General features: G+C 32.8%; 2 protein-coding genes across 2 annotated transcripts in view; both read right to left on the bottom strand.

Moving 5' to 3' along the window:
• Positions 1 to 22,634: 22,634 nt before the first annotated feature.
• LOC146886229 (uncharacterized) lies at positions 22,635 to 27,129 on the bottom strand. Its single transcript, XM_085673353.1, has 2 exons — positions 23,324 to 27,129; positions 22,635 to 22,647 (listed from the first exon to the last, which is right to left on the bottom strand). Exons 1-2 carry the CDS (start codon positions 27,127 to 27,129, stop codon positions 22,635 to 22,637), a joined length of 3,819 nt encoding a protein of 1,272 aa, XP_085529479.1.
• Positions 27,130 to 59,928: 32,799 nt separating this feature from the next.
• Positions 59,929 to 60,948, bottom strand: part of LOC114183997 (ethylene-responsive transcription factor ERF035) — a 1,335-nt gene continuing 315 nt past the window's right edge. Inside the window, exon 1 of the mRNA XM_028071225.2 lies at positions 59,929 to 60,948. This exon is cut by the window's right edge and continues 315 nt beyond it. Coding sequence (XP_027927026.1) covers positions 60,198 to 60,948 — 751 coding nt within the window. The 3' untranslated portion in view covers positions 59,929 to 60,197.

Genomic DNA, 60,948 nt, shown 5'->3' with positions numbered 1-60,948 from the left:
TTGCATCTTTTTTACCCTGCTCTTGTTTGCAAGCTCACGAAATTTTTGTATGGCCTTCTCCCAGCTAGTAGGCAATGGAATTTTAACTTGACTACTACTCTCACCGCAAAGGGTTTTATTTAGTCCAAATGTGATTGCACCTTATTTACTAGGAGGTCAATCACTAATTTTACCATTGTGCTTACTTATGTTGATTTTATCCTTGCAGGGAATAATCTATATGAGATCAGCCAACTCAAATCCCAATTACATAACAAATTTGGCTTAAAAATCCTTGGTCCTTTGTAGTTTTTCTTAGAGTTTAAAATTGCAAGATCTTCTAAACGCATTTCCCTTAATCAACACAAATATGCACTAGACCTTTTACAAGATACTGGTTTGTTGGCCTCCAAACCTCTTTCAACACCAATGGATTACTCTCTTATGCTTTCTATGGTTGTTGGATCTTTTATTCTCGATGCTTCTATATATAGAAGACTTCTTGGCATATTGGTTTACTTGACAAATTCCAGGCTTGACATTAGCTTTGTTGTTAGCAAACTTAGTCAATTTCTCAGCCAACTATCTTCCATTCATTTACAAGCCACTCTTCATGTTCTTTGATACATCGAAGGAAATCTTGCACAAGGTCTCTTCTTTCCCACTCTATCCTCTCTTCACCTTACTGGTTTCTCTGACTTGGACTAGGGGGCTTGCCCTGACATAAGACGACGTGTCATTGGCTTTTGTTTCTTTCTTAGATCTGCATTGGTTTCTTGGAAATCCAAAAACAAACTACTATTGCGAGATCTTCATATAAGGCCAAATATAGAGCTCTAGCTTAAGCAAGTTGCGAAGCTCAATTGCTGGTCTATATTTTACAAGATTTTGGCATTTCTCTCACCATTCAATAGTTCTTTATTCTGATAGCCAGTCGACTCTTCACATTGTAGCAAATCCATTCTTCCATGAAAGAACCAAACACGTCAAGCTGGATTGTCACTTGGTACACGAGAAAGTTTAGTCCAAACTTATTCACCTCATGCTTATTCCTTCTAAGGACCAAGTTGCAGATCTCCTCAAACCTCTTGCTCTAGGGTCATTTCGATATCTTGTTTCCAAGTTTCGAATGATCAACATCCAGTCCAATTTGCAGGGGGATGTTAGCGTGCGTAATATTTAGCCTTTGTTATTTTGTTTAGGATTTAGTGATTTTGTGCTTTTAGCATGTGTCATTCTGTTACGTTTACAACTATATTGGTTAGTAATTAGTTTTTCCTTTAACACATGCTTAGGTCCATCTATATAATGGGCTGGTATTGAAACTTTTTTCAGTGTGAATAATACAAATTTTCATCTCGTTACTCTATATCCTTTTCCCTTTTATTCTTTTCATACCTATCAACTTTCAAAGGTTATAAATCAATTTCAAAGTAACGAAAATTTTGTAGTGTTAACTCATTATTAGTTTGAATGGTTGCTTTTTCAGAGAGACAATGAATGAAAAATTCCTTTTGTAGGAGGGATGATCCTTGTAAGAAGATGCTTCCAATTGCATATATAGTGATATTTGGTGAAAACAAATGTTCATGAAGTTCGTTTTTGAATTTGTTAATTGAATTTCTTTGTGGTATCACCAAATGTTGTTTAATGTGATTATTTAAAATAAGGAAAAATACAAGAAGAAAGGGTTGAATTTTGTTTTTAAGTTCTTTTAACAACTTTGGGGAAATATTGCCTTATAATAAATATTTTGAATGATAGTTTTATATATCCAGTTATTAGTGTGAGGTAGTTGCATATGATGAAGAGTAATATATGCAACTTTATAGCTTAACTAATTTACTTATTAGATATATATTCTCACGACAACTTCACTTCTAAGTTAATACAAATACGAATATATGTAATCTACAAAGATAAGGAGAAAGATGAAATACATAGTGTAGTTTTACATAGGTTCGCCTGACCACGTAGACTACATCTAATTCTCAATCAATTGGTTGTTTTCACTAAGTAGGATAATTATGATTAGTATTATGCAAGTATTCTTTGGGATTGTGGCTAACCCCTTGTGTATTGTTTGAGCATGTAGCCACTCTCGACTAATTTCTTGAGTACTCTTTTAGCAAGGCACTCTTGTTTCAATTAAGTATTCTTTTTCGAACCACTTTTGGCTTAACCAAGTATTCTTTCAATAAATCACTTTTGGTTCAATCTAAGTATTATTTTAACTCAAAACCACTCTTCACTAGTGCATTTTTTGCTTTTTACTTCAGCCTTTAGGTCTCGGTTCCAGCGCACCCGCATCCTATAAAAATGCGGTGTCATTTATGTAATTATCTAGAACTTATAGGCTTCAATTGCATGAAACCTGAAGCATGTAACACTTTTTGGCTCCGGTTAAAAAGCAACTGAGACCTAAAAGCATGTAGAAATTCAATTTTGGACCACTTTTATTATTACTTAATGAGGTGGAGGTTATATGCTTCGGTTTAAAATTGACCGAGGCCAAAATCGAAGCTTATATGCTTTAGGTGGAAATTATAATTGAAGCATAAAGGTATGTGTCTTGGTTATTAATTAGAACCGAGGTCTAAAGTTCAATTTAGGATTTATTTTGGAAACTTTTTCGCAGCACGCGTCGTCTTCTTCCTCTCGCGCCTGCTTCTTTTCCCCTTTGCAACGTCACGATTGGCTTGTCCTCTACAATAGGTTCCTCCTCACAATGCTGGGTATGGTTGTATCATCGTCAACAACAGTGCTTGTGGGTGGTTCTTCACGACAACATCGACCTCTATGGTGGTGGTTGTTTCGTCGATGATAGCAGCTCCGTGTAGCGCAGGGACACCTCCTCGCAGCTCTGTTTCCTCTTTTTGTCTTTGATAGCGGCGACTCATCTCCCCTTGAATGAGTTGGTGGTGCTACTTCTTCTCTTCAACTACTTGTCCATTCCCCTCATATCGCTGAATTTCGATTCCTTTGGTGAGTGATTTTGTGATATTTTTGCTTTTCGTATTACTGTTTTTGTGCATTGTGTTTATTGCCCGTTTGTGTGCATTGAAGGTAGCAACATGAATGTTATATGCTTTGTGCAATTTAGTGAAATGAAAGATGGTTGGAAGAGAAAGTCCATGTAGTTTATTGTAAATGAGTGGAATGTTATCTGTTTTGAAGGTGATATTTATTCAAAAGTTGTAGTGTGCACAAAGTTGGGAGTGTTAGTGATTGGTATTGCACCTATCGTGTTAGTCTTAGTTTCCCGTTTGATATTGAATACGAAAAATATTTATTGTCTCCAATTATTTTTTCCGAAGAAATTGTATTTTATAAGATATAATTTAAAAGGAGACAATGCTAATAATTTAAATGCATTCAATCTTGAATTGTCCAGTTGGACACTTTAAGAAGATTAATCACTTTTTAGTAGTTTATTAGTACATACACACACACACACACACACACATATATATATATATATATATATATATATATATATTAATATATTAATATATTAATATATTAATATACATATCTTAATATTTATGAATATTTGTCATCTGTGTTTTGTATTGATCTTCAGATGCATATTTGATGGTGGTTGATAATCACTTTAATTTTGTGTATCCTAAAGACCAATGCAAAATGCTGGAAAAATTTCGTGAGTGCGGTTACTATATAATGCAATGGATGACAACCATTGTGCGTGCTTGTATTACAACTAATTGGAAAACGATAATATATATTTGAATTAAAACGAATACTTTGCAATATTGTCTTTCTATATAGGTTAAAATACCTTTTTGATCCCAATTTTCGTCAAGGTTTTTCAAGTAAGTCCTAATTTTGGTTTTGTGTTCAAATAGATCCTAATTTTTGTCAATTTTATTCAATTGGGTCCTTTTTTTCTAACACTGTTTAAATCATTAACGGTCATGAACAGTGACTGCCACGTGTCACTTCATGGTTTTTTTGAATTTTTGAATTTTTTTGAATTTTTTTGAATTTTTTTAAATGTACACGTGTCAACCCAGTAGTGTGTCATGTGTCACTTTGTGGTTTTTTTGAATTTTTTTTAAATTTTTATAAATGTCCACGTGTCAACCCTGTAGTGTGCCACGTGTCAAAGTCAATGTTCTATATTCAATTTGGTCCCAATATTTGTTATATTTGTTCAATTAGGTCCCAATTTTTGTTAACATTAACCAATTTGGTCCCTCTCCAAATTAAAACCAAATTTAATTTTTATATTAAAATTCACATTTTTTATTAAATATTTTTATATAATATATTAAAATTCACATCATTATAACTTTGATATAAAAATTAAATTTAGTCACATCTTTGATAGGGACAAAATTGGTCAATTTTAAACAAAAATTGGGACTAAATTGAACAAAAATAACAAATATAGGGACCAAATTGAATATAGAACTTTGACTTTGACACGTGACACACTACTGGGTTGACACGTGGACATTTAAAATTTTTTTAAAAAAATTCAAAAAAACCATGAAGTGACACGAGGTACGCTACTGGGTTGACACGTGTACATTTAAAAAAAATTAAAAAAATTTAAAACAAATTTAAAAAAATAAAAATAAAAAAAATTCAAAAAAATCACAAAGTGACACGTGGCAATCACTATTCATGGCCGTTAATAATTTAAACGGTGATAGCAAAAAAGGACTCATGAGACCTATTTGAACAAAATTGATGAAAATTGGGACCTATTTGAACACAAAACCAAAATTAGGACTTGTTTGAAAATACTTGACGAAAATTGGGACCAAAAAGGTATTTTAACCTTTTATATACTAAGTTAAGTTAATATCTTATTTTGCAGACATTTAAGAGTACTGCACCAATTCCCACAAAGTCCATAAAGTTTGGTAGGATAGCATGTGCCAAATTTATAATTTAGATGTACAATAGTATTGATTAGGATATGTATTTGGATTGTGGATGATGTTATGTTTCATAAAATGTTTTGTTCTGGTTTATGCTAGTTTGTTGAAAAAAATATGCAGGTTAAAAATGTGGGAATAACCATAAAACATAAAATTTATTTTAAAATAATAACAGGACATACGACCTCGGTTCAGTTTTATATGTCTCGGTTCTGAAACCGGGGCAGAATGACAAAATTAACCGTGGCCAAATTCTCTATTTCCACTGGTGGTTGGCTAACCTCGATAAAGTATTGTTTGCACAAGCTACCTCTAACTTAATCAAGTATTATTTCTTAAGCAACTTCTGGTTCAAACAAGTATTCTTTCACATACCACTTCTATCTTAATCGAGTATTCTTTGAACAGCAACCGCTCCTGGCTAATAAATGAGTATTCTTTGTCAAACAACCACTCATGGCTAAGATAAGTAGGTTGTGCAAGGGACGATCAGAGATCACAATGTTGCGCACTAGAGAGACTAATTGTCCATTGTCATATACAAGATTTAATGCTTTCTCTTCTAGCCTGCTAAATGAACATAAACAATATTCTCTATCAAGCCATTGTAAAACCATTTATGCTCATTAATCAACTTTATCTTTCTTGAATGTCTTTCTTTCGTCTGATAAGCTTGGTTGATAGATGCATTAAATGCACTCCATGTAACAATAAAAGCTCTTTTACTTTTTACATAACATCGTAATAGCTGGATGTATTATCTCTTCTTGACATTATGCCTTTCCTTGAGTTTTTCTAAAGTGCAATGTCATACAAAGTAGATAGTTCTTTTAGAGGTGACAATGCATGGATTAGGGAATTGTTGAAGAAAAATAACATTAGTTCTTTATCTAGGAGATCTTTCATGACACATTTTGTACACATATTTATAGCTTTACTATATCAATGTGATCCTTTCAATAGTAATAAATTGGGTTAATTGTACATATTTGCTTTAATTTTTTGTATTTTCAGCTCATTTGACATTTGCTCATTGTTTTTGTTATAACTATTTTTCTTTTTTTGGTGGATGTTATTTTTCATTGATTATGGTTGTATTAAATTCTACATTTCTAGATTTGTATTCCTCTTCTATTCTTTACTATTTTTAGAAGTTAAGGCAAATTTGTTGAAATTTTGTAAAAGAATGCATATATATTTATATTTATATATATATATATATATATATATATATATATATATATATATATTATATTTTGTGTGTATTAGCTTAAAATATTTGTAATTGAACACATGGCCCTATTTAGAGCTCATGATAGGCTCTTGTTTGCTTCAATTTTCAGTGCCTATATAAGACCTAAATGTATAAAATAGCAGACAAACATCATTTGCTGAATTTTGTAGTGTTAGAAATTGTCTCTTCATCTTCTTTACTCTTTATTTTAGTTTTTGTCTTTTCCAATTCCTGTCTCTAGCGTTTTTTGTTCTTCACGAATGGAGAACCAAATATTTGAGAATCAATTTGTAGAGTCAAGATCAAGCACGACTAATTGAGTTTTGAATGATTGTCCTTTGCTCTAAATTTGTTATTCTTTTCTCAAATTTTAGTTTTGCTCTTTGTGTTATTGATGATATTTTATTAACATTCCTTTTTACAACAAGTGTACTAGTGTATTCAAATAGTTGAAATTCGTCTCCACAGGGACTTGCAAAGGTTTATTAATAATTGGATTACAACTTTTACACATTTAACTTTTGATTTCACTTAGAAAGTATAAAATTTCAATGGTAAGTTAGAGAGCAGGATTGATTGCTTTTGTCTTTCCCCTAATTCAGATTATAATCTCACTTCTTTTATCTAAAACTTCTCAAGATTACTGCTCTGGAATCACTCTCTTAGGTAGATCTAGATGCACCCATGCTATCTAGAACCTAGGGAATTTAAACTCAATGTGATCTCCCAACGATTGACAAAATAAACGCCTGCATTACTATTCGAGCCTTTCCCTGCCCAGCATCCCCTCTAGATACTTTATTTAGTACCGGTACAGGCATGACAAGCTTGTTTGGACCACAATTTAAGCTAGTTTCCCAACTTAGTTTAAACTAGTTAGAATATCACAACTGATCAAAACAACTTGCAGCCAAATAATCTAGATAGTAGAAGATAAATGAGAAAGGAAATTTAACATAAAAAGGGGAAATTCAATTACAAAACAACCTTGCCTTTTAAGATTTCTAGCCACTCATGGTGGAAACTAGTCTTCTCCCAATACAAGAATCCTTTCTCAACTTCCGTTATACAAAATCTCTAATAAATTTTAGGAAGAAAAGATTGGGAGAGAGGCATGTTCTATGTTGATCTGATGATTCCAACAAGGGAAGGGGGCACTGTGTTTTATGGGCTGCTATGGGCGATGCTCAACCAAGTTTTCCTGGCTTAGCCACACAATCTTTATGTCCTGCATCTTTCTACTTTTATGTTCAACCTAAAGTCTGACTCAGTATGGAGATGTTATTATGTTATTGTCTTCCTTGATTGCTTCTCATTACTGGCCCAAACTCTAGTGCATAGCTCAATAACATTCCTCTGGCTTAGTAGATGGACTTCTGATTGTGTCTTGTGTTTTTAACTGTTGTGGCTGAGCTAGGTTGGCATGGCTCAGCCAGATGATTCCTTTTTTCCTTATTTTTCTGCAAAATAATGCCATGTTATTAAATTTCTTGAATTCTCATCCTAAAAGGTATGATGCATGATGATCTAACAAAACAAGGCATGTTTTCTTAGAAAAAGCAAAGTTTAATCTCAACATAAGTGTAATTTGGTTATGCAATTTAATGTTATGAAAACATTTGTCAGTTATCAAATTGCATTTTTTATTTTAGAATTCAAATTAGGAATTGATTGAATCTTGATTTGATAATTGAATATGATTTGGATTGAATGATCTTTTAGTTTAATTCATATAATTGGTTTAATTATTTACTTGAATAAGTTAATGGTTTAACCTTGGATCAAATCTTTATAGAACTATGACATGTTGGATTCTTTGGTTTTCTGAATCTATGGACTAATCTATTTTGATTCTTTGGACTTTTGCTTTTGATTGTTGATTTTTTTCTTCAATTTTCATTTTATGTTTTTCAAGCCACAAACCCCAAATTAATTTATAAAGGAAGAATACTAATTAAGGATGGTAAATGGCGAGACGATGACGAGTTTCACTATCCTATATCCATCCCAAAGAAAAAATTCATCCTCATCCCCATACCTAACGAGTATCAAATTTTTGTTTCATCCCCATTCTTGTCGGGTAACTTGTATATACTTGTACCCATATTCATACCCGTTTTCTTACGTTTTCAAAATTAATTAATTAATTAAGTTTTATAATAAAAAATTATGGCAAAGAAAACATAATATTATCAAATATTCCATATTAGAAGGATTGTTGTTTACTCAATATCAAATAATTTAGAAAGAAATTATTGTATACATTTCAAATTAGAATACCAAATAAAATTTCATGAGAACCAAAACATTTATTAAATGTACAAACTTAATGAAACATAATTGATAAAATTTAAAAATATTTTAAAAAATATGAAAGAAAAATTAAGTTTCAAATTGAAAAATATTTTAAATGTCTCTTTAGTTCAATTTTGTAAATTCTAATAAAATATCTTTTTTATACAATAGTAAAAGTTATAATACATCATTTGATCAAAATTACATAGAGAACAATGATTCATCTAATAATAATAGAATTCTAACATAGATCTTTCATCTTTTGAACTTTAGTATATGTTAATTGTGATAAAAGAAAAGTAATGGTAATTACATTAAATTATTATACTATAGTAAATAAAATTTATTTATACAATTATAGTGATAAAATTACACATATGATAATGAGTTAATAAATAAAAATTATTATATAAAAAATATCAAAATAGTATTCTACATGATAAAAATAAACAATAAATTTAAAAATTTTAAAAATTATCAAATGTTTGTCTTAGAAACAATTTGAGAAACCATTAAATGAAATTGCACATAGGAAAACATATGTATAATTAAGAGTACGATAAGATGAAAAATACCTTAGAGATATAAGAAAACTTTTTGAATAACAACCTAGTAGATTGTTGAGAGATAAAAAAAATTGTTGTAGCAAAACAAAAAAATTCTTAAAATGAAACAAAAATTAATAATAGTAGAATAAATAAGACAAATTTTTTATATTACCTAATAATCGAAAGGTTTATGCTATAAAAAATTACCATAAATAAAAATTACTCCTAACACCTAAATTAGGAGTGTTAAACATATTCAAATGTGAGACATAAAAAATATTTAATTGACATATATCATTTGAACATAATTGAATAAAGGTTGTCATAAGACAACAAATATTTTGAAGATGGGAATGAATTTCATGACAAGTCAAATAGTGAGAAGAAATAAAAAATAGAAAGTGTGTAGTTTGTGTGTAAGTGTGTGTGTGTGTATATATATATATATATATATATATATATATATATATATATATATATATATATATATATATATATATAATAGAAACGAGTATTTTAATAATTTAAATGGGGACGAGAATATGGTATGGATAAGTATTATGGCGGGTATGGGACGAGGGCAGGGTAGATATGTACATGCCCATCCATACCCCTATACTCAATTAAAAAAGTCGGGTATTCCCTATACTCATACTCATACCCATACCTAGTCAATGCGATGATTCTCCATCAAAACGGAGACAAGTTCGGGAAATACCCACATGGGCATGTTTATTTGTCGTCCTTAACAAGAATAATTAAATATAATCAATATGTGTCCTTTGAGAATTGGCCTAGATTTTACTTTATATGAAAAATTTAGAGAAACTTAGTTTGTTTAATTTCATTAATGACTAGTAAAATTTAATTTTAAGATGTGACATGTCAAATCCTTAGGTCAGAGGAAAGTAATGCACATTGCATACAACATAAAATAAGCATATATATATATATATATATATATTAGTATTAGGTTTGCTTACTTCTATATTTTTATATTTTGAGCACATTGTCCACGTAAATGTAAAACACGATTGTGTAGTTTTGTATCATTTGTCAAATGAAACACGTTACATGATTTGTTGATGAACTTAATTTATTATCTTCCAAACTAATATTGAAATAAATATACTAAAATAAGTTTTAACATATTAAAATAGAGGATCTTAAAACCTTCGGAAAGCACATGAAATTTTAATCCATTGGAAACTTGTTTTAACGTATTAAAAACTCATTATTGGACCTAACCATAGTCTTAAGTAATCTTTATCAATTGAAACAAATATCTAATCAATTAAAATGTTCTTTGCAATAATTCCAAACTCTTGTATGAACATTTTAAATGATTAAAAGATCTTTTAATCAATTAAAAATCCTTTATCATCATTCTAAGTTCTTAAATAAATTTAAGCAGCTTTCTAATGTTAATTATAAGATCAAACTACTCAATTGAGACTTACCTACAATCTAAATCAACATAACATAATCCCTACACTAGTGCAAAAATGGGATATTAGATCGATTCTGGAGCATGTATTAAATCGGTTCCGGAATCGATCTAATATAATACACTAGTGCAAAAATGGGATATTAGATCGGTTCTGGAGCATGTATTAAATCGGTTCCGGAATCGATCTAATATAAGCCAATGTAATATGTCTATTAGTTATTAAATCGATTGAAAAAAACCGATCTAATGTATCAAAATTAGATCAGTTTCTGTCATCCGATCTTATATATGATATATTAGATCGGTTAAGACCATAATTGATCTATTGCTTGCTGTTTTTTTTGAAAGGTGCGTTTTGTAATTGCAACTAACCAAAACTTGTTGCATTCAAAATCAAATAAATACAAACAGTTCAGTTCACTACTAAAAAAATTTATATTTCCTGCCAATTTTGTTTTGAAAATTTTTTCGTAGGAAATACTTACAAATTTTGTTGTGAAAAAAAAATTGCAAGAAATTGCTACCAATTTTCTTGCAAAATATTTTGTATAAAACACTTTTTGCAACAAATTTTGTAGGAAGTACTTGCAAATTTTATAATCTTATAGGAGATAATTACCCATGAAGGAATTACCTATCAATTAAAATTCTTAGAAAAAATGGCAAGAAAAAGTATTTTCTTGCAAATTTTTTTAATATATTTGCAAGAAAAATCTCATGTAATATGAGAATTTCTAGTAGTGGTTCCAACAGTTTATTGGGTACATAATTAAACAACAATTCAAATCCAACAATGAATTTGACCAAAATATTTCCTAAGTGAAAGAAAACTTATGCAACAAAGGAAAAGTTTTACATATAAACATTTTTAAGCTACAAGAAGTATTTGGCCCATTCAGTCCTTACTTCATCAATCTTCTCAAATCCCAATAGTTCAACATTGTTAAAAACTTGTAGTTCAAAGCAATGAATGCATATTAGTTAAGTATTTCATAAAAACATGTTTCAAAGAGGAGTGTTTTGATTCCTTACCTCATCCCAAGAATCTTTCAGAGCAGCACGAGTTATGGTCCACATCTAGTACATGACATAGTATCCACACTCAAAAATTCCTTTTTGGATATTACACTAAGAAGATCAAATTTATAGTAATTAATATATGAAAAAAAGTACAAATCATACAATATAAAAGATGGAAACTTATACCTTGGGAGAAATCACTTTGAAATTTTGTGAAGATGAAGTTGATTTACCACCCAACACATTGTACAAATTCAAAGCTCTAAAAAGTTAAATCACTAGTCAATTACAACATATATCATGACATAAATAACACATTATAAAGGGACTACAACATACCTTTGTAGTATATTTCTCATGGCTGAGGGGATGGGTTTGTGCAACGAGCATAACCAAACTACAATATTCTCCATTGGACAAATAATCACCAATTTCCAATGAGACCTAAAAAAGAAATATAATTAGTGATTTGAATTACTTAATTAATAGCTAAAGTGACTAAGATGAACTTACGCAGGAATATAAGGTGCCATGTAAATTCTTTTCTTTGATTTCCCCATCCAATTTTGGATGTACGTCTGAAATTCCACATGTTTATTTCCATACTTTTGTATATGTTGAGGCTCAAGGAAAGCATAGACATCAACATTCCCTATTTTGGAAACATATTTGTTTAAATACCTGAATTCAAACCATTAAGCCATTAAGTTTAGAGACAATTATTGATTTCATAGTATAACATAAAATGTACTCATAATATCCATATTTGAAAACTGTAATGTTCAACATCTGATGCCCCTGGATGATTTTGTACACATCATTCATATGGACATATGGTGGTATATCACTATTGTCAACACCAAAGACTGTTTTATCCCAAGGAATGACAAGTGATTTTTGAAAAAGATCTTTGACTATGCCATCCAACTCATGAATTGGACTATTGTCAACTGGGGACTTTTGTCTACTATGAACCTACAAAATATAATAACAAAATTAAATACGAAGTTTGTGTTAAATTATGAAGTATATCATTGTAAAGAAGAAAAATATACCTACTTCTTTTTTGAAATAACCTTAACTAATTGTTTAGGCCATGAGATGAATGTTCCTAGTGCCTCTCCAACTATTTTGACCTCCTCTATGGGCACTTGAATTGGATTTATGGCATTTCTAACATCTGCAACTTCCACTCTAGCCAAATCATCTGACATTTGCACAATATGAATGGTTGATCCCCCTGGATATAATCTCCCAATGGCAACTAAACGAGGAGGGACCTCTCCAACATACAACTTACACATGTTTGAGATATTCGTCTTTGTGACCTCCTCTTCATCGTCTTCTTGTACCACATTATGTTGCTGCGACATGGACTCCCATCGTTGATCAAATTCATGCCTTAATTCTTCAACAACTTGTACCTTTATCGTCTGGTCAAATGCTCTATCATCTTAGGTGTGATAGGCCCTGTCTGTGTGGTGTTTTAGCGCTGATAACTTCCAAAGTATTGTCTCACACCCACCCCATAGCCAGCAGTACGTACACGACCCTAAGGAACAAAACTTCCTTGTGTACTTTGCTCTACAAGATAATCCTGTAAAAATAATTTGTTACTCATAGCACAAAACATAATAAATTGTTAAGGCATCAAATGTTACTAACTTACAATTCTTTCAGCAATATTTTTTAATTTCTCAGATGTTATTTGCCCCTCTGGTTTAGTACGAGCCAACTTCCATTTCTCATGTCGATTGGGAGGGGATAGAGGATTGAGCGGTCCTTCATTAGAACCTGTTGAATCCATTTGTTATTTTAGCTTTTCTTCCATTATTCTTTGTTCCAACAAAAGATATCCTCCACGAGAAAGCCTGTGTGGTTTTTCATTTTTGCTTTATATAGCTTGCGCTTTCTTTCGCTTTTCTTGTTGAAACAATAATGTATATAAATGGTTAATTTCATTACATATATTTAATATTTGAAGCGTGAATAAAGAAATATACCTCCTAAGAGGGATCCAGTCGACAATGAACAAATGATTCCCATGTTTGCTCGTCTATGCCATACATCTGTCAAGGAGACTTTTCTTTGTATTTCCCAAATACATAGAAGCTTGACAACATCGTTTTGAATGCTCTCCATTTTGTTCCTACTGACAATATTATCCTCCTCCGTATGAAATCAGAAGTGTCCAAGTCATAGTTTTCCTACGCAATAATATAGGATATTATTAATTAACATACATTAGAAATAAGTAGTAAATATTCATAAGTTCACAGGTTAACTTACACAAATATCCTGTCAAATCATATTTTTATCTACTTCTGACACATGATCCTAATCAGGTTCCAAAATAGACACCTTTGTTCAAGCCAACTCCCCTAAATAAGTAACAAAATTATGACGGTTAGGCTCGTGGTGTGGCGACAACGATGGTTCATGGTGTGAAGGTGGTGGTTAGTGGTGCGAAGGTGGTGGTTCGTGGCGTGGAGGCTAGTAGAGAAAAACAGAGAGGGTTTCATGGTGCAACGAACGGAGAAGAAAGCAAATGTGCATGAGGCGCGATGATGCACAGTGGAGAAAAACGAAGAAGATGAACAGTTGAAGCAGATGCACAGTGAGGCGCGAGAGAGGGGAAAGGGTTTCGTGGTTTGTGCAGAAAATATTACATTGATTATAATTCTAACCGATCTAATATTTAAAAGCGTCACCTTTTTTTAATTTAAAAAAAGCACGTTAGATCGGTTCCCCCCTAAACTGATCTACTGTATACATGTTAGATTAGTTCCCCACACAATCGATCTAATGTAAATGAAGTTATTTTCAAAATTGTCACCGCCTGAATTGTTAGATCGGTTCCTGTACAACCGATCTAATATGCCTGATCTAATATCCCATTTTTGCACTAGTGCTAAACATATACGTCTTCAATCATCAAGAATTTTCATGGTGGGATGTTCAAATCTTTTTAAGTTGAATTCATCAAATCTCACACTACAACAATAACAATAATACATTGTACTTTTATACGAGTGCATTTGACCACACATACTACAATCAATTCTCAATCAACAAATTAAATTCTACTATGCATACTAATGTTTCAAAGTACAAAATGAGTATTATTTGGGCTCCTAGCACCTCATGACTAACCCGTTAAGTATTGTTTGGGATCATAGTCACTCATGGCTAATCTCTTGAGTATTGTTTGGGCTTGTAGCCACTCCTGGCTTAAACAAATATTCCTTTTGAAAGCCACTCCTAGTTCACCAAAATATTCTTTCACAAGCCACTTTTGGCATAACTAAGTATTCTTTCACAAGTCACTTTTGGTTCAACCATGTATTCTTTCACATGCAACTTATGACTAATAACTGAGTATATTCTTTGTCAAATAGCCACTCCTGACTAAGATAAGTAGATTTTATGAGTGATGATCAAAAGATCACTAGGTTTCTCAATAGATACAATGACAATCTATTAATTTACTCAAGATTGATGTTCTTTCTTCTAGTTGGCAGAATAAAAATGAACAATGTTCTCCATGAAGCTTTTGGTAGATGTAGAAAATTGAACCGTGTTTCAATACAATACAACATAGTCTCTCTCTTCCTTATTCTTCTTTAGTTACTTTATATAGTAATTGTTGTGAAAATGTTTCTAGTCATTGAACAACTTCATCTCTTTTTAATGTATTTCTTTTGTCTGATGAACTTGATATTGAAGGATGCATTAAATGCACTTCATGCAACAATAAATTTTCTTTTCTTCTTTACGTGACATCTTGATAGTTGAAAGTATTTATCTCTTCTTGGACAATGTTTCTTTTCTTGAATTTTTTTAAACTACAATGTCGTACGAAGTAGATAGCCCTTCTAGACTGGCATTGCATGGTTTAGGAAATCTGTAGGAGAAAAGAAATGTTAGCTCTTTATCCAAGACATCTTCTTATGTGACTTGTCATTTGTTAATGTATCTCTTTGGTAGATGAAAGTAATGAACATTTCTTTCAACATAGAATAAGCATTTATTTATTTTCATGTAGTACGATGTTAGCTTACTAACATGTTCTTATCTATGCTAGATGTTAAACAAGACCGCACAATGTTGTAGTCTATAAGACAGAAATACTTGCATCATAAATGATCTAATGTTGAATTAAACTATCATATTTCAAATGAAACATGACCATGTTTTATCCTTGTTCTTAAGCATTGATTAAATGATTAAGAGCAAATAGAATAGTGGAAAAAAATGAACAAAACCTCAAGGTTCATTGCATTCTCCTCATAAAATCAATTACAAAGTTTAGCTACCCATGACAATAGACTTACAACACAAACAAAAATGAAAGTACAACATAAATGTAACGGAAAAAGGAATAAACGTGAAAGAGAACAACAAATATAGGGAGAGATAAAGCTTCTAAAAACGTAAAAACCTTACTAAAAGAGCTTCCCATGTGGTTGCATCACAACCTCAACAAAATACCAAATTGCCCCTAGGTATGGGCCCAAATAAGAGTAGAAAGATGGCCTATCACTAATGTTGACTTGGAAATAGGGTTGATGTGATAGTCATCCATTCAAACTAACATTAATGTCCAAGCCAACACATCCTTCACAACAAAACTAGAAAATAATTGATAAACAAAAATTAAACCAAGTAAATTCAAATTAATTAAAATTAGAATTACTGGCCCCATGAAGCTGATGAATGCGTATTTTTGCCTTCATTTTTAATGTTTAATTTTGGATTTTGAATTGAATTTTGTTCTTAAAAGATTTATTTAATTTAGATTTCTTATAATTGGGGTTATTGCGCATGAGATACAAAAAGATGTTAAAAATAACTTTTTAGTTGCATAAATGTTCTTTGGATATTTTGAGGTGTGTTAGTGTAGCTGTAGCTAAGTTTCATGTAGGTGTGGAAATATATTTCTTAAAGCTTTATGACACCTTAAAGATAAATCCAAGAATAAGAAATTATCAAAATCACAAAAATCAAAGCCAAGCATTGTGTGAAGATGGCAAGAAAAGCTTAAAAACTTGAAGAAGTTTGGTTAAGTAGAGAAGAGGGACTGGGCAACAAAATTTGGACCTTTGGGTGAACAATATAATTTCATTATGGATTATGAGGCTAGAATGAAATAATTTCTTTGTTCTTTTTTATTATTTTTGCGTTTTTCATTCATCGATGTCTTTTATCTTTAAATCACTTAAAAATTAATGATTTTAAATCTATATGCATGTTGGTCATATCTGTTCAAGGGTTTTTAAATTTAATTGAGACTTTACTTTGATTTTATTTAGAAATTTTCATTTGATTAAATGAGTTTTTACTAATAATTGAAGCTTTACTTTGGTTAAAGGTATTTACTCTAACTAAAATTAGTCAAGAATTTACTTTGATTAATTAAGCTTTTTATTTGCTAAGGAGATAAAAGAATAGATATGATTAGGCATGGTAATATTTGATTGAGACTGTACTTTGGTTGAATTTACTATGGATAATCTAAAAGTTCTCACTTTTAATTGAGACTATACTTTGGTTAAAAGTGAGAACGTCAACAAATTAATTGAGACTTTACATTGATTGATTTGCCAATCTACAATAATAATTAATTGAGCAATAATCTTTAGATAACCGATGATGGATCTATTTTGAAAAAGCAATGGAATCAATCTATTTTTTTTCATTTTTTTATATCTTTTTATCTTTATCTTCTTCTGTTATTTTTCACAATTTTATTTGGCTAACTCTTTTGTATAGTTTTTATAAGAACTAATTTGCTATAAATCAATTTCGTGTTCGTTGGGAGATGACTAAGGGTTGACTTTACCCATACTAATCTTTTGGATACTTTCTTAACAATACTGAAGTTATTATAGATAAGTAGTATTAATTTGATCACTTCATGACAACGTTATCAGAATCCCAATAAATGAAAATGTACTATAGAATGACAATTAAGCACTAATCAACAATCAAGATGGGTACTAAAAGGTAAGAAATCAGGGAAAAATAATGGTTCATCATAGGCATTAAACAAGACTGCACAATGGTTCATCATAAATGATCTAATGCTGAATTAAACTATAATATTTCAAATGAAGCATGACCATGTTTTATCCTTGTTTTTTTAGCACTCAATCAAAATCATAGGGTGTTGTAATTTTACTCTAACATTTTCATATATTGGAGTTATGTTTTCCATGAAAAGAATGGTTTTGTAGAGCCTTTTCAAAATTTGAAGTTGGTTTTGCTTAGAGGTAAAAAATCTTAAGGTCTCACAATTTGCATAATTTTCTTCTATATACAAGATTGAGATCCCTTATATTTAGAATGGACGATTCATCTCATACTATTTATCATCTTTTATACCAAGCTAATTGTTCTTTATGAAAAATACAACCATAATCTTCCCTACAAGAGCCTAAGTTTACATTTTAGCATATGTTCAAGAAAGTATGAAGAGGAGTTGTTGGTCACTATGACCTCACAAATATTCTTTTGTTGAGATCAAACCCATCTTAGACTTAGACATTAAAGTGTAATTGATCATCAATATTTGCTTTACAATTTGATTAAGGAAGATGTGACTTTTGTTCTGGAGTGGCACTTTGATGCCAAAAGGATTACTAAGAAGAAGGTCTAAGAAGAATAAGCTCTTAGGAGGAGGCTAAGGTTGTAGTAGAATAATATGCTGAAAAGGTTTATAAGGATCATAGGATCCTCTTCAAAAACTCCCATAACCTAGTACTTCAAGTTCAAATGTTCTACATGTAGTTCCTTAAAGTTAAAGATCAACTTCTATGCTTGATATCATCCGGTTGATGATACAAGATGTTATTAGAGAAGAATAACAACCATAGTTGAGCAACGTCAAGCTATGGAAGAGTGTTAGGCCTACTAGATAGAGTAAGTCACTTAAACCTTTTACACTTAGATACATGGTTCCTTTGACCAACTGCTATGTTAGTTAAATATTCCCTCAAGATGATTGCTATGTCATAGTTTCTGCAGCAGACTTCTGAGAAAGTCAAGACGATTCAGGAGAGAATGGAGGCTACTTAGAGCAGACAGAAGTCATATGTAGATAAAAGGAGGCGGCCATTAGAGTTTGAAGCTGGGGACCATGTATTCCTTAGAGTGACCCCGACAGCAGGTATTGGAAGGGCCATCAAATCAAGGAAGTTAACTTCGAGGTTTGTTGGACCTTATCAGATCTTGAGGAGAATTGGCGCTGCAGCTTATGAGATCGCCCTGCCACCACACTTGGCGAATTTGCATAATGTGTTTCATGTCTCTCAGTTGAGGAAATACATAGTAGATCCCTCTCATGTTTTAGTGTCAAACGATATCCAGATCAGGGAAGATTTGACTGTGAACACCAGACCGGTGCGGATTCTAGACTCGCAAGTGAAAAAGCTGCGAGGGAAGGAAATCAGGACCGTGAAAGTGCTATGGGATGAGGCTACTCAGGAGATGACCTGGGAGATGGAGGATCGCATGAGGTAGTCCTACTTGCACTTATTTCCTAGTAAGTCCTATTTTCGAGGACGAAAATCTTTAAAGGTGGGGGAAATGTAAGACCCGAGAAAAATTAAATAGTTAATTAAATAATTATTTAATAAATGCGGGTAATAAAAGCATTTACGGTATGTAATGCGGATTGCTATGTCATGGAAAAGTACTAGCTCAAGTGGTTGAGAGTACTTGGTTTGTATGAGAGGACTTGGGTTCAAGTCCTATGTGTCCAATTGTGTGTATTTTAATTTATGCATTATTTTGATGATATATTTGAATGCTTGACGTGATAATAAAATCCTAAAATGGTAGGAATTATCACAAATATGAATTGGTTGTGCACTTGTTTTGTGATTGAAAGGTTGTGGGTTCAAACCTTGTTAAGGACAAATCCATCCTCTTTTTGCCAATTTCTTTTGGCATGAATATGAAAGGATTGGGAACCCTAGCAGCTAATGGAGAGGCAACGTAAGGGCTGAAACACAATGGGTTAATATTCATTGAATGGCCTTAGTCATAATTTTTATTTAATAAAATTCGTTTTAGCAAATTAAAGAGTAATTAGGGCACATTAATCTTGAAAGAGATGAGAGAAGGAGAGGAAAATCAACCTGGGGAAGTGCAGACAGTTCTGAGAGTGAGAGTGGAGCGATTCTGGTTCGTGAAAGAGGCCAAGGAGAGAAGAGTTGAAGTGTTTCTTTTTAGCAAAGGGAAGAAGGTGTGAAAGGAGAGTGAGAATCTCAATTGGTGCGTGAATTCCAGGTTAGGGGAGTTTTTTTCTTACGTTTGGTGATTGTATTTGAATAACTGTGCATTGCCATGAATTATCGCATGATCCCCATGTTGTTCTACATTGTTTTATTGAAGTTTCTGGATTTTTCCAGAAACCGTCTGGCGGCTCATCCCCTACCGCCAAGCGACACATCAGATATTGGTTCTGTTCTTGTTTTGGCTTGAACCGCTTGGCGGCGATGAATATCTGAAAGGCGGCGCGACGCAGTTTGCAGTTTTCTTGACTTTTGATTGGTGCAGTGATCATTTGACTTCTGAAGTTGATTTTTGTGAATTATGTTGTGTGTTTGATGTATTTAACATTAGAGTTTGATGGTGTTTTGGGAAGCCATGTATGAACAGTTAAGGGTAGAATTGGGTTCTTGTAAGGGAAGAATAACTGAATTAAAGTAATTGTATCAGTGATTATACAATGTAAAAAGGGATAAAAATTGGACTATGTGATTGGTGAATTTGAGATGAACTGGTATGAGTTGGGACAATTGAATTGGGTGGCAAACAAAGGAAGTGAGAGACTCGGGGCTGGTGTAATTAAACCTGGTGTATGCAGGTACTGTCGTACCACCTGGCGGCACCTTACTGGCCGCCAGGCGACGCCTGGAATAGGGCCAGTTGTGTGGTCTGACTGGATGGCTGTGAGGGATGTTGGTATGGGTGGATTAGGATAGAAGATTTGATTTTTTTTTTTAAATAGGAAGAGTTGATTGCTAGAAATTTATGGTGAATAAGGCTTGGAAAGGAGTTGATAAGAATGCTATCATCGGGGTGATTTGGTAACGAGTGTGGGAAATGTGTCATGATGGGATTAATTAGGTCAATGATGAGGAGGAAAGAGGCAAAGTATAAAATGGTAATGTTTTGGAAGGTTAGATCATCATACCTTAGGAAGTCAATGTATAAATCCTAAGTTGTGTAGCATTGATTGGTAGATAAGGGTAAGGAAAGTGTGGTATCGTTTATAAGGGGTGATAGGAAAATTGCTTGTACTCTTGATATTGGATCAATAGTAAGCAAGGTTGTAAGAGTGTGAGAAGCCCATGTGGATTTGGGCCATCTTGGATGAAGCCCAATTGGATCTTTTTGAGCATGCTCCTTGTTATTGGACCTCTTGATGGGCTTGGACTTGAAGGTGTACCTTGGCTTGATGTTGGGCTTGTTGGGGTCACATCAATCTTTTTGACATTCTTGAGTGTTACAACATATTGATCATGTTTGTATAACTCATTGGAACTTGTCTTAACTGATCTTTTACATTGATCTTGCTTTAAATCACAAATTTACATTTCTACATTTTTCCTAGTGTTTTAGTCGATTGTTTTTGTGATTCAATCGATTGATTATATCATTACTGCACCAATTTAATAAAATCAATCGACTAACTCTATTTTTGATCGGTTGAAAATAGTCCAGAGGTGTTTGCATCCTTACTTGTTGGTTGGGTTGATTCAATAAAAGATAATTTTTAGCCTTTAAAGGTTACCTAAATTTTTAACTAGCCCATTCAACGCCCCTTCTTGACATTTCAACCATTTCAAAACTTACAATAACAATCATTTTTTCTATGTTCCTAAACAATATTATAAGAGTCTTTTGTTATAATATTGTTATAACAGTCATTTATAATATTAAAACACATTGGTACTTCCTCGAGCATGGGTGGATCTTAACCAAATTTTTTGAAAAGGCCAAAATAATATACTTAAAATTTATATATTTAATCATTGTCACAAATATAACAAAAGTATATATAATTTAGTATTGAAATCTCTTTGTATGTTTATACTTAGAAAAATAATAGTTTTGAAGTTGTATTTGATATCACTACTAAAAAAATCATATTTCCTGTCAATTTTGTTTTACATTTTTTCCGTAGGAAATACCTATAAATTTTGTTATGAAAAACATTTGCAAGAAATTACGAGCAATTTTTTTGCAAAATATTTTGTTGGAAATACTTGCAAATTTTTATAATTTTGTAGGAAATAATTATCTACGAAATAATTACCTACCAATTAAAATTTTTAGAAAAAATATAAAAAAAAAGTTTTTTCTTGCAATATTTTTAACGAATTTGTAAGAAAAATCTCATGTAATATGAAAATTTTAGTAGTGTATGAAACTCACTTTAAATAAGCTTTTCTAGTTTCATCTCATTCACTCATTGAATATTCTCATATCTGAGAACATTTTTCTAGAATAAGTTTCGAAGAATTAATATAAAACTTCTCCTTGTAATTATTTAAATCTTAAGAAAAGATTCTTCTAATTCAACAATTTGATCCTTAGTATCTTAGTATCATGAGTGAAAATATGGTGGAGCTCCAAAGGTGAGCCATTGGATGGAGTGGGCCTTGATCTTGGCCCTTAGATCAAGCTAGGAGAAGGAGATAAGATCATGCCCCTTGGATCTTGGCTTGAAGAACAAGAAGGATTCTTAGCCTTTAGATGTGATGACCAACTTTAGTCAAACTATGAAGCAAAGGAGCCTCCTTGTCTTGAAAATCTTGGCCATGTATGAAGAGAATTGGGCCGAGCCCAATTTTAACCCATCCTATGTTCCTTTCATGTCTTATGTATTATTAGAAAGCAAAGCCCAAACAATGGCCCAATTTAAATCTACACTACTAGATTTACATGCACATCTTCAAGTCTTTGTGATCTCTTTGGCCCATGTAAAGAATGTGAGAAGCCCATTGATTTTGTGATCATCTAATGGGAGGCCCTTTTGAATCTTTTTCATCATTGATCTTGTAATTGGGCCTTTTAATGGGCTTGGGCTTGGGCTTGGGCTTGAAGGTGCAATTGGGCTTGGTGGGGTCACATCATCCCCTCCCCCTTGAAGAGGATTTGCCCTCAAATCGTGGTTGTCATCCTCATCAACTACAGTACCTGTAAAAGGAACTAAGTCAGTGATATTAAAAGTAGGATGCACACCATATTCAGCTGGAAGATCTAATTGATAAGCATTATTGTTGATCTTCTTTATGATTTGGAATGGACCATCACCACGGAGACTAAGTTTGGATTTTCGTAATTGAGGAAATCTTTCCTTCCTTGGATGAAGCCAAACTAAGTCACCCGCATTGAATGACCGAACTCTCTTACCCTTGTTTTTAGAGTTGGCAATCTTTTCCATTTGAGCTTGAATTTGACTTTTAACCTTCTCATGAAAATCTTTGATAAATTGAGACTTAGAAACCCCTTCTTTATGAACAAAGTCAAAAGAAGATGGAAGAGGTAGCAAGTCTAGAGGAGTGAGAGGGTTAAAGCCATAGACAACCTCAAAAGGTGAGAGTTTGGTGGTGCTATGGACCACTCTATTGTAGGCAAACTTAATGTGGGGAAGATACTCATCCCAAGATTTATGGTTCCCCTTAAGCACAACCCTAAGCAATGTGGAGAGGGATCTATTGACTACCTCTGTTTGCCCATCAGTTTGAGGGTGACAGGAAGTAGAAAAAGAAAGTTTAGTTCCAAGCCTAGACCACAAGGTCCTCCAAAAGTGGCTAAGAAACTTAGTATCCCTATCAGACACAATTGTTTTGGGTAAGCCATGAAGACGAACCACTTCTCTAAAGAACAACTTTGCAATGTGGCTTGCATCATCGACTTTGTGGCATGAATAAAATGTGCCATTTTCAAAAACTGGTCCACAACCACAAAAATCGAATCAACACCCCTAGAAGTCCTTGGAAGCCCTAGGACAAAGTCCATGCTAATATCCTTCCAAGGGGTGGAAGCCACAGGCAAAGGAGTATACATCCCAGTAGGCATTGCGCTAGACTTAGCATGCAAACAAGTCAAACAACTAGCGCAATGTTTTTGAATATCACGTTTCATGTGAGGCCAAAAGAATTTTTCTTTAAGCATGGCCAACGTTTTGGCGACCCCAAAATGTCCCATAAGTCCCCCCTCATGCATCTCAATGATTAAAAGTTTACGATGAGAACCACATGGAACACATAGGCGGGCTTCTTTGAAAAGATATCCATTTGAGACATAGAAGCCGCCTTGGGACTTATTTAAACAATTAGAATAAATAGGGGCAAAGAAGGGATCTTGACTATACAATTCACATATATTGTCAAATCCAAGAATTTGAGATTCAAGTTTGGCTAAAAGAGTATATCTTCTAGAAAGTGCATCAACCACAGCATTGGATTTCCCTTTCTTGTATTTGATGATATAAGGGAATTGTTCTAGAAATTCAACCCACTTTGCATGCCTCTTGTTGAGCTTGTGCTGGCTTTTCAAATACTTGAGAGTTTCATGATCAGTGTGAATTATAAACTCTTTAGACACAAGATAGTGTTCCCAAGTATGAAGAGCTCGCACAAGAGCATACAACTCTTTGTCATAGGTGGGGTAATTACGAGAAGGGCCATTGAGTTTTTCACTGAAATAAGCAATTGGATGACCTTCTTGTAATAAAACCGCACCTACTCCAACCCCAGAAGCATCACATTCTAGCTCAAAAGTTTTCTCAAAGTTTGGAAGAGCTAGAACTGGTGCTTGGGTGAGTTTAGCCTTAATATCCTCAAAGGCTTGTTGTTGCTTATCACCCCACACAAAAGGTGTGTCTTTCTTGACAAGTTCATTGAGGGGTGAGGCAATTGTGGAAAAGTGGGGTACAAACCGTCTATAAAAGCTAGCTAGCCCATGAAAGCTACGGATGTCCCCTACATTCTTTGGCACAGGCCATTCTTGGATGGCTTTGATTTTGTCGGGGTCAACATGTACCCCACTTTTATTGACCACAAACCCAAGAAAGATGACACTCTCTACACAGAAAGTGCACTTGTCTATGTTGGCATAGAGTTGATGGTCTCGAAGGAGAGACAGGACTACCCTAAGGTGTCCTAGATGAACTTTGAAGCTGTGGCTATAAATTAAAATGTCATCAAAATAAACAACCACAAACTTCCCCAAACAATCTCGTAGGACATGATTCATTAGTCGCATGAATGTGCTAGGAGCATTGGTTAGGCCAAAAGGCATGACTAACCATTCATATAGACCAAATTTAGTTTTGAAAGCGGTTTTCCACTCATCACCTTTGGCAATTCGAATTTGGTGATAACCACTTTTAAGGTCTATTTTTGAAAACATTTTGGCCCCATGCAATTCATCCAACATATCATCTAGTTTAGGGATGGGGTGCCTATACTTTATGGTAATGTTGTTGATGGCCCTACAATCACAACACATGCGCCATTTGCCATCTTTTTTGGGCACCAACAACACGGGAACAGCACAAGGACTAAGACTCTTTTGGACCCATCCTTTGTCTAACAACTTGATCACTTGAGTCTCTATCTCTTTAGTCTCAATTGGATTTGTCCTATAGGCTGGTCTATTAGGTAGACTGGCCCCTGGGATAAAATCAATTTTGTGCTCTATTCCTCTAAAAGGTGGGAGGCCTTGGGGACCATCCTTAGGGAAAATATCCGCAAATTCATGGAGAAGAGCACGGACAGAAGGAGGTAGGTCCTTAAGTGAAGGATGTTGGAGACATGTAAAGACAGCATGACACAGCAAAAGGTAGGAAGGGTGTTCAACATGAAGAGTTTGTAAAAGAGTTTTATGAGTAAGAAGCACTTCATGATGAACATCCTTAGAAGGAGAGACTTCCTCTACCTTTTTCTTAGAAGCCTTGGATAATTTAGTAGAGTTGGTGGAACTCTCTTCCTCCCTCCTAGCTTTCATTTGAGCTTGGTCACTAGCAACTTGAGTAGGAGTGAGGGGATGTAACACAAAAGTTTTCGAATGATGTTGGAGGGTTATCTCATTGGTATGGCCATGGTGGGTGGTTTTGCGATCAAATTGCCACGGCCTACCTAAGAGAATATGGCAAGCTTCCATTGGAATTACATCACATAAAACTTTGTCTTTGTACTTTCCAATAGAGAACTTAACCAACACTTGATGCTTGACTTCGAGATCCCCATCTTCATTAAGCCAATGAAGTTTGTAAGGTTTGGGATGGGGTAACAAAGTCAAGTTCAACTTCTCAACCATTCTTGTGCTACAACAGTTGCAACAAGACCCACTATCAATGATCAAAGAACAAGTATTGTTCAAAACGTCACAGCGAGTGTGAAAAATGTTTTCTCTTTGATCATTGAGAGGAAGGGTTGGTTGGTTATTGAGAAGCCTCCTAATCATTAAGAGAGACCCTTCTTGAGGGTAAGAATGATGTTTATCTTTGGAGGACTTGTCACTGTGGGAGTCACTAGAAGAGGAAGATTCCTCAGAAGACTCCTCTTGACTGTTGTAGAGGTCTTGGCCCTTTAGCACAATGGTGCGCTTGGTAGGACACTGTGATGCCACATGACCTCTACCTAAACACTTAAAACACTTGATCTCACTACCTCGCTTGGAGGCCTCACCCTTATCTTGACCTTTTGCTGGGTGTCTATGAGCGGTCTCCTTGACATGAGAAAAATCTTTCTTTTGAAAATCAGATTTTGAAAAAGAGAGTGAAGAATCCTTGGGAATAGGTTTCCTCAAGAGTTGTTGCTCCACTTTGATGCACATTTGAACAAGTTCATTTAAATTTTGATATGGGAGCAACTCAACTCTATCTCTTATGTTGTAGTTTAGACCGCTCAAGAACCTAGCAATGGTTAGGTCTTCTTCCTCATCTATCCCAGCCCTCAAGATGTATAACTCCATCTTTTGCCTATATTCCTCCACAGACATGGTTCTTTGTTGGAGCCTTTGGAGTTTATCCATAAGCTCTCTTTTGTAGTATGAAGGAACATGACGAGCATGGAGTGCCTCTTTGAGATCAAACCAATATTCAATCTCGGGAAGGCCTTTTTTTCGCTGTTGGAGGACAAGGGCTGTCCACCAATTTAAGGCATGACCTTGGAAGCTGAGAACAGCAAGAGAGACACGTCTCTCTTCCTCAACCACGTGGCTGTCAAACAGTTGTTCAACTTTTGCCACCCAATCTAGATATGCCTCAACATTATCTTTTCCATGGAAAGGAGGCAAATCTATTCTTGTTTCTTTGGGGTGAGGAGGAACACGCCTTTGTCTCCTAGTGTGAGGAGATTGCCTTGGAAAGGGGCGTTGTAAATCCTCCTCCTCGCCACTAAGATCATGATGATGTCTTAATGAGGGGCGAGAAGATCTAGGAGAAGCACGGTGAGTGTGTGGAGGATTCCTTAATTGCTCAGATATGAAGTGCAAATTGGCTTGCATGGCAGCCATTTGAGCCTTGATGTCACTCACCTCTTTGGTGAGTTTGTGAAGCATACGAGGGGAAACATCACCCTCATCATCCGCACTAGTGTTATGTTGTGTTGGTTGTGGTGAATTTTGTTGGGTTTGCACCCTTGCACGTGTAACCCTTCTAGTGCTCATGATTGACATGATCTAGCACTTGAGACAAAGTGTGAATAAAAGTTTTAAGAACACAAATGAACCTCCAGGTAGGCGAGGTGAGTCGAAAAAGACCACTTAATAACCAAAGCCAATCCTAGCCAAGGCACACTTGGGCAAGTTTGAAAGAATTTCACACAATGGCTAAGTGCTAAATGATGAGAATCACTAGACACTAGTTGTCAACAAAGAACAAAGAACAAAGAACAAATAAATCTATAAAACACTAAAGACGGACCCCTAATTGGCCAAAAATATGTAGAGACTTTGGTCTCAAAATTTTAAGCCACTAAACAACGTGAAAACTTGAATATAAGTTATGCGGCCTAATGTAAGGTGAGAAAGCACTTAGAACTTTCAACACACTTACAACTAAAAGCGAATTACTGATGGAGGAGAAAGGTTCTACTTAGGAGATGGGATTGAACACCTTGTGGTTCCCCAAGACACCTAAGTAGGCCAAAATACAAGTTCAAAGAGAGTTAAAAATTGGTACACAAAATTTAAGCAAAGAGGAGCAACCCAAGAGCACCAAACTTTTAGAGAACTTTGAGTAGAAAATAAGGCACAAAGGATGCTCCAAATTGACCAAAAGAAGTGACCAAATTGTAGAAAAACTAGTAAACTAAAAGATGCAACAATTACAAGCCATAATGGTCAACAAAAATGCTTGAAATTGGTGTTGGAAGCTACTCCCAAGGCCAACTTGAACACTACAATTTTGGACAGCAAAGTGATGCACTCCCAAGAGCACTTTGGTGCCAAATGAAGCCTTAGTTGATGGCTTTGAAGTATACACCAATTGGAGGAATATTTGGACCCCTTGTGGATGCAAAATGCAACACCAAACAGCAACAAAACCTGGCCAAAATAATGAACAAAAATAGCAAACAAACTATGCCAAAGGCATTGGTTAGCTCTCACTCAAGCGAGAAATTGATGGCTCAAAACTTTCCAAAAGATGGTGAAGGTGAGAGGAAGAATTCAAGCACACTCTCGAGAGTTTTACTTCTCAACCACCACCTAAAATGCTACCTTAGACTAGCAACCAATTTGGAAAACAAAATCACTTAATTCACAATCAAGAGCATTGAAGCCAACATTACTTGCCAATTGAAATGTATAACACAAGAAAAGCTAATTAAGAAAGCTAAACCACATTGAATATGATTTGACAAGACTGAATTGAATAGCCAAAAACAAGGACAAGCAAGAAATTAAGACTTGAAAGAAAGGAAAGCACAACAAAAGGAATCCTAGAACGGAACTAGAATAGAGTAAAAACCAAAAACAGAAACTGCAGTGCTCATAAAATGCTTATGGTATTCATTGCATGTATGCCAATGTGAGGGAAGTAATCCACTCCAAATGAAAGCAATTGATGGCAATATTGAATACACATATAAACAAGCAAATGTATAGACCAAGAGCACAGAAATTCTGAAGCAAAACACACCAAAAACGCACTAAACAGTGATTTTCCCGAAAACACAGCACCAGAAAACGCTGACAGATGCCTTAACTTTGAAGATTTTTCATATTTTTTGTACTGGACATATTTTCTTGCAATATTTTTAACGAATTTGTAAGAAAAATCTCATGTAATATGAAAATTTTAGTAGTGTATGAAACTCACTTTAAATAAGCTTTTCTAGTTTCATCTCATTCACTCATTGAATATTCTCATATCTGAGAACATTTTTCTAGAATAAGTTTCGAAGAATTAATATAAAACTTCTCCTTGTAATTATTTAAATCTTAAGAAAAGATTCTTCTAATTCAACAATTTGATCCTTAGTATCTTAGTATCATGAGTGAAAATATGGTGGAGCTCCAAAGGTGCATGAAGAGCTCCATGGGCAGCGGAAATGGATGAAGGAATGGAGGCAAGTTGGAAGGCACTTGCAAGCAATGGAAGGTGAAAGAGGTGATAGGATTTCCTAATCTATGCTAGCCTAAGGAAGGTGGCTAGAGGTAGAGAGAGGAAATCTCTAGAAAGTGGTGACTCTCAAAGGCAATAGAGGGAGGAGTGCTCTCAACTCAAGTTGCATCTATTGCTTAAAATTTCAAGAGTGTCTACAAATGAGTGAAAATTTGGCTTTTATATGAAGCCATTTACACATGAGAAAGGAGAGCCATTGGATGGAGTGGGCCTTGATCTTGGCCCTTAGATCAAGCTAGGAGAAGGAGATAAGATCATGCCCCTTGGATCTTGGCTTGAAGAACAAGAAGGATTCTTAGCCTTTAGATGTGATGACCAACTTTAGCCAAACTATGAAGCAAAGGAGCCTCCTTGTCTTGAAAATCTTGGCCATGTATGAAGAGAATTGGGCCGAGCCCAATTTTAACCCATCCTATGTTCCTTTCATGTCTTATGTATTATTAGAAAGCAAAGCCCAAACAATGGCCCAATTTAAATCTACACTACTAGATTTACATGCACATCTTCAAGTCTTTGTGATCTCTTTGGCCCATGTAAAGAATGTGAGAAGCCCATTGATTTTGTGATCATCTAATGGGAGGCCCTTTTGAATCTTTTTCATCATTGATCTTGTAATTGGGCCTTTTAATGGGCTTGGGCTTGGGCTTGGGCTTGAAGGTGCAATTGGGCTTGGTGAGGTCACATCATCCCCTCCCCCTTGAAGAGGATTTGCCCTCAAATCGTGGTTGTCATCCTCATCAACTACAGTACCTGTAAAAGGAACTAAGTCAGTGATATTAAAAGTAGGATGCACACCATATTCAGCTGGAAGATCTAATTGATAAGCATTATTGTTGATCTTCTTTATGATTTGGAATGGACCATCACCACGTAGACTAAGTTTGGATTTTCGTAATTGAGGAAATCTTTCCTTCCTTGGATGAAGCCAAACTAAGTCACCCGCATTGAATGACCGAACTCTCTTACCCTTGTTTTTAGAGTTGGCAATCTTTTCCATTTGAGCTTGAATTTGACTTTTAACCTTCTCATGAAAATCTTTGATAAATTGAGACTTAGAAACCCCTTCTTTATGAACAAAGTCAAAAGAAGATGGAAGAGGTAGCAAGTCTAGAGGAGTGAGAGGGTTAAAGCCATAGACAACCTCAAAAGGTGAGAGTTTGGTGGTGCTATGGACCACTCTATTGTAGGCAAACTTAATGTGGGGAAGATACTCATCCCAAGATTTATGGTTCCCCTTAAGCACAACCCTAAGCAATGTGGAGAGGGATCTATTGACTACCTCTGTTTGCCCATCAGTTTGAGGGTGACAGGAAGTAGAAAAAGAAAGTTTAGTTCCAAGCCTAGACCACAAGGTCCTCCAAAAGTGGCTAAGAAACTTAGTATCCCTATCAGACACAATTGTTTTGGGTAAGCCATGAAGACGAACCACTTCTCTAAAGAACAACTTTGCAATGTGGCTTGCATCATCGACTTTGTGGCATGGAATAAAATGTGCCATTTTCGAAAACTGGTCCACAACCACAAAAATCGAATCAACACCCCTAGAAGTCCTTGGAAGCCCTAGGACAAAGTCCATGCTAATATCCTCCCAAGGGGTGGAAGCCACAGGCAAAGGAGTATACATCCCAGTAGGCATTGCGCTAGACTTAGCATGCAAACAAGTCAAACAACTAGCGCAATGTTTTTGAATATCACGTTTCATGTGAGGCCAAAAGAATTTTTCTTTAAGCATGGCCAACGTTTTGGCGACCCCAAAATGTCCCATAAGTCCCCCCTCATGCATCTCAATGATTAAAAGTTTACGATGAGAACCACATGGAACACATAGGCGGGCTTCTTTGAAAAGATATCCATTTGAGACATAGAAGCCGCCTTGGGACTTATTTAAACAATTAGAATAAATAGGGGCAAAGAAGGGATCTTGACTATACAATTCACATATATTGTCAAATCCAAGAATTTGAGATTCAAGTTTGGCTAAAAGAGTATATCTTCTAGAAAGTGCATCAACCACAGCATTGGATTTCCCTTTCTTGTATTTGATGATATAAGGGAATTGTTCTAGAAATTCAACCCACTTTGCATGCCTCTTGTTGAGCTTGTGCTGGCTTTTCAAATACTTGAGAGTTTCATGATCAGTGTGAATTATAAACTCTTTAGACACAAGATAGTGTTCCCAAGTATGAAGAGCTCGCACAAGAGCATACAACTCTTTGTCATAGGTGGGGTAATTACGAGAAGGGCCATTGAGTTTTTCACTGAAATAAGCAATTGGATGACCTTCTTGTAATAAAACCGCACCTACTCCAACCCCAGAAGCATCACATTCTAGCTCAAAAGTTTTCTCAAAGTTTGGAAGAGCTAGAACTGGTGCTTGGGTGAGTTTAGCCTTAATATCCTCAAAGGCTTGTTGTTGCTTATCACCCCACACAAAAGGTGTGTCTTTCTTGACAAGTTCATTGAGGGGTGAGGCAATTGTGGAAAAGTGGGGTACAAACCGTCTATAAAAGCTAGCTAGCCCATGAAAGCTACGGATGTCCCCTACATTCTTTGGCACAGGCCATTCTTGGATGGCTTTGATTTTGTCGGGGTCAACATGTACCCCACTTTTATTGACCACAAACCCAAGAAAGATGACACTCTCTACACAGAAAGTGCACTTGTCTATGTTGGCATAGAGTTGATGGTCTCGAAGGAGAGACAGGACTACCCTAAGGTGTCCTAGATGAACTTTGAAGCTGTGGCTATAAATTAAAATGTCATCAAAATAAACAACCACAAACTTCCCCAAACAATCTCGTAGGACATGATTCATTAGTCGCATGAATGTGCTAGGAGCATTGGTTAGGCCAAAAGGCATGACTAACCATTCATATAGACCAAATTTAGTTTTGAAAGCGGTTTTCCACTCATCACCTTTGGCAATTCGAATTTGGTGATAACCACTTTTAAGGTCTATTTTTGAAAACATTTTGGCCCCATGCAATTCATCCAACATATCATCTAGTTTAGGGATGGGGTGCCTATACTTTATGGTAATGTTGTTGATGGCCCTACAATCACAACACATGCGCCATTTGCCATCTTTTTTGGGCACCAACAACACGGGAACAGCACAAGGACTAAGACTCTTTTGGACCCATCCTTTGTCTAACAACTTGATCACTTGAGTCTCTATCTCTTTAGTCTCAATTGGATTTGTCCTATAGGCTGGTCTATTAGGTAGACTGGCCCCTGGGATAAAATCAATTTTGTGCTCTATTCCTCTAAAAGGTGGGAGGCCTTGGGGACCATCCTTAGGGAAAATATCCGCAAATTCATGGAGAAGAGCACGGACAGAAGGAGGTAGGTCCTTAAGTGAAGGATGTTGGAGACATGTAAAGACAGCATGACACAGCAAAAGGTAGGAAGGGTGTTCAACATGAAGAGTTTGTAAAAGAGTTTTATGAGTAAGAAGCACTTCATGATGAACATCCTTAGAAGGAGAGACTTCCTCTACCTTTTTCTTAGAAGCCTTGGATAATTTAGTAGAGTTGGTGGAACTCTCTTCCTCCCTCCTAGCTTTCATTTGAGCTTGGTCACTAGCAACTTGAGTAGGAGTGAGGGGATGTAACACAAAAGTTTTCGAATGATGTTGGAGGGTTATCTCATTGGTATGGCCATGGTGGGTGGTTTTGCGATCAAATTGCCACGGCCTACCTAAGAGAATATGGCAAGCTTCCATTGGAATTACATCACATAAAACTTTGTCTTTGTACTTTCCAATAGAGAACTTAACCAACACTTGATGCTTGACTTCGAGATCCCCATCTTCATTAAGCCAATGAAGTTTGTAAGGTTTGGGATGGGGTAACAAAGTCAAGTTCAACTTCTCAACCATTCTTGTGCTACAACAGTTGCAACAAGACCCACTATCAATGATCAAAGAACAAGTATTGTTCAAAACGTCACAGCGAGTGTGAAAAATGTTTTCTCTTTGATCATTGAGAGGAAGGGTTGGTTGGTTATTGAGAAGCCTCCTAATCATTAAGAGAGACCCTTCTTGAGGGTAAGAATGATGTTTATCTTTGGAGGACTTGTCACTGTGGGAGTCACTAGAAGAGGAAGATTCCTCAGAAGACTCCTCTTGACTGTTGTAGAGGTCTTGGCCCTTTAGCACAATGGTGCGCTTGGTAGGACACTGTGATGCCACATGACCTCTACCTAAACACTTAAAACACTTGATCTCACTACCTCGCTTGGAGGCCTCACCCTTATCTTGACCTTTTGCTGGGTGTCTATGAGCGGTCTCCTTGACATGAGAAAAATCTTTCTTTTGAAAATCAGATTTTGAAAAAGAGAGTGAAGAATCCTTGGGAATAGGTTTCCTCAAGAGTTGTTGCTCCACTTTGATGCACATTTGAACAAGTTCATTTAAATTTTGATATGGGAGCAACTCAACTCTATCTCTTATGTTGTAGTTTAGACCGCTCAAGAACCTAGCAATGGTTAGGTCTTCTTCCTCATCTATCCCAGCCCTCAAGATGTATAACTCCATCTTTTGCCTATATTCCTCCACAGACATGGTTCTTTGTTGGAGCCTTTGGAGTTTATCCATAAGCTCTCTTTTGTAGTATGAAGGAACATGACGAGCATGGAGTGCCTCTTTGAGATCAAACCAATATTCAATCTCGGGAAGGCCTTTTTTTCGCTGTTGGAGGACAAGGGCTGTCCACCAATTTAAGGCATGACCTTGGAAGCTGAGAACAGCAAGAGAGACACGTCTCTCTTCCTCAACCACGTGGCTGTCAAACAGTTGTTCAACTTTTGCCACCCAATCTAGATATGCCTCAACATTATCTTTTCCATGGAAAGGAGGCAAATCTATTCTTGTTTCTTTGGGGTGAGGAGGAACACGCCTTTGTCTCCTAGTGTGAGGAGATTGCCTTGGAAAGGGGCGTTGTAAATCCTCCTCCTCGCCACTAAGATCATGATGATGTCTTAATGAGGGGCGAGAAGATCTAGGAGAAGCACGGTGAGTGTGTGGAGGATTCCTTAATTGCTCAGATATGAAGTGCAAATTGGCTTGCATGGCAGCCATTTGAGCCTTGATGTCACTCACCTCTTTGGTGAGTTTGTGAAGCATACGAGGGGAAACATCACCCTCATCATCCGCACTAGTGTTATGTTGTGTTGGTTGTGGTGAATTTTGTTGGGTTTGCACCCTTGCACGTGTAACCCTTCTAGTGCTCATGATTGACATGATCTAGCACTTGAGACAAAGTGTGAATAAAAGTTTTAAGAACACAAATGAACCTCCAGGTAGGCGAGGTGAGTCGAAAAAGACCACTTAATAACCAAAGCCAATCCTAGCCAAGGCACACTTGGGCAAGTTTGAAAGAATTTCACACAATGGCTAAGTGCTAAATGATGAGAATCACTAGACACTAGTTGTCAACAAAGAACAAAGAACAAAGAACAAATAAATCTATAAAACACTAAAGACGGACCCCTAATTGGCCAAAAATATGTAGAGACTTTGGTCTCAAAATTTTAAGCCACTAAACAACGTGAAAACTTGAATATAAGTTATGCGGCCTAATGTAAGGTGAGAAAGCACTTAGAACTTTCAACACACTTACAACTAAAAGCGAATTACTGATGGAGGAGAAAGGTTCTACTTAGGAGATGGGATTGAACACCTTGTGGTTCCCCAAGACACCTAAGTAGGCCAAAATACAAGTTCAAAGAGAGTTAAAAATTGGTACACAAAATTTAAGCAAAGAGGAGCAACCCAAGAGCACCAAACTTTTAGAGAACTTTGAGTAGAAAATAAGGCACAAAGGATGCTCCAAATTGACCAAAAGAAGTGACCAAATTGTAGAAAAACTAGTAAACTAAAAGATGCAACAATTACAAGCCACAATGGTCAACAAAAATGCTTGAAATTGGTGTTGGAAGCTACTCCCAAGGCCAACTTGAACACTACAATTTTGGACAGCAAAGTGATGCACTCCCAAGAGCACTTTGGTGCCAAATGAAGCCTTAGTTGATGGCTTTGAAGTATACACCAATTGGAGGAATATTTGGACCCCTTGTGGATGCAAAATGCAACACCAAACAGCAACAAAACCTGGCCAAAATAATGAACAAAAATAGCAAACAAACTATGCCAAAGGCATTGGTTAGCTCTCACTCAAGCGAGAAATTGATGGCTCAAAACTTTCCAAAAGATGGTGAAGGTGAGAGGAAGAATTCAAGCACACTTTCGAGAGTTTTACTTCTCAACCACCACCTAAAATGCTACCTTAGACTAGCAACCAATTTGGAAAACAAAATCACTTAATTCACAATCAAGAGCATTGAAGCCAACATTACTTGCCAATTGAAATGTATAACACAAGAAAAGCTAATTAAGAAAGCTAAACCACATTGAATATGATTTGACAAGACTGAATTGAATAGCCAAAAACAAGGACAAGCAAGAAATTAAGGCTTGAAAGAAAGGAAAGCACAACAAAAGGAATCCTAGAACGGAACTAGAATAGAGTAAAAACCAAAAACAGAAACTGCAGTGCTCATAAAATGCTTATGGTATTCATTGCATGTATGCCAATGTGAGGGAAGTAATCCACTCCAAATGAAAGCAATTGATGGCAATATTGAATACACATATAAACAAGCAAATGTATAGACCAAGAGCACAGAAATTCTGAAGCAAAACACACCAAAAACGCACTAAACAGTGATTTTCCCGAAAACACAGCACCAGAAAACGCTGACAGATGCCTTAACTTTGAAGATTTTTCATATTTTTTGTACTGGACATATTTTCTTGCAATATTTTTAACGAATTTGTAAGAAAAATCTCATGTAATATGAAAATTTTAGTAGTGTATGAAACTCACTTTAAATAAGCTTTTCTAGTTTCATCTCATTCACTCATTGAATATTCTCATATCTGAGAACATTTTTCTAGAATAAGTTTCGAAGAATTAATATAAAACTTCTCCTTGTAATTATTTAAATCTTAAGAAAAGATTCTTCTAATTCAACAATTTGATCCTTAGTATCTTAGTATCATGAGTGAAAATATGGTGGAGCTCCAAAGGTGCATGAAGAGCTCCATGGGCAGCGGAAATGGATGAAGGAATGGAGGCAAGTTGGAAGGCACTTGCAAGCAATGGAAGGTGAAAGAGGTGATAGGATTTCCTAATCTATGCTAGCCTAAGGAAGGTGGCTAGAGGTAGAGAGAGGAAATCTCTAGAAAGTGGTGACTCTCAAAGGCAATAGAGGGAGGAGTGCTCTCAACTCAAGTTGCATCTATTGCTTAAAATTTCAAGAGTGTCTACAAATGAGTGAAATTTTGGCTTTTATATGAAGCCATTTACACATGAGAAAGGAGAGCCATTGGATGGAGTGGGCCTTGATCTTGGCCCTTAGATCAAGCTAGGAGAAGGAGATAAGATCATGCCCCTTGGATCTTGGCTTGAAGAACAAGAAGGATTCTTAGCCTTTAGATGTGATGACCAACTTTAGTCAAACTATGAAGTAAAGGAGCCTCCTTGTCTTGAAAATCTTGGCCATGTATGAAGAGAATTGGGCCGAGCCCAATTTTAACCCATCCTATGTTCCTTTCATGTCTTATGTATTATTAGAAAGTAAAGCCCAAACAATGGCCCAATTTAAATCTACACTACTAGATTTACATGCACATCTTCAAGTCTTTGTGATCTCTTTGGCCCATGTAAAGAATGTGAGAAGCCCATTGATTTTGTGATCATCTAATGGGAGGCCCTTTTGAATCTTTTTCATCATTGATCTTGTAATTGGGCCTTTTAATGGGCTTGGGCTTGGGCTTGGGCTTGAAGGTGCAATTGGGCTTGGTGGGGTCACATCAAAATATATGAAAGAAGTAAATATGTATAGTTTCATATTCACGAGTATATTTCCTTTTATTAGTTTACAAAAATGAATCTATTATTTATTCTTCATCAATATACCTATTTTTTACAAAAAATATTTAAGACTAAAAGTAATTTATCAAAATCTAATTGAAAATTAAGAGACGTAATTACTAAAATAAAAATTTATGATAATCAAGTCACAATTAAAAAATGGTTATGAAGAAACATATAGTATAAATTTTCCTTCCATATTCATAAACAATGACGGATTTACCAAATGTGTTTGAAGGGCCAAAATAATATATATATATATATATATATATATATATATATATATATATATATATATATATATATATATATATATATATATATATATATATATATATATATTGTTAGTTTTGAAATGGTGAGTTAAGCCAAGAAGGGGAGGAGGGGTTGAATTGGTTTTATAAAAGTTTTTCAAAAGCTTAAACCTCTTTTCAATTGAATCAAATAGACAGGAAAGATAGAATGTAAAAGCAACAGACCAGTATACCTTCAATCGATTAAAACATAAAACAACAGACTAATTTGTTCTTGAACTATGAAACAGTCGATTAAAAAGACAAATCGGTCGACTAAAATACTGGAGATTTATGCAGAATGCAGAATTCGCAGATTTATCTCAAACAAAATCTTTTACATACAAGACTTGTTCCAACCAATATTTTTAACAAGTATACAACCTCAAATTACACAAGAACTCATTAAATCACACCAAAGAATGAATTGGTTGGTTTTCTTAAGTTTTTAAAGAGATTCAAAGTGAGTGAGATGAGGGAGAGAGAATTGCACAATTATTTTTATACTGGTTCACTCAATCACAGAGCTACATACAGTTTACTAGGACAACCTGAGCATGGTTTCCACTATATTCAAAAGTTTTACAAATCACACACCAAGATTACACTTTTGAACAAAGAAACTCACAAGATTTTTGACTCACACAAAAATCTAGACACACACCCTGCAAGAATCATACTTACAGACCTGAAATCACATCAGGCAAACCAACCAGAGGCACAAGAACATCCAAACATGATGGTGGTTGTCCCTAGCCAACCATATATGTGTTCTTCAAGCTACTCACAAGCCAAAATGCCTCCAATATTAACCAAGATCTTCAAACCACAAGTTGCCGCTATGTATTGCAAAGAGAGAGAGAGTTTTCCAGAGAAGAATGACAAAGTTTTGTGCTAAAAAATTCAAATTCACACTTCTGCTCTCGAAAACACAACATATATAGTCCTGCAAGAATCATACTTACAGACCTGAAATCACATTAGGCAAACCAACCAGAGGCACAAGAACATCCAAACATGATGGTGGTTGTCCCTAGCCAACCATATATGTGTTCTTCAAGCTACTCACAAGCCAAAATGCCTCCAATATTAACCAAGATCTTCAAACCACAAGTTGCTGCTGTGTATTGCAAAGAGAGAGAGAGTTTTCCAGAGAAGAATGACAAAGTTTTGTGCTAAAAAATTCAAATTCACACTTCTGCTCTCGAAAACACAACATATATAGTCTGGTTTAAGTGAAAATAGACGATTGAATTTTTCGTACAGTTAGCTGATTTCACTTAACTTAAGTGAAATCATTCGATTGAAAAATAATTCAACTGACTGAATGCATTCATATTAGAAACTATATACTGCAAGCCTTTTAACATGTTAAAACCCATTTTAATAGATTAAAAGAGACACACTAAGACACACAAGACATCTAACCTATGTCATATAGCCTACCAATATGATATAACAACAAAACATTACATTTAAAATATTATTTTCAAATTTAACACACTAAAACTTAATCTTCAAGTGTATCTTCATCAAACACCTGTAATCTTCATGCACATGGCTTTATCAATTCTTTGCTTCAAGCTTGCTTCTGTCAACATACATATATATATATAATGATTGTCACTAAAATATAACAAATATATATATAATTTAGCATTGAAATCTTCTTGTTTGTTTCTCATTAAAAAAATTAATTTTGAAGTTGTATTTGATATGGAACTCATTTTAAATAAATTTTTCTAATTTCATCTCTTTCACTCATTAGATATTATTTGAGAATGTTTTTTTCTAGAATAATCATATGAAAATCCCCCACCTGTAATTCTTGGAATCATAAGAGTTCTTTTCATTCAAAATTGATTTTTAGTATCATGTTTGAAAATATGCGAATAAATAAATTTGTCTTGTTTTCATCTTCACGTGACACTTTCAAAAAATGAAATTATTATTTTATTCTTCATCAATATACATATTTAAAAATATTGAGACTAAAAAATAATTTATTAAAATCGAATCGAGAATTGAAAAACGTAATTACTAAAAGAAAAATTTATAATAATCAAGTCACAAATTAAGAAAAAGGTTATGAAAAAATATATAATACATAATTTTTCCTTCTTATTCATAAAAAAATATATATATATATAAGAACTCATGAGATGGAAAAAATATTAACTATTAAACTAATATTTCACCATCAAGAGACAAGAGAAAATTATCTTTTTTATCTTCAAGAATGAAAGAGAACGTGTGAGAAATGAGAGCAGAAATAATAAATTTGTGTCTAATTTCTATTTTTTTAGAAACAAAAAGAAGACATGCAAAATAAACATAATCACAATTAAAAGATAATAAGATATAACGTAAAAAATATTTTAATAAATTTTTTGATGTTTAATTTTATCTTTTATAATTTATTAATATTAAATATTATGCTTTACGAAAGAAATACATATGTAGCCAATTTAATTTTTATCAATATAATATATATTACGCATATTTAAAAAAAATTAAAAATTTTGGGAGCCATGGCCCCTTTGGTGAATAGCTAAGGTTCCTCCCTGTTCATTGAAAAATAAATATACAAACAACTCATGAGATGAATAAAACTACTAAATATTAAATTGATATTTAATTGTCAAGAGACAAGAGAGTTACTTTTATTATCTTAAAAGAATGAAATAGATCTGATAAGGAATGAGAACAAAAAGAATGAATTTCTGTCTAACTTTCTATTTTTTTTCAAAAAAAAAAAAAGACATGCAAGATTCGTCTCTACCCAAGCATCTCAAGCCACGAGTATCCCTTACTTGTATAACTACTTGACGGGACACATTCGCTTAACCTTATTAGGAAGACTTTCGATATATGGATTCGTCTGAATCCAAAACCTTAAGGCAAAAAGTTTATGGGTCTTTATCCTTATATAGTACTTTATTTTCTCATTTCTAATCACCGTGGAACTTACACCCATACTTAGATTCCTAACAAAGAATCATAAAACAAAACAAAATTATCATATTATAAAACTAATATTTTATTATCAAATATATTTTTTTTTCAAGAATAAAATAACAAATAAAAAATAACAGTAGAAATAATAATTTTTTATTTAATTTCCTTTTTTTCTTTATAAAAAATGAAAATAAAAGATGAGAAAATAATTTGAAAAACGTAGAGAAAATAAAATAAAAATATCATGATCAATAACAAAAAAACCCACATAATTTAATAACCGCTTAAAATAAAAAGTTAAATATATTTTTATCTTTCAACTTTTAATAAAAATTAAAATTAATTTTTTTTAAAACTTTAAACTAAGACGGTCCCTCAAACTTAAAACGATATATTTTTATTTAGACTTTTACTTTTCAAATCTGACATAACATAAGTTAAGTCGTAGAACATATGGGTTGATCATGGGACAAAAACGTCTATTAGTAATCATTATTTTCATTTATATTTTATGTCTTTTCTTTTGTTTTACTATTGTAGTTGGAACAATTATTTTAAATCCTTCCTCTCTCATTATTTAATGTAAATTTTATTTTAATTGTTTAAATTTATTATTTAATTAATATACATACACTATAAATATTTAAGAAGTATATCAAAATAAATTACATAGAAAAAATAATTTAAAACTATAAAATAATTTTTAATTTTTTAGATAGTAGTTGGTCTAGTCCAATCCAAGCTATTTTAATAAATTCACACTCATCTGCCAGTGAAATTAATTAAACCCACCAAAAAAAGAAAAAACTATACAAACGTAAAGCCGAGAGTATTTTAAGTCATGGTATCGAAGTGCACATGAGTATTGATTTGTAATTAACCTATATATAATTTATTAACGAATTTGGTTGTTATATATTGAAGTTATGTGGTTAAAATAGTTGTTTAACTTTTACTTAGGAACGTGAAAATATTAGAAAATGTGATTAGCCAATAGTAAATAGTTGAACTTACATGCATTTGCTGTAATGTGCTAACAACGGAAAATTCGGGCCGGGAATATTGTTGTTGCCGGCGTTCATCTCAAAATCAATTTATTATTGGAATCAATCCACGACAACACTTTTGAATCTGTCACACTGTTTTACAACTTACCATTTTTCCTTATACATTGAAATTAAATATTATAATATAAGTCACAACGATTTCTTCTTTAACGAAATAATTTAAATTCAAATACTTAATAACAACACTTTTGAATCTGTCACACTGTTTTACAACTTACCATTTTTCCTTATACATTGAAATTAAATATTATAATATAAGTCACAACGATTTCTTCTTTAACGAAATAATTTAAATTCAAATACTTAATAGTAATAATACAAGGATAAGATAAACCATATAATGAGGACAATTAACCTTTCTTTCAGAGTTAATAATACATTAACGTTAATTTTTTCATAATAAATAAATATACTCAGTGACGAAACTTTGAGGAAAAAATTTTGGGATGTCAAATTAAATTTGTTATATATAATTTTTTTTAGTTAGAAAAAGAAAGTTTTTCATCTTTTCTCCTCATTTTCTCTGCTTAAAACAAACACATATAATAGTAGAATTCAAAAAAATATGACTATTATTTGCTATTATATCATGCTATTATATCATAATACCAAACCATGAATATCATTTTAGATCAGCCATTTGTACCTCATCAATTTGATTTGGTGGGTATTGTCGAATTTGAAGACGTTTTTCTGGATCGCGTTCTAATGAATTTTTAAATTCATTATATATAACTTTAGAAACTTTAAAGATTTGATTTTCATTGTCTTGAATTCTTGGTTTTAATGAAATTTCTCATGAAAAGTTTAGTTAACATATATGCATTTTTTTCATCTTTATCACAAACCTTATTCTTTAAATAAATAATCAATTTTTTTAATCTTTATCATAATCTTTCTAATATAAATTTATCATATCTCACCTATTTAAAAAAAGATAAAATTTATATTCTGAAATCACAATTATCATAATGCAAGACATAACAAAACTCATACCACTTTAATTAAATAAGCAATACAGTATAAATTTAAAACTTTAAAAAAAGATTTACCATAGGCAGTAGAAAACACAAAATCCTTAAATTTCACAAGTAAGGATTATAATAATTTGGGAAAAAGTATAATTAGGATTCATACCAATTTCATAAAAAAATCCCTAAAATTATAATTAGGTTTATACTAATTTGGGATAAACTTATTTTGGAGAAACATCCTACAAAGAATCATAAATCTAACATACATAAATTATAATAAGATACTAACCTGTGATCTGTGAGAGATCATGCGAGAATTACTTCAATCTCAATCTATGTGTTCCCCAACCTATGTTTTCCAACCTATCTCTTTGTATCTATTTTTCTTCACACACTTTCATGATAATTTACACGATGAAAAAATCCTATAACTACAAAAAATCCTAATCTCTTTTATAAATCAATGTCTCCATTAAATTTTTTATTTTATCTTTTATTATAATTTACATAATATAAATTTAATATAAATAATATATAAATATAATTATATATATATATATATATATATATATATATATATATATAATAAATTAAAAAAAAATTGGGGGAGCCGTGGCTCCCCTCGGTCAATGCATAGTTCCGCCTCTGAATATAGTGATTATCTCAATAACTAATGGAGTTCAATCAAAACTAAGACAATTATTTTTTTCTTACTACAAATATTTGTTTTCTGTACTAAAATTAAAATATATCATTGCTCGTATTGAAGTGATTATTCACCCTTAAAATTATTAAAATAATATATTAAATAATTAAATAAAATGTTATATACAAGTTAAGCACTATTTTATAATAGAATTATAAATTGGTCACATATCTTAGTTTAACTGTTAGTTTACCAATTTAACATATTAATTTGTCTCTTTATTTTTAAATTGGTAATTTTTTTTTTAATTTTAATTAAATATGTTAAAGATCCGATATCTACAAAAGACGACACTAAATTATAATATATAAATAGAATGTAAATTTTACAAGTAGAGAGGTTAAGCTGGTCACATATTCATTTGCATATGACATCCGCTTTAAATATTTAAAAATTGCATGTAGTAATATAAAATATATTGCTTAATTTTGACGTGGTATGAATTTGTTTCTCTTCAACCTATTATTATTCTATAATTACAAATTTATCTCAAATATCACTCTAGATGGAACTCATAGGTATCTCTAACTTTTTTTCTCAAACTTTATAATTTAGTGTTCTCGATTGCAGTGCAAGTATGAATTCATCACTATTCAGCTGGCTTGAATATTGATATGTTTTTAAGAGAGTAATTCACTCCGACTCAAAATATTAAAATAAGATATTTATGAATTTTTATTTATATAATAATTAATTTTTTTATATCTATATGGGACTTAGACTCTTAAATTTTTAACAAATATTATCGTGGACATAAATAGTGAGATGCACTGAATGTTTGATATATTCCTTATTGTCTAAACAAATGAATGCACTGAATTCTGTAAACTTTTCAAGACAACAATTATGCGTTAAAGGGCCCATTGGTAGTGAGTGATTCTCTTAAATTTTCATGAAGGCTCTATTACAATTTGTTATTCTTATCATCTTTAATTTCTTTGCAAATAATTAATCAACAATACTTTGTAGGGTAAAAGGCTAGTTCAGTATATTAAGTATTGGTATATTTTATTTTTAATCCAATAAGAAAAAAATTACATTTTTAATACACAAGTTTTAATTATTGTTAATTTTATCTCAACTCCATTAATAGTTACCTAATCTCCATTAATATAGTCGAGTAAATACATGTTTCATCTTTTCATCTTTAGTAAATGTCATATGTATTTATTAAAGAAATAATATTAACATGCAACTATCCTTGAAAGGAGTCTTTTATCTTTTCCTTTTGTTTTATAAATTTAAAATTATTAGTAATTTTTCGAGGATATATTATTGTATATTTTCTAAAGATTCGAATAGACCAACCAAATATAATTGTTTAACTTTGCTTATGAGTCAAGTTCCGACAATTAAATCAAAAGGATTTTGTATCCCAAAAAGTGGTTTTAGATTTAAGTGAACACTAAACATATAATCAATAATGGATTTGAGAAACACTATAATAAAAAAGAAGAAGGAAAGATGCATCAAAAGCATACAAGTCACTCAGATTTGAGAAAAAAAAAAAAAGCAAAGGGTCCATTCCCTTTCTACGTTTAATGGAGAATGAAACACTGAATCGTTTTCCCTTTTCCACTCCACAGTTGTTCAAAAAGAAATCTATTAATTAATTAATGTTAAGTCTTAAATTAAATATTTTCTACTTAATTGAATAATCACAAATATTATTGCAGAAAGGTGTTAATATCCAGATAAAATTTTCTTTGTTTAGTATTGGATGCTTTTTTTGTGTGCTCAAATTATTGTATTTTTCACGTGGCATTGTCTTTCCACACATTTAACTTTAGTAAGCAGCATTACGCGATTTTAGTCAATAATTGTGTTTACCAAAGCCGTGTTTTTCATGTTGTTTTCAAATCTGGTATGTTTAGTTGTCTTACGTATAAATATTTGCGTCATTTTTTTCGGAAGAAATTATTTTTATGAATTTCATTAAAACAAACACGTTTGGTTTGGTGAGTATTTCTTTTTTTCTTTTAATCTAGATTAGTAGTTCTAAGATTTTTATTTTAGATGGTGATCAAAACTAACAAATTTTATATGAAATAATTAACTATAAAAAATAATTAATAAAAAGGTTAAACTAATACACTTTTTATGGATTTAACTAATAGATTTTCTGAAAATAACATATTGGAAAAGAGCATAATTAGTAGGCATCAATTTGAAAAGTAATTAATTAAAATAAAAAAGCAAGCATTGTTCAAGAAACTTGAAAAGGATTGTATGAATTTAAATTGACATTAAAATAAGGTTAAAATAATCCGATGGTCCTCGTTTTGGTTTAAAAATCTCAAATTGGTCTTCGAATTTTTATTGATCTCAATTTCGTCCTCATTTTTGTAAATGTGTATTAAATCAACCCAATCATTAACAATGTTAAAATTATTAACGTTAACTTCATTTTAAATTTCTAACGCGGCTTTAAGCATTATTTTGAGGATTGAAAAAATTGGTGCGTGTACCCTGATAATTAAAAAAAGCATCGTGCTTGAAACCATAAATTACGCAATTAGGGATTGCAATTGGGTGGTGAAGGGAGCGACTGCGACTGCGACTTCGCCAATGCCGTGAACGTGGACGAATGTGAGATTCAACGTCGTCGAAGGTGAGCTCGAACATTTCAGAGGTTGATTTCCGAGCTTTACTGTCGTTGATCCTAGTCATTCTTGAGCGTCACACCGTGAAGGTGAGTATGAGTTCATCGTTGGCTGTTTTATTTGATTAGGTGTAGGGTTTTTTCGCTTTTATGCCTTTTGGGTTTTGTTGGTTGGGAATGATGTTGTATGGCTTTTATTGTGCGATTAAATGTTGCTTGTCCCCCCATTTTCGACAATGAAATTGTTTGATTGGTGGTCCCCTTTTCGAATGTGTTTTTTAATGGGTGACCGTATGGATTGTAATATGTGGTCCCCTATTCGAATGTGTTCCCCCATTTTTATTTGTTTAAGTTGTGGTCCCCTATTTCAATGCATGGTTCTGTCTTGTCTGTGTTGGTATGAATTGTAATATTTGAATTCCTTTGGAGGCAATGTATACAGGTGCATATATAGCCATGTCTGTTGATTGTTTTGAAGTGGTGGTCCACCATAGTGGCCACTTTTTTAGTAATGGGAAATTGGAATATGATGGGGAAACAACCACGTGGTTTTGTGACCTTGATACGTGGGATATTTTGAGGTTATTGTTGGATTAAAAGAGTTAGGATTGTTAGTTTTGAAATGGTGAGTTTAGCCAAGAAGGGGGGGGGGTTGAATTGGCTTTATAAAACTTTTTCGAAAGCTTAAAACCTTTTTCAATTGAATCTAATAGACTGGAATGTTTAGATGTAAATGCAACAGACCAGTACTTTCAGTCGATTAAAATATAAAACAACAGACTAAATTGTTCTTGATGCTATGAAACAGTCGATTAAAAAGACAAATCAGTCGGCTAAAATACTGGAGAATTATGCAGAATGCAGAATTTTTCAAATTCAACTCAAACAGCAATCTTTTACATACAAGACATGTTCCAATCAGTATTTATAACAAGTATAAAGCCTCAGATTACACAAGAACACATTAAATCACACCAAAGATCAAATTGCTTGGTTTTCTTAGGTTTTTAAAAAGTTTCAAAGAGAGTGAGATGAGGGAAAGAAGAATGCACAACTGTTTTTATACTAGTTCACTCAATCACAGAGCTACATCCAGTTTTCCAGGACAACCTGAGTCTGGTTTCCACTATATTCAGAAGTTTTACAAATCAAACACCAAGATTACACTTTTGAACACAAAGCACACAAGACTTTTGACTCACACAAAAATCTAGAACCACAACCTACAAGAATCACACTTGCAGACCTGAAATCACATTAGGCAAACCATCTAGAGGCACAAGAACGTCCACACCTGATGGTGGTTGTCCCTAGCACACCATACATGTGTTCTTCAAGCTATTCACAAGCCAAAATGCCTCTAAGATCAACCAAGATCTTTAAACATGAGTTGCAACTGTGTATTGCAGAGAGAGAACGCTTCCCAGAGATGAATGACACAATTTCGTTCAGAAAAATTCAGATTCACACCTCTGCTCACGAAAACACAGCTTATATAGTCTGGTTTAAGTGAAAATAGTCAATTGAATTTTCCGTACAGTAAGCTAATTTCACCTGACTTAAGTGAAATCAGTTGATTGAAAAATAATTCAACTGCCTGAATGCATTCATACTAGAAACTATATACATCAAGTCTTTTAACCTGTTAAAACCCATTTTAACAGATTAAAAGAGACACACTAAGGCACACAAGACATTTAACCTATGTCATATAGCCTATCAACAAGATATAACACTAACACATTACATTTAACATGTTATTTACAGATTTAACACACTAAAACTTAATCTTCAAGAGGATTTTCATCAATCTTCATCAAGCACTTAAGATCTTCATGCACATGGCTTTATCAATTCTTTGCTTCAAGCTTGCTTGTGCCAACAAGGACACGTATCTCTGAAGGAGTTGTGGTATTGTTTAGGAGGTGGGACTGTCTTAGAAGATAGGTTGGAGCTTCTTTGTGATGATAAAGGGACCACTCATATGACGAACTTAACAAGGTTCAATGGTGCAGTTCATTTGTATGTGGTTCATGAAATGACAGAGCCTGAGATAATCAACATGATAAAGGATGTTGGTATGGGGGAGGTTGGTCCTTCTAAAGGTTAATGATGTAGTTAACTGTGTGAATGAGGCTGATAAACATGGGGCAACTGAAGTAGTGGAAAAGGAGGGGGGTGAGAGTGAGGAAGATGTTGCAGTTGAAGGAGTGGTAGGTAATGTGGATGTTGATGAAGGTGATGGAGTAAAAGAAAATGTAGCAAAGAGAGGGTATGAAGGTGAGGCTGAATCATTCAATGAGGAAGGTTTGGTTGATGTAAACATTAACCGTGATGGACATAGTGATTCAGATTGGGATGGTAATGTGCCAAGTGTTGTTGAAAGAGCATCTGATGGAGAAGGTTGGTACACAACACAAGAGTCAAGTGATTCAGATTCTGATGAAGTAAGGACTGAGGGTGGATGATCAGATTTCGAGTGGCATTTAGATGAATTGGTTAGTGGTTCAGACATTGATGAGGTCAATGATGATATTGGGGGTTATGGGTCATTTCCTACATTTACAATGCCAAAAAGCATGGACGACTATATATGGGAAATAGGAACTTATTTCATAGAGAAACATGAATCCATTGAAGCAATTAGAACCTATGCACTTGCAAATGGAAAAAGTTTAAAATTTCTAAAAAATGACAATCAGAGGGTTTCAGTTAAATGTTTTGGAGCAAATGGAGAATGCAAATGGTATGCTTATTGTGGTTATATGGGTGCAGTGAAGTCATGGCAACTTAGGAAAATAATAGATCAACATATGTGTTCTAGAGATTTCAACATGAAATTAATGAATGCAAAGTGGCTAAGCAAGAAGATGGAAAAGACAGTTAGAGAAAACCCTAATATGAAGGTCATGGACATTCGTGACAAGGTCCGTAGGAAATGGAATGTAGGTATCTTTTGAAATATGGCTTTTCGGGCTAGAGCTATTGCTAGAGACCACGTAGATGGGTCCTTTTTAGAACAGTTCAAGAGAATATATGATTATGCACACGAGCTGCTGAGAACCAATCCAGGTTCTACAATAAAGCTTAATGTTGAGAACATAGAAGGTGAGGTCATATTTAAGAGATTTTATGCATGCTTGAAGGCATGCAAAGATAGTTTCACGTGCTACAGGCCTTTCATTGGATTGGATGGTTGCTTTCTTAAAGGAAGGTATGGTGGTGAGTTATTAATAGCAATTGGAAGAGATGGGAATGAGCAGATTCTCCCTCTTGCATATGTTGTTGTAGAAGTGGAAAACAAGGACTCGTGGAGATGGTTCTTGGAGCTTTTGATTAATGATCTTGGTGGGGATTCAGTTTGTGCATCATGCACTTTTATATCAAACCAACAAAAGGTTATTCCTTAAACATGAGCTTTATTATTTGAATTGATTTATATTTTAACAGCATGCAGTATGCAAATTTTGACACCACTATTTTTCACATATACACACATGGTCTTCTTCCAGCTATGCAAGAACTTTTCCCTGGAGTGGACCAGAGATTTTGGGTTAGGCATTTGTATGCTAATTTCAAAAAGCAATTCCCCGGAAAAAATCTTAAACGTCTCATGTGGAAGGCTGTAGGAGCCACACATCCATAGGCTTGGGAAAAGATAATGAGGGACATTAAAGAGGTCAATGAAGACGCCTTCAAACACTTGATTGGTATTCCTCCAAGGTATGACATCATGAATTCTTACACCAGATTTACTGCATGATTAATACATACTGAAAGAAGAAGATTTCATAGCCCATTGGTTTAGGAAATCAACGTATGAGGAGACATATAACTCAGTAGTTTACCTAATTAATGGTCACCAGTTGTGGGAAGTTACAGCATACCCTGATGTCTTGTCCCCAATCAAAAGAATTATGCCTGGAAGACCTAAAAAGAAAAGAAGATTGGAACCTTGGGAGCTGAAAAAGGACGACACCACATTACGAAAAGGAGGAATTTGCAAAAGGTTTGCTATGTGCAGGGAAATTGGTCATAATAGAACTGCTTGTCCTAAAAAACTAGTGCCACCACCAAGTCAATCATTTGTGCCACCAGAAGCATCAGGCCCATCATAGCAAACTGGCCCACCAGCACCATCAAGCCCATCACAGCAGACTGGCCCACCAACACCATCAGGCCCATCATAGCAAAGTGGCCCACCAATAGCATCAGCCCTATCATAGCAAAGTGGCCCACCAACAGCATCAGCCCCATCACAACAAACTAGCCCACTACCAGCAGCAAGAACACAAACTCGTCCACCAACCAATCAGTCCAAATCAGTGCCAAGTCAATCTCAACGTGCATCGAGCAACCAATTTGTCCAACCAATGAGGAACGAACTCCAGGCTAGAAGGGGACGTGTTTGGAAGCCCTGAGCATTTGTAGAAAACATATTTCAATCTGCTTTGTAGATGTTGTTTAAACTCTTGTTGATTTTTGAGTGTTTGAATAGGCATAGCCATGTAGTCTTTTTGGGCAGTCCACTGTAATGGTATTTTGAACAATTTTTGCTTTGGCCGTGATCAATATTCTGTGTAGGCAGTGGATATATGGATCTATTGTATGTTGATAGTGTTTAAGTAATGAATGGATGGATGGATTTGTGTGATAATCTGGATGGATGACCAATGTGTTTGCTATTTTGTACCATTTAATTGATGTTGGGATGGATGTGTACCATTTAATCTGTCTTAATGGGATCACTGAATCTTGATCTCTATTGTAGTAAGAGAAGATATTGTTTTGCTTTGCTTAAAACAATATTGGCATAAATAACTATGACAGGAATGTGGTGCATACACATAATAAAGTGAACATTTCATGTTAGATTACTCGAACACAGATTTGTCCCACAAAAATTCAGTTATATGTACACATTTTATATCACATTTGGTGTACTCGAACACAATATATTCAAATATATCCATGCCATATTTCAGTACCAAAATCAAAATGCTTGACAAAAATCAATAATTGAAATGGATTTGTCATTACATTCCAAGGGTGCTGAAACTTTCACATTCATTTTGAATCATTACATCAAGAAGTTTAATACATTGTGAATAGAAATATGTTTAATACATACAAGAAACAAACCATTCCAAACAACACTTTCACTCATTTTTCCAAACTCATAATAGATTTCTCGATATTTATTAATTTGCTTTCCCCTTCCCTTTCTACCATCTTCGTCTTTATTAATTTGCTTTGGTCATCCCTTTCTACCATCTTCGTCGCAGTGTCATCACTATCATCATCATTCTTCGTAGGACCACATCTTTCTTCTAGTACATTTTCACTACACCATGAAAAAAAGTTGCAGCCAACAAATTCTTCACTTCCACCCTGTCCAACGAAAAATCAACACCACCAATTACATACCAATTACAAAATTAGGTTTTCCAAAACCAAAATACGAAAACAACGTCCACCAAAACAACAAATATCATACCTTGAACTTTGGGCAACCCCAAAATTTTCTCCCCCTGTTCTTAGCAGTTATAGCAATTCTCGTGATTGCCTTTTCACCGCAATAGCAAACAGGTGTTAAATCGAACCTCCTCACCACACCCCATGAGAAGAAACGCTAGAATTTTTCATTCCCCAACCATTGCAAGTGCAGGACGAGCAAGAATGAGAGGGAGACATTACCGGTCTTAGCAAATCAGAACGGAGGAGACAACTTCACCTCACCCTTTTCAAACCCTTACCTTCAAATGTTATGAACATAATCTCTTTTTAAAAGAGAAAGCAAGAACACCTGTGTCAAAACATAACTGAATGACACGTAAGAATACACAAAATAGCCACATCATCACGAATAAACGTCGTTTGCCAACTAATAACGAAAAAGGTTGATTTAATACACATTTACAAAAATGAGGACGAAATTGAGATCAATAAAAATACGACGACCAATTTGAGATTTTTGAACCAAAACGAGGACCATTGGAGTATTTTAACATTAAAATAAACATTTGAAAGCGGTAAAACGATCTTAAAATAAATAATAAATAACGTAAATTGAAATCTTTATAACTTGAAATAGAAATAATGTATATAAGTTGAAGTAATGGTAAATGAAGCAACAAGATAAATAAATGCATAAAAGTAGCGAGAAAATGTATGAAATAATTGAAATATTTATTAGTCATGATGAGATTTCAATGTGTAGTTGACATGTTTTTTATACTTAAAATTTGTAGTAGTCTTCATTTATAACTTTATTCGTAATTGTAGAGCTGGACTATTCGGTTTGGTCGATTCATTACTAATTTTCTTTATTTAGTTAGTGAATCTAAGTGAGCTTATTCATTAGTAAGTTCAAAAAAATTAAATTTAACCTAGCTCATCATAGGTTGATGAGTTAAATAGATTGTTTCACTTAATTAAAAAAAATCTAATTTTTTTCAATTCTAAAAAATAATTTAAACTATAATTCTGATTAAAATATAAATAAAGTTAAAGTGTATCATAGATTTATAAGTTCACAAAAGTTACATTCATCCAAAAGGAAAGGTACTAAAAGCAAAAAAAAAAGTGGCATTAAGTTAATAACTGTGACTTTGATGTGTCATTTTACGTTTTGAATTTTTAGTTTATACAATTTTACACAATTTTATTTGTTCTAAATATCTATATAAAGTTGTATAATTCATTTTATGCCAAAATGGAAAGTTACACTAGTCTAGAGAGAGAATAACATTTATGATTTTTTGTTTTTTTATTATAATAATATTTAAAATTTTATGTTATATTAATGAGCCAATCGGCTCACCACGAGTTTCGGGTAAATCAATTTCTTAGTGGATTGGATTCATTTTTAACTTGTACCAAAATTTGAAATTTTTTTTAATTCAACCTGGTCCAAACCTGTGGTGGATCAAGTTGACTCACAAATTGTAACCTATTTTAACATTTCTAGATAATTGCATATTCTTAATGTGTTTAACACGTGTCACTTTAATGTACTATATTGATAGTTAATATGTTATAATGTGTAGAACATTACTCTCAAAAAGAGAATATGACGAGAGTTTCCTCGCATGTGGATAACTTTACAAAGTGAAAAATATAGAGCTTTAGAAGAAATAAATATATTGCAAGAAAGTATATTGTCGTATCATATATTGATCATTTAACAACTTTTGTCTTTATAGGTTTCAAAAATATGATTTATTACTTCTGTAATCTTCACACATAAAAATGCATTTCTACTTAATAGCATGATCATTTAAATCTTTACACAAACATAGGCTTATATTATGTTTATCTTTGAATTAGTGTTCATTTATAGATAGAAGGTTGTACTTTCTTATTGAATTTTTGAGCTGTATATAAAGAAGTATGCAATAATATATTACAAAATATATAATTGATTATGTTTTAATATTCATGCTTCATGTTTCTTAATTTCTTTCAATATCAAATTATTTCTTAAAAAGTATTTTTGAACATTATTGAAATAATCTTTTATATATATATATATATATATATATATATATTCTTAATAAAAACATAATGTTTAGATTACTTGATTTGAGTGAATAACTATCTTACTATACATACCATGATTTTAAATAGAAAACAAATTGTGGTCGTATTTTTAATACACACTTTATTTGATTAATTATCCATATAATTAATGGATCATCAATCTGTACAAAAAGAACGTTACAAGGCTTTGACAGTTGTAACTTTGCTAAATGAACACATGTTTCAGAGTTTATAGCATATCAAAGATTAATTTCATTAATTATTCATATTTGTTATTGTTTTAATGGTTAAATTTGTTTTTAGTTCCTAAATTTCACATGAAATTATAATTAGTTTCTCTTTCAAATTTTAATATATTTTAGTTGCCAAACTTTAAAAATAAATAAATGAAATCATATATTTTCTTAATAAAAACATAATTCTTTGGACCTTGCTCTTTAAGATTACTTGGTTTGATTGAATATCGTCTAGGTAATTTGGGGACCACATTTGTAGGCTTATGTTGACGTTTAGGTAGCTTGGGTGCCATATTTGTGACTTTTTTTTTATCGTTTAGATAACTTGGTGTTTTGTTTGAAGGCTTTACTTATGTTACTGTCTAAGTAACCAGATGCCTTGTTTGAGAGCTTTGCTTATGTTACTGCCTAAGTAACCCAATGTATCATTTGTGGCTTTCATTTATGTTACCGCTTAAATAACTTAGTGCCTCGTTTGAGGGCGTTACTTATGTTACTATCTAAGTAACTATTTGCCTCGTTTGGAGGACTTTAAGGTAAATTGGTACTGGTCTAAGTAACTTAGTATTTCACCTGTAGGGCTTTTGGTTAATGTTACTTGTCTAAGTAACTCAACGACTAATTCATAGGGTTTTTTTGTTAATGTTACTAGTTTAAGTAACTTGGTGCCTCGCCTAGAGGGCTTTTTATTTAATGTTAATTGTTTAAATAATTTGTTGCCTCGTTTAGAGGGATTTTATTTAATGGTACTAGTTTAAATAACTTGGTGTCTCGCTTGAAGGGCTTTTATTTAATGTTATTTGTTTAAGTAATTGAGTGCCTCGCCTAGAGGGCTTTTATTTAATCTTACTAGTTTAAGTAACTCAGTGTCTCGCATGAAGGGCTTTTAATTTACTAGTCTAATGATAGAATCGTTGTCAATTACCATACATTCGATATATTGTCCTCTTTGGAGCTTGTCCGTCACAGTTTTGTCCTTAAAATTGTCTTAGGCTTTGCCTTCTAAGCGGTGTGGAACTATTAGCTATGCGCAATAGGAACATAAGCCCTCAAACGAGGTCTAAGGGGAATGAACAAATCATCCCCAATAAAGGACTTAAGAGATCAATGGTTCTGTTATTGGTCCTGTGGGACTGATGATTCTGTTATCGGTCCCACAATGGGCACCAAATGTTCTTACCGAGATCTGACATTTAGACCTTTGGACATGTGGCAATATCTAAGTGGATTGGAGAATCTTGATGTATGCTTTCGACTGATGATACATTACCGGATATATATCAAATATTCTATAAATATATGATATTAAGAAATATCATGACCTAATCAAACTATCTAGATTTAGTCACATATACTATTAATATATAAATATTTACACCAACAAATATATCTTAGAATATCTTCCAATCGCTATTAAAAAGGATAAATATGATTTTAGTCCCTAAACTTGAATGCGTTCCAAACTTTAATACATTTTATTCTCAGAACTTTAAAAATAAATGAATAGTCTTTTTAACCTAATGTCAATATTTTTTTTGGCTTGTTAATCGATGTTTTAAGGACATTTGAGTAGAAACGTGTCAAAATGGTGTAAATAATTAAAACGTTATCCTAAAACATGTTTAACATGTCAACATTTTTTACACAATTGGATTAGAAGGACTATATCTATTATTTTTAAATTTTATAAATTAAAATATATCAAAATTTGAGACATAGACGAATTACAATTTTTACGTCTATGTTTATGTTTAGAAACTAAAATGATATTTTTAACCCTTATTAAAATTTCACTATGACTATGAGAGATACTCTAATATCTAGGACAATTATTAGATCATCTGTTTCTTAACGATCTTTCCTTTTTTTTATGACAAATCTTTGAGTTTTGAATTTATTATAGCTGATTTACAAAATCAAGTTCGCAAAACAATTATATCATAAAATATATATAAAAGTAACACAAATTAGAGTTATAAAATTATGATAGAACATAGAGATACATCAAAGCAATGATGTCGAATGCAATAAAATATCATAATCTGTTATATAAGATAAAATTAAAAATACATTCGATTCCCTTATGTTATCAACAAATGATTTGAAAAAGATTTTCTATCATAATTGTGTTAGCGAAAGTAGTGATTAATCATTACAAGATAATTGGCTTCCAAGTTAGACGAGTGGTAATGAAAGGTTGAAAAGTGATATTATGATCTTCTTCATTTTTTCCATGGTATAAAGCTTGTTTGTTTTCTACTTTATTTTAGAAAGAAGTAAAACTATTTTGTTTTTTCTTGTGTAAAATATGTGATTTAAAAATAAATGTGCAGATAAATAAATAAGAAAGCTGACACCCTCATTTATATTTATTATGGTAACCCATCGAAATTCACAATATTAATAACTACTACTATCTAGGTTTAGATTTTCAAATAGGAAACTTGACATAAAATCTTTGATACCTCAACTTGTACTTACTTTCAAAACCACATGAGAGTCTGCATGGGATTTAGATTGAGATCTATAAGAACACACTATTCATAATGTAGTAATTTTAAAACGCAAGTTGGAAGACAAAATATGGTAGTTCATAGTTGGAAAAAACGCACAAGTTACTCCAAGAAAATTAATTATATCAATCAACTGATCCATATAGTGGAACTAGAGAAACATAAAAATGATGATGAATGAAGTGTCTAAACCATACAACAAAAACATATTACTATATTACTCAAAAACTTGTCTTTAAATAATCAACATATAATGTTCATGTTAACCTATATAAAAGTAATAAGTGTTTGAAACATTAGTCGCCTAATAAAAATGTAACTCAATGTTTAAAAAATGATTAAATATGCAAATTGGTAACCAAAAGATGAGTAGGTTAGTAGTCCTAATCAAAATTTTCATGTGAATGATTCATTGAAAATCTCAACAAACAACCCATATGAAGTCCATTATATAAATATTTGATATGTACGTAGACCTTTCTTTATATTTGATATAAAATGACTTATACAGATATGAAAAGTTTAAATATATTCTTTTTCTCTAATCTTCCAAGACACTTAAGGATAAAATTGTAAATGAGATACAAATTTCAAAGCAAATAATATTTCAAATACAATAATTGATTATGTTATTTCAATGAATTTGATATGAAAACAATTACCATACTTTAAGAATAATTATAGACATTTCTTCTTTACCTTATTTTGTGTCTAGCCTCTATCATTTGTTTCATGTTGTTCTCCTAAGGATATATTGGATTTATTTTCTCGTTGATGTTAAACAATCTCCATGTTTTTCAGAAATTGTATCTATACACCATTTGTTTTTATTTTTATACAAGAAGAAAATTTTCAAATATGTACTATTTAGTACTCAATTTGAAACTGTTACTTTTGTTAATTTTGTGACATTTTAAATCTTTTTTTGTTCTTTTTTCATTTATTTCTATATATTAAATCATGTGCTAAATTCATTACATATGAATTTATTGATGACTAGAAAATGCAAATTCATCTCTCATCAATTTTTACACGTTGATGTTAGATTTGTTGAGCTGTTTTGCAGGAATGAAGATAAAGTATTGTTAGAAAGGATTTAGAACTAATATGAAAAAAAAAAAAAAATCAAAGTAATATTTGTGTGGAAAGGACAACTCATACGATTGAGCCTGAACAATTTCCAACAATCATAAACCACTAATTCAAGGCACTAGAACTATATAAATGTTCTTATACGAAAAAATAGTGGAGTAAAATAACAAATTTTTGTGTTTAGAAAGCAAACTCAATTTTAAATATTATCTAATAAAGACTAATACTTTTAAAATACTTATAAAATATGTTCCTTTGATAAATCTTTCCTAAAAGAATGAATTTATATATATATATATATATATATATATATATATATATATATATATATATATATATTTATATTTATCTGAGTTGGGACATAAAATCTTTAACATATAATCTTATAAAAAAAACTTAGAGAATTATTTCTTTTTATAAGATTATTATTAGGGTATAAAATTCCTAATAATCTTCTGTGAAATATATTTTGCTTCAGAAGTTTATATCTTAACCAATGTAAGAATTTTTCCAAGTTATAGTGCGTCATGTAGATTATGTTTCAATTGATTCATTAATAATCTATAACATCTTTAATGTTTTTATTTTATTTTAAAGATATATTATTTTTAGATTTAATCAAGTGTTAACTAATTCATAAATCTAGATACTTTTAATTATGATTTTTATTACAAAATATAGTTAATTTATATATTTATTTATATATATAAGAATTTTGTAATTTGATATTTTATATGAAAAAGATGATATAACTGTTAAATATTTTTTTTTATTTCTAATTCATTGATCAACTAATTACTTTTTTTTTAATTCTATTCAATTCATCGATTAATTCACTTTTTTCTTCACAAATTTAAATTAATTAACAAGCTGAAAGAAATAAAAAAAAATAGGAATTGAAAAAAAAAGTAACATACATATAATTTCGTCGAAGGTAAAATTAGATAACATAATATATAGACAAAAATAAAAAACATTTTAAACACTTATATTTTTTTAATAAATTGAACTTATTTTTATATAATTTTGAATACTTTTTTAAGTCCTTAATGGGTAAGGTAATAAGAGGTTTTAAAATGCGGGTTAACTTGGAGGGACGTGGTGATGTAACAGAGGTGAGGTTTGTTAATTAGCTAACATGTTTGCATTTGCGAAAACTTATGTGGAGAAAAGCTGGCACTAATCATTGTAAGTCGAAATACTGAACCCAATGTGACGTTGAAAAGATTATTGGCCAATCGTAAAATAAATCATTGTCAAAGATGATATAGTACCACCTCATACGTTCATCTTTTTTTCCCTCTTTTTCTACAAAAAGGAGATCGTGTCGTTTAGCAATTTCGTTTAGTCACTTTTAATAATTCAGATCGGAATCCATCATTTATACTTTTAATCCATAAATAATATGTAAAATATAAAGCACATGTGAACCATTCTCAGTAATAAAATTTGTTTTACCAATTCTTAACTCAAGGTATATTCAAGACCCAATTCAATTCCAGACCCATTAATACATATAATGGGGAGGTTTGTGTCAATTTACGTATTTTATATTGTATACGACACATATACATATTCAACTATGTTTTAAGTTTTTACAATATATTTAAAAATTATAATTTTGTTTCTCAATCAAATTATATATTTATTTCGTTAGTGTGTCTTCTGAAAATTAATTAAAATATTTGAAGATTTCACATTAGCCAAAAATAAGATTATATATTATATATGTAATTTTATTTATAAGTTAGTTTTGTAAGATTGAATTATGTTCGAAATCTATTTCTTAAGATAAGTCATCCAAATCTATCATAACAAACTTATTGTTTGGTGGATTATTGTGTTATTATCGAACTATTATTAAATCATTCATTACTGTTTAGTTTTATGTACGATATGTATATACCTTGAAGTAAAGATTATATCAGAGATCCCACACCTATATCCATTAAACATAAAGTGAGTTTAAAGTATATTAGTAAGTATAAACCTTCCATTATAATAAACTAGTTTTATAAGATTGAATTAAACTTAAAATTTATTTTTTAATATTAAAAAATGAAAATTCACAATATAATGTGATATAATCTCCACATTTACTAGAAAAACGCTTTATGTAAATTTTATAAATGTAGAGAAAAAATAGCACATATATAATTTAGTTTAGGTTAAAATATTATTTTAATTTATTAAATTTTATTAAATAAGTCTTGATTTTAGTTTTGTATTCAAATAGGTTCCAAAATATTGTAACAAAAAGGTATTTTAACCTTTATTAAATACAAAATATAATTTTACGTTGACAAATATATTTAACCTAAACTATAAACAAATCATATTATAGAACTAAATGTAAATATTTAAAGCATCTATACAAAGTATCGAGGGAGATACAAATTCGCTTCGGTTAGAAGATGCTTGGAGCCAACTTATTGAACTCCTACAAGTGTGTGTATATACAAGCAGGAATCTAGATAACTTTGTTTTATACTTAATAATAAAAAGTGATGATGGAGGAAGAATTATTCCATCGAGGAGTTCATGATTTTTTTATGAGCACAACTTGTTCCATGATAGTTTATTTAATGAACCAATTGGTAAAGAAATGATTAATATATGATGCATTTAGTCTTGTGGAAATCTTTCCAACTGAAAGATAAAAAGAAAAGCAAGAAAGAGTTTCAGGTTGGCTTGCTTTACAGTCAACAACAGCATCATCAAAACTTCTTCAAAATGCTCAGAACAAAATCAACAAACAATAACGTTCTTTTCGTGCAAGATCTAATCTTCAGATTACCAGATAAGCCACACATGGTGAACGAAATGGTGGAATCCAACATCTCCCAAATCCAGTAACTACCATTCATTATTTCACAGTGAAAAAGGAGAGAAAGGGACTGGAATGAAATTTCCATGTGATGCATGCACAAAAGAAAGAAGCTTCTTTTATTGTTTATACAGTGGTAGACATTTGTCACATTTGTCAAATATTTCCCTTTATATTTTAATCCATAACAAAACAAAAATAGCAATGGGCAACACAATTTACAGACTAAAGGGTAAACTTTTTCCCTAAGTGCTATTCTTGCATCAGATTGCACTATTGCAGTAAAGGGTAAACAATTTGCAGTTTTTTTTTTCTCTCTTAATATTATTATTATTTTTTAAAAATGGAACAATCTGCAATACTAGTAATTCTCCCACAAAAATTGCTCTTCAAGCCTGAATCCACTATCAGCAGCACATAAACCCCAAGAAGAAGAATAAGAGAAAAAAAGTCCATTGTTTTCATCAGGGAAAAGATCTGGAAGGTCAAAGAGTGTGTCATCATCTGCAGTAGAGTGAGAAGTTGAAGACCCTTGAGTAGTGTCCATGGATAGAGTTGAAGGTGAAGCTTCTTCTGCTTGAACATGCTGAGCTTGAGTTGAAAATGAGGCTTGTTCTGCATGGTTTTGTTCATCCTTTTGTGGTTCACAATGCTTGGCATGATGAAAGAAAGTGGTTGCTGCTGCTTTTGCAGCTGCAGCTTGAATGTCCTTGGGAGATGTGGTGATGGGCCTTGGAAGATCTTGAGCTAAATTGGGGAAATTGAGGTAAGCTGAGTGACCCTTGATGGCTAAAGCTGCAACATCGTGTGCTCTAGCAGCCATTTCTGCAGTAGGGTATGTTCCAAGCCATATTCTTGATTTCTTCCTTGGCTCACGTATCTCAGACACCCATTTGCCCCATGCTCTCATTCTCACACCCCTGTAACTGGGGTGCTTGTTATCATCACCATTTCTTTGTCTTTTCTTGTTGCTAATTGGGGTGTTTTGATTCTGAGCTGCTGTTGAATCATCTGGAGGACTTGTTTGGGATGAAGATGTTGCAGATGAACAAGATGATGATGATGATGATGATGAGATGGTGGTGGAGATGGTGATGGATGTGGTGGAGGAG

Source organism: Vigna unguiculata, chromosome 5 (genome assembly GCF_037176805.1).
Source record: "Vigna unguiculata cultivar grain cowpea cultivar isolate G323 ecotype 2 chromosome 5, ASM3717680v1, whole genome shotgun sequence".
NCBI classification, from domain to species: Eukaryota; Viridiplantae; Streptophyta; class Magnoliopsida; order Fabales; family Fabaceae; genus Vigna; species Vigna unguiculata.
Note: the sequence above shows the minus strand (reverse complement) of the source record. Positions and strands in the feature narration are given on the sequence as shown.

Excerpts from the sequence above, each read along its gene's own strand:
- LOC146886229 (XM_085673353.1), bottom strand. The coding sequence starts at position 27,129 with ATGAGCACTAGAAGGGTTACACGTGCAAGGGTGCAAACCCAACAAAAT.